This window comes from Pinus tabuliformis, chromosome X (genome assembly GCF_031772625.1).
Source record: "Pinus tabuliformis cultivar Carrire ecotype Pingquan chromosome X, CPIR1, whole genome shotgun sequence".
NCBI classification, from domain to species: domain Eukaryota; kingdom Viridiplantae; phylum Streptophyta; class Pinopsida; order Pinales; family Pinaceae; genus Pinus; species Pinus tabuliformis.
Window position 1 is genome coordinate 316,349,187 of NC_142308.1, and position 65,971 is coordinate 316,415,157.

Below are 65,971 nucleotides of genomic sequence, written 5' to 3' on the forward strand. Positions count from 1 at the left end.
GAGGGATCCTTAGTCTGCAACTTCGTAGGTTGTTCTTCTATAACTATTACTTCAGTTAGCAAACTAGAATTTTTTAGGGCCTTTGGTTTCAGTATGTATTTGTTCTTTTCCATAGTATGCTTCCTCCTAGTTCCAACAATTGGTTTTAGCTCTTCTTTCTTGTTTTTACTGGTTATTGTATACCCTGCTTCCTTCAATATTCCCTCATCAGAATCAAGAGGTTGGTCTTCTTGTTGCTGTTCATGTGCTTCCAGAATTTCAGGAAACACCTGCACTTTAGATTTCTCTTCAGTTCCAAGTTTTCGTCTCCGAGTTCTTATGTAAACCTTAGGAAAAGGTCTAACTATAGGAATAGTTTTTGAGCTTTTAGTTTTCCGAGGAGAAGAGCTTTCACCTTGCTCCTTTTTCTTTTCAAATTTAGCAGCTAGAGGCTTCTCGTTGATGCCTTTGGCACCTCTGCTCACACTTTCACTCTTTGTGTTTCTTTTAGAACTTCCCTCAGCTGATGCAGTTGATGTCCTCTTTGTATGAACCCATGTTGAAGAATATTGAGAAATTTCTTAGGGTTTTGTTGCAAGTTGGTCTGCCCTGTAAAACAAGAAATGGTCCCAGGTTTGGTTTCTCTTTTTCAGTTCTTCTTCAACCAGAACCTTGATAGTTTCCTGATGATACAAGCTGTACTCTGATGCTTCCTGATGTGTTTGGATCCTGGCTACCATTTTGGTCAGGCTCTGCAATATGAAATAAGGTAGATTAAGAGTCCTCATACCTGCAAAATGAAAAAGAAAGCTCATATGGTAAAGAAAAACTAATGTATATCTTCTCTCACAAGTGAGGAAAATCTTAACCAGTTTGACTGTTTCTTCCCATTCTTTCTTCAGATAATTGCTGGGAATTCCTTTGGCCCAGTTAGGATCTCTGTATTCATCTCTAATAAAAGCATTGAGATCTCCTCCTTTAATAATCTGCCCTTTAAACCACTTTTCTCCTTCCCGAGGAAGGTTAAAAGCCTCTGTAATTGACTGTTTTGAAACCTGCAACTGAAAACCAAAAATGGTAGCTTCCTGTCCATTGAAAGTTTGAGCAAAATCTTGGACTACACCTTGATGTGAGTCTCCTGACCTCGAGCAAAGTGGAAACTAGCCTACCTAAATAAATAGCCTTCTGACCTTTGGATTAGCATCAACTAGCTAAGCTCCTTGGGGTTCAATTCTCTATAACTTTCCACCTTTCCTAGACTTTGGTGCCATAGAATATCTGCTTGCTGATTATGAAGAATAGGTGTCAAAGTATGAAAGCTTACCCAGCAACTATTGCAACTATCTTGAATTAGGCTTCCTGGAAATCTGGGTGTGTTCTTAAACTCCTTTATCAGTGTTTCCTTAGCTGCACTTCAAAAATTCGAAATAGTGACATTTCCTTCACTTTCGAATATTTGAGATGAAGTTATGGTTTAGTCTCCCATGCATATAATCCTTCATGATCACATAATATTTCATGTTATAATAGATAGCATGTAGTTGTAATGATGAAGTTGAGTTACTCTAGAGATTCTAGCTGATCTGCTACAGGTGGCTGTACGAGAATCTTGCAAATCTGGAAATTTTCCTACATTAATTTAGACTAGACGGAAATTCTGGTAGCACATTACACAGAACAGAAAGAACAGTTGTCATAATTCAAACAACTGGCTGAGACTAACGTTGTAGACACGCTTAAGATTTTGGGAAACACGAGTTATTTAAGATGGGTGGGGTAGACAATGACTGTCTATGGCTGTGAGTAACACCTATCAAACACAATCAACCAAAATGATTAATCACTGCCGCTTGAATTGACTTGGAGTTTGTGACCTATCGAATCATGAAATATCATGATTTGGATTAGATATTCCGTTGTTATGATATGTGGATAATAATAAAAGGTTGCGTTTTTGGCTTCTTCTTCTTTTTAAAACGGGAAACGCTACTGGAAATTCTGGTAGCATCGGATTTTTTTTAAAGAGAAAAGGAAATAAAACAGTAACGAAAATATTGTCTGAAAAACAGGGGAGACTGTCTGAACGAGAAAATCATATGCTACCAGAAATTTTGGTAGCGCAATGTTTTTTTTTGAAATTTACAAAATTAATCCTAACAAATAAAAATTCCAAAACCTACTCATGACTTAGCCTAGAACTGTGCTAACATTGGCTCCAAAGGGGATAGAGCTCTCCCTGAGGCTCTAAGAACTTTTTTGCAGTTTCAGTGCCTTTTCATTGGGCTATGGAGTCTTATTATGAAATCACACTGGTATTTACAGTGAATCAGAGGTTGCCAACAACCTTAGTAAAAGAGTTTTTTGAGAAAACACCCATTAAATGGGCCTCCATACAGTTCTGTCCCATCAAGATTCTACAACTCAAAAATATTGTTCTGTAAGACAATTGAAATTTTGAAAGGACCAAGCCATAAAGCATCAAATTTTGAATGCTTACCTAGATCTTGGTGCTATGCATCCCACTTCAACACCAGATCTCCAATCTGAAAATCTTATTTTTTAGTCCCTTTTTCAAATACTTCCTTCACATCTTGCTGATATTTTCTTACCAAATCATATTGTTGTTCTCTCTTTTGTTGCACTTCTATGATCTGATACATTCTTCTGGTCATGTCATTTGGTTTAGCTTCATGATCTTGTAGTATTTTGGCTACAGGAATAGCTAATTGGACTAGAAAAATACAATCAATCCCACAAACCATCTGAATAGGTGATGTATTAATAGACTTTTTGATTGTCACCCTATCAGCCCATAAAACAAATTTGAGTTTTTAGTCCCAAGCTTTCTTGTTTTGCTCCAGCAACTTGGTGATGATTCTTACCTAAATTTTATTAGATGATTTAGCTAAACCATTCCCTTGTGGATAGTAAGTTGTAGAATGAGTAAGCTGAATACCATAATCTTCACAGAAATTTACCAATGGTGTGACTTTAAAAGAAACTGCATTATTTGCTACTAGTCTTGATGGACATCCAAATCTAGTTATGATTCCTTCTAGAAAGTTAATGATAACTTTATGAGTGACATTCCTGGTAAGTATTGCTTCGATCCATTTGGTGAAGTAATTAGTAGCAACAAGAATCCAACGATGTTGCCCACTTGAAGGTGGATGAATTTCACCAATGAAATCTAATCCCCACTGCTGGAAAGGTGCAGAAACAATTATGGGCTTGAGAGGTAAAGGCTTCAGATGATTTTTACCAATGAACCTGTTAGTGTCAGTATTTGCAGCCTTCCTCCAGTGATCAAACATGCTCTTACACAAGTGATTTTAAGGTGTCAAGGTCAAATTTTATCATTTCAGTGAGTCTTCAAGTAAAATTTGGTCACTAGGCATTAGGTCTAGGGTGTGATTTTACCCTTATCAAAGTTGTCCAAATGATGTTCCATGTCACCATTCAGCTGAGTCTACCATCATTCAGAAGGTTTTCATCATCATGCCAAGTTTCATTGGGTCACTTCACACCTTGTTCGTGCTTCAGTTGCGCCTAGGCAAGGTTCACTTCCCTCTCCTAGGGTTTTGAAGCTAATTTCTCTTGGATGGTCAAATCATTGGAAAATCTTGTATCCTGATGTTCATACACCTTCCCCTATCCTTAAAATACCTTATCAAACACTTCCCATCACTGAGATCCCCCAAATTCCTCATTTTCGCATAAACCCTAGTTTCTTGCTACAACTTGCCAATTTTCTATGGTTGGGCCTGTGTTTTGCCTTTTTGGATCCCTTCCCCTCACTCAATTTCTAATATTCCACTTTCCCCTACTTCCTAACATCCCTCCATACTTCCCAAAATTTCCTAAAGAATTTAGAAGCTCCCTATCCCCTTCATTTCGCTTCATTTCGGCAAATCCCTTGTCCCACACATCGGGATATGTTTCACTCAAATGATGTTTCTGAGAAACAAATGATGAATTTGGGAAAAATGAGAGAGGTTTTTGTCCATAACAGAACAAGGAAGAAAAACCTCCTTCAATTTTTACACAGGTGTTATGGTTGTGAGGAAATGTCAAATATACAATTGCCTTGGGAGAATTGATGCACCTCTGGAGCGACCTCAGAAAAATCAATTTTTCTCCTAGCTCGGTTGGCCAAATGACTTGATTGATAATTAAAATGATAACTAGAGACAATTATCATTCCAATGAGCTATCATGAGCTCAATTTGGAGTTGAGGAAGGCATTCAAAAGTGGACTGCAACAGCACTTTGCCTTAAGGCAGCCTCATTTGGCACAGTTCGACCAGTCTTGGGAGATTTGATTTTTGAAAATGAAAATGAACTCCAAATTAAAAAATTTCAGTTGGGTTGAAAATTAGACTCAAATACCTTTCCAACAAGCTATCCTGCGCTCAATTTGGACATCGGGAAGACCTCCAAAAGTCACCTGGAAAAGAGCATGATGCAAATACCTTTCCAACAAGCTATCCTGCGCTCAATTTGGACATCGGGAAGACCTCCAAAAGTCACCTGGAAAAGAGCGTGATGCACAGGAGGAGGAGCGCTCCGGTTTTATAAATATTTTCACTCCATATGGTCAGTTATACAAGTGGCAAAGGAAGGCAAAGGGTCACCCAAGCCATGTGTCATGTTTTTGGTGCTGCACCTGTAGTTGATGCTTGGCTCTCCACCTTCATTTTGTGACCCTTGGGCGTTCTATCTCTTCATGGCACATTCTATATATTGTATGCAAACCATTTGCAAAGCAATTTTTTTTGGTTGGTTGGCTTGTAACTTCTGGGAGACTGTGGGAAAGAAACTTTGTTTCTACATTGTATATTTTTACAGAGAATTAATGAAAGGCAGTGGCTCTGTTTCATGAGATTCCTGTGGTTGTGAGTGTAGCAAGTGTGTCTCTTATGTTTCATATGTATCTTGTTATGTTCCATATTTCATTTCATATTCATTTCTGGTGAAATTTTTCGAATGAGATTAGGTAGAATTCAATTTTATTGCTCTACCTGTGGAAAAATTTCATGTACAATGTTCATTCTTCTGTTGAAAAGGATTCATGTTGTCCATTCCCTTTTCACCTTCTTAATCAATCTCTCCATTCCGCCATATCTTAAAACTAAAATTGCTATGCTTTCCGCCTACCTTGCCTCACGAAATAATCTATGCCTTTATGTTAAGTTCTCTGTTCATTGAGGTCTAGTGGTCCCAGAACATCCCAGAAACACAGTCATTCATAAAAATCCCTCCTTAGGTTCATTTTCACTTACTAGCCTAAGATAAATTGTTCGTTGAAAAGTCATCTCAGTCCTTTGCGTTCATCTATTCATTGAGTGTGACTCGGAGAGAGCCCTCTCCTGTTCTGGTAGGGCTAGCTACCAAACTGAGCGTGATTTGTGGTTACCCTGAATTTTGCCTTCTTTCAGCCTGAGGTAGATTTAAGTGCTAACATAGTGGCGACTCCACTGGGGACTTGATTACAAAATTGTTTGCTTGTAGATTGTCTTGTCCCAAGACATATCTCATGTTTAGATCTGATGTTGATGGTGAACAACGATCAGACATAAGAAGATGGCTGAAATCATTCATCTGGCGACTCCATTCGCGATGGATCGGATTGCAAGAAGATACGCTCCCATGAGTCGAGATCACATCCCAGGCTTCCCAAATAAAATTTTGAAGGTAGATTGGTCAAAGAATCTGCCTACGTTTAAAGATGATGGTAAGAAGGATGCTGCTTTACACCTAGTTCGATTTCACATGCATATTCGCAAGTTGAAGGTTGATTTTCCTGAAGATTGCTTAATGAAGATATTCATGGCCACTCTGGAAGACGAAGCCCGATCTTGGTATGAAAGTTTGCCACCTGCTTCCATTTATTGTCTAAAGGATTTTCATTCAGTATTCTTTGAGAAGTATAAAGAATCTTATCCATCATTAAATTTAGTTCAAGATTGTTGCAAGCATGCTCATGGTTTTATTGAGATCCTTGAAAAATACTATGGCGATGATAATTTTATGGAGGATGGTGTCATGGAAGCCTTGTATGAGAATCCATTTCAGTAACATGAAGAGAAACTAGAGGAGTCCCATCAAGATGCTCAGGAAACTTTGCAGCAAAATCAAGATCTTTGTACGGTGGAAAATGAAGGAAGATCAGAATCAAAAGAAAAAGACATCTTGTTTCTTCAGCAGGAGGTAAATCTTCATGTTTTTCATGATCCAATGGCAAATTTGTTGCGGACAGTAGTGAAGGTGATTATTGCAGTATTCAGTGATGAAGGAGATCATGGCCAATTATGTTTATGGATGCCCAGTTACCAATATAAATTGTTGACCAGAAGATCTGATTGGAAGAATCAGTCAAGAATCCATCTTCTTGATTGGTTACATTGGTAGTTTGATATAGTTTGATGATATATAGTCTTGTAAGAAATAAAGGTGGTCATGCTCTACCACCAAGCTTTAAGTTTTAAGTTCAGAGTCAAGTTTTTTTTTTAGTCATGTCAGTTTGCATTGAGTCAGTTTGAGTCAAGTTTTAGTCAATAAATTGAGTCATGTTGGTTTGTCTGAATAATGGACTCCATAGCCCAATGGACAAAAGGCACTGTCTAGCTCTTCCAGAGATCTGCTGTTCTTGGCACCTCCAAGGAGCTACCATCCCCCATTGGAGCCAATGTTAGTGTCAGTATTTGTAGCCTTCCTCCAGTGATCAAACATGCTCTTACACAAGTGATTTTAAGGTGTCAAGGTCAAATTTTATCATTTCAGTGAGTCTTCAAGTAAAATTTGGTCACTAGGCATTAGGTCTAGGGTGTGATTTTACCCTTATCAAAGTTGTCCAAATGATGTTCCATGTCACCATTCAGCTGATTCTACCATCATTCAGAAGGTTTTCATCATCATGCCAAGTTCCATTGGGTCACTTCACACCTTGTTCGTGCTTCAGTTGCGCCTAGGCAAGGTTCACTTCCCTCTCCTAGGGTTTTGAAGCTAATTTCTCTTGGATGGTCAAATCATCAAAAAATCTTGTATCCTAATGATCATACACCTTCCCCTATCCTTAAAATACCTTATCAAACACTTCCCATCACTGAGATCCCCCAAATTCCTCATTTTCGCATAAACCCTAGTTTCTTGCTACAACCTGGCAATTTTCTATGGTTGGGCCTGTGTTTTGCCTTTTTGGACCCCTTCCCCTCACTCAATTTCTGAGATTCCACTTCCCCTACTTCCTAACATCCCTCCATACTTCCCAAAATTTCCTCAAAAATTTATAAGCTCCCTATCCCCTTCATTTCGCTTCATTTCGGCAAATCCCTTGTCCCACACATCGGGATATGTTTCACTCAAATAATGTTTCTGAGCAATCAAAGATGAATTTGGAAAAACTGAGAGAGGTTTTTGTCCATAACAGACCAAGGAAGAAAAATCTCCTTCACTGTCTACATAGGTGTTATGGTTTTGAGGAAATGTCAAAAATACAGTTTCCTTGGGAGAATTGATGCACCTCTGGAACGACCTCAGAAACATCAAGTTTTATCCTAGCTCGGTTGGCCAAATGACTTGTTTGATGATCCAAATGATAACTAGAGACAAGTAGCTTTCCAATGAGCTATCATGAGCTCAATTTGGAGTTGAGGAAGGCATTCCAAAGTTGACCGCAACAGCACTCTTCCTTGAGGTAGCCTCATTTGGCACAGTTCGACCAGTCTTGGGAGATTTGATTTTTGACAGAGAAAATGAACTCCAAATTGAAATATTCTAGTTGGGTTGGAAAGTATACTCAAATACCTTTCCAACAAGCTATCCTGCACTCAATTTGGACATAGGGAAGACCTCCAAAAGTCACCTGGAAAAGAGCGCGATGCACAGGAGGAGGAGCGCGACAGTTTTATAAATATTTTCACTCCATATGGTCAGTTATACAAGTGGCAAAGGAAGGCAAAGGGTCACCCAAGCCATGTGTCATGTTTTTGGTGCTGCACCTGTAGCTGATGTTTGGCTCTCCACCTTCATTTTGTGACCCTTGGGTGTTCTATCTCTTCATGGCACATTCTATATATTGTATGCAAACCATTTGCAAAGTAATTTTTTTTGGTTGGTTGGCTTGTAACTTCTGGGAGACTGTGGGAAAGAAACTTTGTTTCTGCAATGTATATTTTTACCGAGAATTAATGAAAGGCAGCAGCTCTGTTTCATGAGATTCCTGTGGTTGTGAGTGTAGCAAGTGTGTCTCTTATGTTTCATGTGTATCTTGTTATGTTCCATATTTCATTTCATATTCATTTCTGGTGAAATTTTTCAAATGAGATTAGGTAGAATTCAATTTTATTGCTCTACCTATGGGAAAATTTCATGTACAATGTTCATTCTTCTGTTGAAAAGGATTCATGTTGTCCATGCCCTTTTCACCTTCTTAATCAATCTCTCCATTCCGCCATATCTTAAAACTAAAATTGCTATGCTTTCCGCCTACCTTGCCTCACGAAATAATCTATGCCTTTATGTTAAGTTCTCTGTTCATTGAGGTCCATTGGTCCCATAACATCCCAGAAACATAGTCATTCATAAAAATCCCTCCTTATGTTCATTTTCACTTACTAGCCTAAGATAAATTGTTCGTTGAAAAGTCATATCAGTCCTTTTTGTTCATCTATTCACTGAGTGTGACTCAGAGAGAGCCCTCTCCTGTTCTGGTAGGGCTAGCTACCAGACTGAGCGTGGTTTGTGGTTACCCTGATTTTTGCCTTCTTTCAGCCTGAGGCAGATTTAGGTGCTAACAGAACCTTTGACACTTTTCACATGCTCTCACCTCAGCACATACATCAGAAAATAAGCTAGGCCAAAAATAGCCAGCTCTCAATATTTTGTATGTAGTAGTTCTCCAATAATGATGACCTCCACAAACACTACTATGCATTTCAAATATGACCTTTTTAGATTCCTCTAGATCAATGCATCTCAACAAAACTCCTGTAGGATCTTTCCAATACAAACAATTATCCTTGATGCAATACTTAATGGTTTTCAACTTCAAAGATCTCACTCTGCTTTTATCATAATCTGGAGGAGGTTTAAAATATTTCAGAAAATAAATAACATCTTTGTACCAGCTACACTCAGCAAGCTTTGAATCTATTGTCATATTGTCAATAGGTTCTGAAATTTTCCCTTCTAGATTATCATCCATGAAATTCAAACCCAACACTTTACAATTTTCTTCAGCAAGTAGTTTAGCTAATCCTTGACCTTTGATTAGTTTAGTAGGCTTTATCTCTAAATCAAATTCAAGAACTTTAGTCACCCATTTACTTCTCTTTCCATCAATATCAGGCTAAACCAATATCTCTCTAACAACATATGAAGGGACATAGGCTATCACTTGAGCATGCAGAATATAAACTCTAAAAGCTTTCAGAGCTTTAACTAATGCATAAGCATGCTTTTCCAACATTTCATACTTTAATTCTCTATCTCTAAGAGATATGCTGAAAAATGTTATGGGCACTTCTTTATTTTCTGAATATTTTTGTAACAAAACAACAACAATGGTGTCTTGAGAAGCAAATGAGAAGATTAAGAAAGGTTTTGAATATTCAGGACTTACCAATTGAGGTGCTTCAATGATAGCCTTTTTTATCAGCTCAAATGAATTTTTGGATTCAATTGCCCACTTTACTTCTTTGTCCTTCCTTAGCATACAAGTAATATGTTTCACCACTTCAGTGAAATTTGGGATGAATCTTCTGAGAAAATTGATCTTACCAAGGAAAGATTGAATCTCTTTCTTGGATCTTGGAAGTGTTCAATCTTGAATTGCAATCACTCTTTTTGGATCAATCCTCACTCCATTTTTAGAAACTATGTGACCCAACATCTTACCTTCTTTGAGAGAAAAATGAGACTTCTTCAAATTCAAGGATATACCATATTTTTTACATTTAACAAATACTTGTCTCAAGTGTTGAAGGTGTTCTTGATCTGAAGTTGAAAAAAAGTAATGTCATCCAAATAGATGACCAAGAACTTGTCCTTTTCTCCAATGAATGCAAAGTCCATAACACATTGGAAAGTAGCTCCAGCATTCATGAGCCCAAATGGCATCTTTGCATACATGAATGTACCCCAAGGAGTAGTGAATGTTGTCTTCTCTCAATATTCTGGCCAAACAGATATTTGATTATACCCAGAAAAACCATCTAACATGGAAATTTTGTCTGACCCAATCACCTTTTGAAGAATATGCTCCATCTTCGGCAATGGATAGTTATCTTTCTTGGAGATTTTGTTAAGATTTCTGAAATCCACACACAATCTGATTTCACCACTTTTCTTTCTTACTAGCACTAGATTGGCAACCCAATCTGAGTATCTCAATGGAATAATGATTTTAGCATCCAACAGTTTCTTCACTTCCTTTTCCATCACTGGTGGCAATAGTGGATTGATTTGCCTTAGCTTCTACCAGAAAGGCTTAGTACCATCTTTCAATGGTATTCTATGCTCAATGCTAGATGTATCATATGTCTTAAGATCTTCATATTTCCAGGAAAAAACATCAACAAATTCACAAAACAACTTGTGATATTCCATCTTTCTTTCATCTAGTAAATCTTTTGACAACTTCACATACCTTGGTTCTTGTGCTGTACCCAAGTTGTAATCTTCTAATTCAACATCTGCTTCAGCTAACTATGGCTTGACTGCAACATCATTTTGATAAAAAAGTTTCTCAAGTGGAATTAACCCCTTGGGAATATGATTGGTAGGCAACTATATGATAGGCTGATCAACAATTTGTTTTTTTATATTTCTGGAATCTTGATGATCAACATCAACTTGTGGTAGGTCTTCTTCTTTATCAATATTTAGAACAAAAAACTCTTCAACAACTTCAATGAATTTTCTGATCTCTTGGTCATCTTCAAAAACTTTCCAATTCTTAACATTATTAGGAATGCTAGGTCTAAACCTAACTTCCACTTCATATTTCAACTTTATAGGCATTGGAATTTTGAATGAGCTGGCTGAAATAGAGAGTGAATCAGCTAGAATATTACTTTCTCTTGGAACAAAAGAAATGTTAAAGGCTAGGAAGGAGTCTTCTACAATGTCCCATACTGCATTCCGGTAATCTCTGAGTCTAGGATGCTTAGTTTGATAAACATTTCTGATTTGCTAAATAATAAGTTCAGCATCTCCAAAAACAGAAATTTATGATATATTCATATCTTTTTCCTTTTTTAAGCCAATTAACAGAGCTTCATATTCAGCCACATTATTAGTTGTCTCAAATTCAAGTTTGAAAGAAAAAGTGAAACTTTCCTTCAAAGGAGAAATAAGAACAATCCCTGCACCAGCACCTTCTTTGGAACATGAGCCATCAAAAAAAAATTTCCATACCTTTGATCCTTCATGATTGATTTGATTTTCAACAAGCTTTAAAATCTGAAAACTTTCAGTAGGAAAGGCAGAGTCATCCATATGTAGAATGCTTGAACCAACTCCAGTTGTTCTAACATATATCGGATGATTAGTAGGGTCTTTGCTGTCACTAATGATATATGCCAGCTAAGCTTCTCTATAAAGTCTTCTTTGTTCTCCTCCAAAAACAGGAATAGTAGCATAAGTTAAATCCATTTGCAAGGTTCCTCCCAACCTTTTAATCCATGACCTAGAAAGTAACATACCAAATCTGGGAGGGATATCAGCTACAACAATATCCATTACCATCCCTCTCATAGGTAACTGAAAAAGACTTACTGCAAGGTATTTGATGACACCAAGGCATTGGACTTTCTGGGAATCAAAAGAATAGATATCTTGGTACTCTCTAGTTATCTCAAGACCTAGTTCATCCATAACTACCTTGGGCATTAAATTATGTGAAGCTCCAGAGTCCATAAGACAATTATGCAGGGTCTTTTCATGAATATTCAGAGATAGATAGAAGGGAGGGGTAGAGTCATCTTTGTCTTCTACCAATGGACCTAAAATAATAGTGGGCTTATCATCTTGAAGGTTAACAAAATCAGAGACTACTTTAGTAGGTGAAGGTTGCAAAGCTTTCATAAAAGTATTTTTGAAATCTTGATTTTTCATGAGTTCTACAAGGGGAATAGGAATCTTGATTTTCTGAATCTCATTTTCAAAATTGAAGGCAGAGTGTGGTTTGTGAGAAATTTTTACCTCAAGTGAAGGAAAATCAGACACTACCAGAATTTTCGGTTTGTCAGGTTCGATCACTTGTTTCTCTGCTAGAATATCGGATGCTACTGGAATTTCTGGTCTGCCAGATTTTTCAATTGAAATTTTAACTGCATCTTTATTCTTCTTTGGCTGTGCAACAGGCTTAGAAGTGTCATCAATTTTCTTTGATCTGAGATTGTATCTGCTTTGATGATCAACTGCAATCATGGAATGATTAGGACTCACTTCATTATTCTGAGTATATGACATAAAGTCCTCATACTGTGATTGTGTAAGATGAATCATCCCTTGTTTGTCTCTAAGACAATTTATATCAACACCTCTTTCCAACCCTTCAACTTCTTCTTCATCTTAAAATATAACATTTTGCAAAGGAGGCTGCACCTTTTGATCATCAACATCTCTTCTTTCTCTCTGCAGAATTTGAGGAGCATTAGGTCTTCTAAATTGTTGTCTATTTGGAAAATCAAATGAAACATTTATGGTAGTAGATGGTTTTGCTTCCATTTTCAACTTATAAATATCAGTAGTCAATGATTTGACCATCTTGGTAAGCTCATCTAGCTTAGGATCTATGTCAGAAGTTCCTAAAGTAGAAACTTCAACTTTTTGCTTTCTTTTTTCTCTGTCAATCCCTCCTCTGAGTCTATTAGCTGCTAATATATTTGATTCTACCTCCAGTGCATTGTCCTACATTTGTGATAGCATAGCAGATCTTCTTTCTCTCAACAATAAACAAAAGTCAGGATCAAAAGCACCAACATAAGTGATTTTAGTTGAAGCTTTAGTAGGCTTGATTTCAATAGGTATCTTGCTATACATTTTATTGAATCTCTTAGAAAAAATCAGAAATTGATTCTCCTTCTTTTCTTTTGATTGCACCAAATTTTATGATATAATACAAAAAATATTTCTTATCACCCCATTTTCTTAAAAATGTATCGTCTAGGACTTCAATTCTAGTGATGCTACCAGCGGTCAAAGATCTGAACCATTTCCTTACATCACCCTCCAGGCTTTGAACAAAAACTCTCATCCAAATATCTTCATGCTCAATGTTCAGATTATCAACATAAGCATAAAAATTAGCAATATGTTCTTCCACTGTTACCTCCCCTTCACCATTAAATTTAGGAATATACTTGAGATAATCTCCTACAGGTAATGCATTCATAGGCTGAGGTAAAACTAAAGGAGCATACCTAGTAGCAACAATTACATCCATTTGGTTAGGGGGTGGATTAGGACCTGCCATGGTGTGAGTTACTGGGATTTGTGGAATAACAATTGGAGTTACTGGGATTTGTGGAATAACAATTTGAGGATTTTGAACAGTAGATGAGGAAGCACCAACACTCGATGTAGAGGCTGTTTGTTGACTGGAAAATGAGAGAGGTACAATTTTTTTTGTAAAATCAGGAGACAAATTTGTTGTACTTTTTTAGGAATAGCTTTTGAAAAACCAGAAACAGAAGAAACAAGCTTTTGCTTATTCTTTTTCTTGATTAGCTTCTCAAGATCAGGGACTTGGTTTTTCAAAGGAGAATATGGGTTTTCCCTAGTTCTAGCCTTTCTTGGAGCCAGAACTTCAACAATGGAGTCGCCAGGTGTAAAGAAGTCTAAAAAGACAGTTGGAACTGTACACCTCAGAACCAGACTTATAACTTTGTCATTTACCCAGGGATAAACTTCAATTCGCCTCCCTAGCAACGGTGCCAAAGATGTTAGCGCAAGGATTTATTCCTAGACTGCAAAGGAGTAAGCCTTACACATCATGATTTCATTTCAAAATTTAAAAGGGCTTTTTGAGTGGTGGGATGGCTTTCTGAATGAGTTTTGAAATGATTGTGTTCCTCTTTAAATTTCATGCATTTGGCAAGCTGTGGCAAGCATAAATTGTATGGTTAAGTGAGTAGTATAGGGGAGTAGGGGAAAGAGAATAGGTAGCTGATAATTATCCTAAGAAACTAAGTATCTTAAGACAGTCACTTCAACTACATAAAGCCTTGTAACAAGCTCTGTTTTTTTTTTACAAGGAGGATAACAGTTAGAAAGTAAGAAAATGTATAAAGTATTTCACAAATCCTTTGTGAAACCTTCACTAACAATTTCTACTTAAACTGATATTATGATTTACAGCAAACTGGATAGTAGATAAGTCATCATTAGATCCTCTTAATGATTCTCACTCATACTATACTAGCTGCTTTAATTTATCATTTAAAAGATTAAAACATGCTTGACAAGGAAGACAACAATTAGGAAGTAAAAACATGTATAAAGTATCTCACAAATCCTTTGTGAAACCTTCACTAGAAAGTTCTACTTGAACATATATTATAATTTACAGAAAACTGGACAGTAGATAAGTCATCATCAAATCCTCTTAATGATTCTCACTCATACCATACTAGCTACTACAAATTTATAATTCAGAAAATTGAAAATAGGGGATAGAAAAACCACACATTAGATATGTCTTGAATCACAAAATACTCCAGCATGAAGTATAGAAAAAGCTATTTTATTAAGCTGAGTCTTTAGGTGAACCAAAATCCAAACCTGAAATGATATTTACAAAAGATATATATAGGGAGAGAGACACCAACTCTAGCTCTCCTAAATTGGTGGTTCCATTATTTCTTGATTACATGGGTGTCTTTTAGATATTAAAAAAAACATCTCCCATCGAATTACAGCTGAAAGTATAGGTGTAGATGAGAAGAAGAGGAAAAATGACACGTTTCTACTGGAAAAACTAACTAGCTGCCCCTTTTGCTGCTGAATTTTCTCTTTATGGTCTTGCCTATTGAATGGCCATATGTCTTCATTAAATATAACCTTCAACAACCTCATAACTATCTCATATTCATCATCTTTCTTATCCATATCGTTATGAGTTGTTGTCTTCCAAAATTGGCACGGAGGTTTGTTGCTGACAGCTGTATATTTCTATTGAGACAGGTGCTACTGGAAATTCCGGAAATACCTGTAATAGAGAAAAAACTGGAAACATTTCCAACATTTTCAGTAGGATAATGTTTCCACTTCAAAATTTTAACAGAAATTCTTCTGTAATACCATTCATTCCATGTGAGCGGAAGGCTCTACAAGCTTATCCAAGTTGGTTTTAATTCTAGTAGATTTAGACCTTGTGATTTTGGTTGTTTCTCCTTTGATGATGGTCTCTCTCTTTTCTGCTTCTTTTTGGATATTTCTTCTTTTGGAAGGCTCTGATGGTAGGTCCATGGGAGTTTTACCTCTTTGCTTCTTCAAGGATCTTTTGATTTCTGCAATTGAGGGATCCTCAGTCTACAACTTTATAGGTTATTCTTCTATTACTATTACTTCAGTCAGCAAACTAGGATTATTTATGGCCTTTGATTTCAGTATGTATTTGTTCTTTTCCCTAGTATGCCTCCTCCTAGTTCCATCAACTGGTTTTAGCTCTTCTTTCTTGTTTTTACTGGTTCTTGTATACCCTGCTTCCTTCAATATTTCCTCATAAGAATCAAAAGGCTGGTCTTCTTATTGTTGTTCATGTGCTCCCAGAATTTCAGGAAACACATGTGCTTTAGATTTCTCTTTAGTTGCAAGTTTTCTTCTCCAAGTTCCTATGTAAACCTTAGGAAAAGGTCTAACATGAGGAATCATTTTTGAGCTTTTAGTTTTCTGGGAAGAAGAGCTTTCACCAAGCTCCTTTTTCTTTTTAGATTTAGCAACTAGAGGCTTCTCTTTGCTGCCTTTGGCACCTCTTCTCACACTTTCCCTCTTTGTCTTTCTTTTAGAGCTTCCTTCTGTTGATGCAGTTGATGTCCTCTTTGTCTAAACCCATGTTGAAGAAGATTTAGAAATTTATTGGGGTTTTGGTGTAGGTTAGCCTGCCCTGTAAAACAAGAAATGGTCCTAGTAGGTTTTGTCTCTCTTTTTCAGTTCTTCTTCAACTAGAACCTTGATAATTGTCTGATGATATAGGTTGTACTCTGATGCTTCCTGATGTGTTTGGATCCTGGCTACCATTTTGGTCAGGCTCTTCAATATGAAATAAGGCATATTAAGAGTCCTCATACTTGCAAAATGAAAAAGAAACCTCATATGGTAAAGAAAAACTACTGTATATCTTCTCTCACAAGTGAGGAAAATCTTAACCAGTTTGACTGTTTGTTCCTTTTCTTTCTTTAGATAATTGCTGGGAATTCCTTTGGCCCAGTTAGGATCTCTGTATTCATCTGTGATAAAAGCATTGAGATCTCCTCTTGTAATAAGTTGTCCTTTAAACCACTTTTATCCTTCCTGGGGAAGGTTAAAATCCTTTGCAATTGATTGTTCTGAAATGTGCAACTGAAAACCAAAAATAGTAGCTTCCTATCCATTGAAAGTTTGAGAAAACTCTCAGGCTACACCTTGATGTGAGTCTCCTAACCTCATGCAGAGTGGATACCAGCTTACCTAAATAAACAGCCTTCTGACCTTCGGATTAGCATCAACTAGCTCAGCTCCTTGGGGTTCAATTCTCTTAAGCTTTCCACCTTTCCTAGACTTTGGTGCCATAGAATATCTGCTTGCTGATTATGAAGAATAGGTGTCAAAGTGTGAAATCTTACCCAACAGCTGTTGCAACTATCTTGAATTAGGCTACCTAAAAATCTGGGATGTGTTCTTAAACTCCTTAATTAGTGTCTCCTTAGCTGCACTTCAGAAATTCGAAATGGTGACATTTCCTTCACTTTCAAATATTTGAGATGAAGTTATGGTTCAGTCTCCCATGCATATAATCCTTCATGATCACATAAGATTTCATGTCATAATAGACAACATGTAGTTGTAATGATGAAGTTGAGTTACTCTGGAGAGTCCAGCTGATCTGCTACATGTGGCTATACGTGAATGTTGCAAATCTCGCAATTTTCCTTTATTAATTCGAACTGGCCAGAAATTCTGGTAGTGCATTACGCGGAACAGAAAGAACGGCCATCGAAATTCAAACAACTGGTTGAGCTTGATACTACAGACACACTTAAGATTTTGGGAGATGCGAATTATTTAAGATGGGTGGGGTAGACAACGGCTAGCTACGGCTATCACTGACACCTAGAAAACATGATCAACCAAAACGATTAATCACTACGACTTGACTTGACTTGGAGTGTGTGACCTATCTAATCACGAAATATCATGATTTGGATTAGATATTTTGTCATTATGACACGTGGACAATCGAAAATGGTTGCGTTTTTGGCTTTATTTTTTAAAAATAGGAAATGCTATAGAAATTTGGGTAGCATCGGAAATTTTTTAAAGAAAATAGGAAATAAAAAAATAACAGAGATACTGTCCGAAAAACAAGGGAGACTATCTGAACGAGAAAAAAATATGCTACCGGAAATTTTGGTAGCACAATTTTTTTTTTGAAATTTACAAAATTAATCCTAACAAATAAAAATTCCAAAACCTACTCATGACTTAGTCTAGAACTGTGCTAACACTTGGTAATGCTTCCGTTGAAGTAATTTGGAAAAATGCTCAAGCTACTCCTCATGAGGATATCAGAAGGATTTCACAATTTCTGGGAGAAGATGTTAGTGCTACTATTGATAAATACTCTGAAGCACAAAAACTCCTAACAGAGAAAGATGAAAGGATTAAGCAGCTAGAACAGGGTTTTGAGAATGAAAAAAAAGTAATTGCTCAACAGTGGCAAGAATAGCTTAACAGAATTGCAAAAGAACTTCAATGACTTAAAAATTCAACATGAATCTAATTTGAAGAGCAGGGATACTCAAATCCAGGAACTTGAACAAAAGATAGAGAAATTAAAGGTGAATCTTGAAATAGATGAATTCAAGAAGGAAGCAGGAGAAATATACAATCTCCTTCCTCAACAACAGGTTGTCTTCTATCATAAATTAGCCACTTTCCATGACTTATATCAATAAATTGTCCGATCTAAGGGCATACTGTAGGGAAAATGAGGAGAAGATTTTAGATTATATAGACTGGAAAGATAGTACTAAGGGGAGATCAGCTGATCTCCCTAAAATTGAAGAATCACAGAAAGAGATTGTTTTCCAAGAGTGGGAAATAAAACTCAAGCATGAAAAAATGGAAACCTTTAGAGACAGGGATATTTCAAATAATCTCACTAAATCAATCAGTGACAGTTTACTATAGATCAACCTGATTTTAGACTTCCCTGAGGATAATTTTACCGATGTGAAATTGTAAACCAAAACATGGAAGGAATCATTGAGGAAGAAGGCTGAGAAAATCAAGAATCTGTTAAATATTGACTTGGAATGCCATTGGCATTTCTTAGTTTAACTGCATATTCAATGGCTAACATTGAGGTGTCTCTCCAACACGACCACCCATCTTCTTCCAGCACTCAACAATGCACTATTCATTGTACAAATGCGCATACAACCAAATCATCCCCCTAAATTAAGGCCAATGATAGATATATGTGAAATTCGACAACTTATGGGAGAGAAACCTTCATCTCAGCGATAGTCAAGTTGTTACAACTGCAATCTATTATTATATTTTTACTTTATTTTAAGTGTGGTTTTTTGAAACCACTGCAATCTTTTATGGTACTTTTCTATATTTGTATTTTCATTAGAGACTATAAATCCGTTCATTGATATGAAGAAGGGGTTCTGAATTTCGGCAAGAAATATTTTAGTTTTCACTATTGTAACTTGAAGTGATCTTAATAGAAAGCAGAACCATTACTGTTTCAATTATGAGCAGAGTCAACATATATCAGGTACTACTATCTATGTATTAGTACTGTGTTTATGAGATTGAATGGTTATTTTAATTGTGTTTATCATATATGTTTTTGCAATCAATTAAGCATTTATCACTATTGACGTGTTTGATTGAAATCTTTTAAGTATATGCATGAACAATGATATCTTATATGTGCAATGAGTTTAATCAACTAATTTAATTAACTATTTAATTAAATTAGTTATCTTCATTCGTTTTAATCTCATATAAGACTTGACGATCTATATTGTGATGTTAAATGTGAGATCTTTCTAAAATCACATATATAGGGAAAGCGTTCCCCGAATAGATATTCTAAGTCTATTTATTCTTATTTCTTAGTTTTATTCACATCATTAGCCCTACACTTACATATCTCATCCATTTTCATATATTTTATTAAGGGAAACTGGTCCCATAATCCTAGTCGAAGCTACCATTCCAAATGGAAAAGGAGCTGCCTTAAGTTCCCGACTGGGTGGTTTTCCCTGATGTTGAGGCAAAGCATTTCGAGCCTTCAACATTTTTATCACTAGAAGGAGGGCCTTCAAACTATGAATGGAAAGAAGATCCACTCTCAAAATAAAATGTCATTCTAAGAGTTAGTCTCCCTCAAAATCACCACCAACTTCCAGATCACATTCCAAATCCCCTAACCCAAGATATGAAGTTGTTAGAACAACCACAAAAAATCCTAGCACACTTCCAAAGTCAGTTGATGAAACTTCTTTTGGTGACTCAAATATTGTTATCAAACAAGTTAGAAACAACATCCATTGTGTGTCTAGCACCTTAAGCATTACCAATCTTTGATCCAAGACCTCATTTCTCATTGCCTTGCATTCAACATAGCTCCTATCCCAAGAATACAAAATGCTAGTGTTGACCTCCTAGCAAATGTTGCTTCCAAACTCATTTCACCTGAAGATTTCAGTTCTAATATATTTTCTATTGAATTTTTTTCCCCTCCATTACAGACAACATTACTAATTGGAGTGTGTTTAATGACGACAATGACATCTTGATGCAGGAGCATCCGAGTACCCTTCATTAAAATTGGAATCCAAAGCTGTGAAAGAGGAAACATGGACAATAATTGTAAACCAGGGCAAATTCTGTTTAAACATAGCTAAATTGATGGGATTGATAAGGCATGATTAAATGTAATTATCTGCCATGTATGCATATAGAGAGATTTATGGGATTTGATTGAGCGATTGTGGGAGAAACTCATGGATCGTAAACGATCCCTCCCTTTGTAATTTCCTATATAAGAGAGTTTGTGTTGTGTGAAATAAAGAGATAGAGTATGCAATGTAGCCACAAGGCAATTTGTGAGTTAAGGCCGTGAGGCCTTAGCCTGTAATTGAGTTCTGTATATATTTGAAATATACATGTTATTATACATCTGCGTGTTATCTGAGTTTTGTGTGTCTGTGTCTTTATATATACGTTCTTTCCTGTAAAGTTGATAAATTGCATGTGTGAGTGTAAGGGACGAAGTTCCTATGAACTTTGCCTTAGATAAAGTATGGCAGAGATAAAGTGTGTTGTAATACGAGTTTCATCGATAAGAAAATGGGAGAGCTGTTGGATTAAGAATAGATCAATGGATGAGAGGTGTTCAATCGAAATTGGAGTCGATTGCACAGCGGAAACCGTCGGATCGGCCAGATTGATGGATAATAATGACGGAAGAGGAATGGTGGAGATTAAGCGCTAACCCTTTATTAAGCCAAGTTTCTTTAAGTTTCGTATTGAGCACGTAGGTGGTATTCAACCAGTGGTAAGAGGTTTCTCGTATGCCCTAATGGTGGGAAGCTGTAAATCTAAATTATATGCGATTAACCTTAGCAGTTGACACGTAGCACGGGAAAACAACTTTTCTCGCATGCTTTCGGAGTATTAACTGTCATGCTAGTTGGAGTGCGAGATTGCGTGATATCCATTGGATCAAGTAAGAATGAGATCGACCAAGCAAGTTGGCGAGTGGGTGACGTGATAGCCGTCCGATGGAAGAAGATCCACGGTGATCATGTGGGAACTTGCAAGTAAGTTACTTCGGCTAGCGAACCCGATAAAATCATTAAAAAGAGTTTACAGTTCCGAGTGATTGGACCCTCCGCTAAATGGGTGATCAGATGCATATCACTTCCGAAAGTGCGCGCAAGTTAAAATTTGATTCGGATGTGATAAGGTTTTCTTCAATGGGACCTCGTCGAGTTTCGGCCATCAAGACCCTTCGTTGGTTGATTGTTCGGGTTTTGTTATGAAGCCCGCGGGTTAAAAATTCTTTTGATGTATACGTGGGCCCATAATCCATAGGTCCACGTGCCAAATTTGTAAAGATACAGCTTTGCTATATCAAAGAAGCTAATATTTCATCATTTTGGTATCAGAGCATAATAGGATTTTGCATTCAGAAGGAGGTACAGTTATGTTGAATATTGGTGAGTTTATGGTCTTATATTTTCGTACAGATAGCGACAAAAGAAAGTGAGAAGATTGCAGCAACCTAGAGCTAGGAATGCTCAATTGGTTCCAAAGAAGAGAGAACCAGAGAGATTTCAAAATACTAAGCTTAGAGGAGAGAAGCTTGGTGAGGTATTGTGTAGCAGGGAGGACTTGTTACTACAGAGGTTTTGTTGCAGCTCACAAAAAGATCATAAAGGCAATTCCACAAAGATTGTGGGTAGAATTGCTAAGGGATGGAGAAGCATATGAGCAGGAGGTCATAAATTTTTGTGCCTTGGGAGTCTGATGTAGGAATATCTGAGCACCCTTCACTAAAATCGGAATCCAAATCTGTGAAAGAGGAAACGTGGACAATCATTATAAACCGGGGCAAATTCTGTTTAAACAGAGCTAAATTGATGGAATTGATAAGGCATGATTAAATGTAATTATCTGTCATGTATGTGTATAAAGAGATTTAGGGGATTTGATTGAGCGATTGTGGGAGAAACTCATGGATCATAAATGATCCCTCCCTTTGTAATTTCCTATATAAGAGAGTCTTTGTTGTGTGAAATAGAGAGGTAGAGTACGCAATGTAGCCGCACGGAAATTTGTGAGTTAAGGTCATGAGGCCCTAGCCTGTAATCGAGTTCTGTATATATTTGAAATATGTGTGTTATTATACATTTGCGTGTTATCTGAGTTTTGTGTGTCTACGTCTTTATATATACGTTATTTCTTGTAAAGTTGATAAATTGGATGTGTGAGTGTAAGTGACGAAGTTCCTATGAACTTCGCCTTAGATAAAGTATGGCAGAGATAAAGTGTGTTGTAATACAAGTTTCATCGATAAGAAAACGGGAGAGTCGTTGGATTGAGAACAAATCAACGAATGAGAGGTGTTCAATCGAAACTGGAGTCGATTGAACAGCACAATGGAAACTGTCGGATCGGCTAGATTGACCGATAATAATGACAGAAGAGGAATGGCAGAGATTAAGCGCTAACCCTTTATTAAGCCGAGTTTCTTTAAGTTTCGTATTGAGCACATAGGTGGTATTCAGCCAGTGGTAAGTGTTTTCTCACGTGCCCTAAAGGTGGGAAGCTGTATTTCTGAATTCTACGCAATTAACCTTAGCGATTGACACATAGCATGGGAAAACAACTTTTCTTGCGTGCTTTTGGAGTATTAAGTTTCATGCTAGTTGGAGTGCAAGATTGTATGATATCCGTTGGATCAAGGAGGAATGAGATCGACAGTGGAGATCGACCAAGCAAGTTGGCGAGCGAGTGACGCGATAGCCATCTAATGGAAGAAGATCCACGGTGATCATGTGGGAACTTGCAAGCAAGTTACTTTGGCTAGCGAACCTGATAAACTCATTAAAAATAGTTTACAGTTCCGAGTGATTGAACCGTCCGTTGAATGGGTGATCGGACACATATCGCTTATGAAAGTGCGTGCATGTTAACATTTTATTCGGACGCGATAAGGTTTTTTTCGATGGGATTAAAACCTCGTTGAGTTTTGACCATCAAGACCATTCGTTAGTTGATTGCTCTGGTTTTGTTATGAATCATGTTGGTTAAAAATGCTTCTGATGTATACATGGGCCCATAACGCATAGTTCCACGCATGAAATTTGAAAGATACAACTTTGTTGTATCAAAGCAGCTAAGCTGTCATCACATCTTGAGTTTCCTGACATCTCAAGGGTCTTACTTTGATCAAATTATTGATGAATATGAGCATGACAAGCAACTGAATAAATATTCTGAGAAAAATGATTTACTTAATCCTGTAGTGAAATTGGAAGATTTATATTATCTGAAAGATAGGTTCAAAATGGTAACTAATTGCAAGCTTCAAAGTTTAACTCTGAGATTTGAATTGGTTAACTTAGGATCTTATCATAAGCCTCAGAACATCAATTTAGGCCTTGTAATTTCACTAGATGAAAGATCTTATTTCATTCATTTCTTGAAAATATACAAGGATATATTTGCATGGAATTATGATGATATTAAAACCTATGACACATCCATCATTCAACACACCATTCCTATGTTGCTAAATATGAAGCAGATTCAGATTAAGACTCAACTGAATAAGCTTCTCAAAGCTAAAATAATTTTCCCAGTCAGACATTCCAAGTGGGTCTTAAACCTTGTGCTAGTTCAAAAAAAGAATGGAGATATTCGTATTTGTATAGATTTTAGAAATTTAAACAAAGCATGTGAAAATGACAAATTTCCTTTACATGCAATGGAACAAATTTTACAATTTGTTGTTGGGTATGAACTAATTTCTTTCTTAGATAGCTTTTCAGGTTACAATTAGATTATTGTACATCCAGATGATAGACTGAAAACCACTTTCAGGACTAAGTGGGAACCTATGCTTATCAAAAAATTCCTTTCAGACTCATTAATGCTGGAACTACTTTCCAAAGAGCTATGGATATTTCTTTTATAGGTCCTATCAATAAGACAGTTGTAGTGTATTTAGATGACATTACAATTTATTCTAAACAAAGGGGTGTTGGAAATACTGAGAGGAGGGGTGAATCAATATTCCTTAGCAATCACCACTTTTAAATCATTAGGGGAATTTTGAGGTCTAAAATGGGCCGCGTAAGAAAAATGCACAACCAAAATAAACTTTATAAGAACCAACAAGATTCAAGATGATGATGTCAATCATGGGGGGTGATTCACCATTTTTGGAGGAAAAAGTAAAAATATAAATAATAAAAAATAATAAAACTATTTTTTCAACTCATATTTTCAACTTATCTCCCTAAGGTTTTGCTTAAATTTTGAGCGGGAGTACTCATTGGATGAAAAATTTAATTCCTGATCCAATGAGTACGCATTGTTGCATACCTTGGATGGACACTGTAATACGAAAAATGAGAAATACATGAAAGAACATGATTGCAATCACGTTTTTCATGTACTTTTCATTTTTCGTGTAACAGGTTCCATTGAAAGTACGCAACATGGGTACTCCTTTAATGAGGAATAAAATTTTGCATCCAATGAGTGTTTCTGCTTGAAATTTGAGTTATCCCATAAAGAGATAAGTTGAAAATACGAGTTGAAAAAATAGTATTTAATTTTTTTCCCTCTAAAATTTGATGATGTAATGTAATCTTATTTTATTATTTCCACTACTATTTTATAATTTCCTTAGGAGGCCCATTTTAGACTTCAGATTCCTCTAATGCTTTTCAAAGCATTAGTTAATCTTCAATTATTATAAATGTTTATCCAGTAACAATAATAAACAAAAGAACATAATAGGCACAAGAATTTTAAGTGGAAAACCCCCCCTCCGTATCAAAAACTACCAAACGTTTTTCTAATAAATTCTTTAATATTCAGTCCTAACTGAAATTAAAGTTATAACTTCCTATAATTCTAGAAAAGTATTCTTCTCCAACTCTCACTGGAAGGATGCCCCAACACCCTGGTTTATTCAGTAGTCAATTGAATGGATGCCCCAACATCCTAGACCATCCTACCACCCTAAGGTGTTCATAGGCTCCATCGTGTAGGCGACTTCATGCACCTACCTAGAACCTCCCTTCCACCCTATAATGATCAGAAATGAGAGAAGAGTGTGGACTCCCGTACTAGGGACAATGATCCATGATACAATATGATTTACAATGATTTTCTTGTACTTCAACAAACACCCAATCACATTATGACCTGCAACCCAACCATGTAATCATCCCAAATGTGACTCCTATATCTCCCAACAATGCCTCTTCGACTCTAGGTAGATTGACTCTTTTGCAATAATGACTCTTTCAATGATGACTCTTTCACAAATTTACAATGATGGCTTTTTTTTACAGCACTGGATTTTTATCAGACCTGACACTTTACTCAACATTGCTTCTTGGATCACTTGTAGCTACTGAGGTATTGTTGTGCTTGCTTCAAGTAATGGAACATTGGCATTGCATGTCCTTTTAGTATGTGTCTGAATTGTTCTAAAGTGTCATCCTTCCTGCACATGCATTAACAAGCAAGACCCAAACAAATACAAAGCAATATAATTACGTTGTCCTACAAAAACATATGTCAGATATGATACTCAAAATTAAAATGCAAACGCTAATCATACATACCTTTCTGTAGAAAACTTACCCTTGACTGTTGACATGTGGTCCTTACTACAGTGATCCTTGAATACATATTTGTTCTTGTCTTCTAGGAGCTCGATATTGAATCTATTATATCTATGTAATTTCGGATCACTAAGGTCTGAAATTTTGTCCGGTGGTATCCCTATGAGTCTTCTTTCGGTCTGATCAACATTGGATTCTTCAAAAAATAGTTATGCCCAATCTCCCACGATGACCTGATTATAGAATGGTTCAGTAGAGAGAAGTTTTACGAAGTTCTATGTGTCACTGTTTTGACCTTCGGCCCTGAAAACGATACCCAACAAACTATAGTCTATTCGCTTTCTGTCACTATTTTGACCTTCGGCCCTAAAAACGATACCCAACAAACTACAGTCTATTCGCTTTCTGTCACGTTTTACGAAATTTGAATCTAATGCTCATAGAGAAAGTTATGACGATTTTCCCAAGGTCACCTATTTGACATGGAATTTGGGAACCTGCAAAAACCCTAACTTACTGTTATAGCACCATTTACCACTCTTGGTAGATTTGATGCTCTGATTGTGGCCTAGGGCAACCCTTCCTTCCAAACTTGGTCCAAAATATAAAAAACAGTGTTTTATTCCCTATACGCTACTTTGACCTGTAACAAAAGCATGTATACGCAGGTCAGCATATACCCAACCCGTGTACATATGTTAAAACACTTAAAAAAAAAAAATTTCCTTCATTTCGGGCAGAGTTCATGGGTTTTACCTGTTACTCACCTTCTATTTCCCGTGGCCCAACTGTTTCCCAACTGAAAAAACTAATTTGGAGAAGTATAAATAAACCTCCATGGGAAGGCCTTAAGGGAGAAGAGAGGAGATATTGATACTACAGTGAGATTATCCCTAATCGAGTCTAATGAAATCCTTGTGCCTCTTTCACTCCCCAAAGCTTCAGGAAACCCTTTTTTCCTTGTTGGAGATATCCTTCATCTTTCTTGAGATATCCTTGTATTGGTGATGGAGGAAGATTACTGAGGTCGGGAAAGGACAGATCCGGAGGATGGTTCCGCTTAGAGCCGAAGAAGGACTCAAGTCGTATTTCTCCACTTTACATGTAGCTAACTTCAATAAAGGAATGTTGTTCAGTTTATGATATTAAATGTGTTTTTGCAACTATTTATATTGTAATTCATTTATGAATCTTACATTGATGCGTAATTGTTCATTCATTTATATGTTTCAAAGTTAATATCATGAACATGCTTTATGTTTCTATTGTTATATATGTTTCACTTGAATAATTTTCAGGTTTCGAAGACATCAAGAGAAGCTAAGGGTTTGCACCCTGCGGGATCTACTCAAATGTAGGACTTCAAGGTAAGGACACTCTTACACAATTCAGTAGAATAAGCATTTAGGTCAATTTCCTAAGCATGTCTTGATGTGGTTTGCCCTCCACTCTGTTGGAGTTCTCAACCCAAGACCCTAGGGTGTTCTCACTTACAACACTTACTCAGATCATATATCCGAACATATAGTGAAACAAGATATGAAATTTGGTCACGTAGTTCATCAATATTTTGGCTCAAATGAGTTTTAATTTAAGCTTCTGAAGCTTCGTAGAAAAACAATTATAGCACAAATTCCATGATGACCTATTTGAAGCAATGATATCCTAGAATCCAAGGCTCTAAACTTGCTTCAAACTAGAGCTTCAACTTGATCATAATTTTGTGCCCTAACCAGACCTCGACAAAACCTTAAAATCCCTACAACATATCCTGCATTAGAAGCTCATGAGGGCCGAAAAATTATAGAGGCCTTCTCACAAGATAGTTCGTTGAAAAGTGCTTAGTAGAGGAGGATATGAGGGTCACTATTTATAGAAATGTATTGAGTTGAGAGGGTCCTAAATGAGTGAACATTGGAGGGATTTTAGGAGCATAAAAAATTATTAATTATTGACTATTAAATGACCACAACCAATTATGAGTGCCATGCCACAATCCAAATAGGTTTTAGCCCACTAACTAGGGTTACTAACTTCAAACATAAATAACTCTCAAACCGTGAAAAACTACGTGGCATGCCATATATCAACAGAAACATCTCGACGAGTAGAATCCATCTAGAAGATCCTTGACTCAAAATAGGATAATTTTATAGGTAAAACTACTCATGCAAGATCAGGTTAGTCCCTGGTGCTGCTTTGGTTGACATTAATGACAACCACTGATCAACAAGGGGTGATCATTTACATGATTTAAAATAGATCTTCGAAAGAGGTGGAAAATTTGGAATCTCCTTAAATCCTAAAAAGTCATTCTTTTCTCTTAACGAAGGAAAACTTCTAGGCTTTATTATTCCTAAAGAAGGAATATGCATAGATCCAGATAGAATCAAGGTGATATCTGAATCCTGTTACCACAAAACAAAAAATCCATGCAATCCTTCCTCGGGCAGATTAATTTTGTTAAAGGATTTGTCCCATACTTCTCTCAAATTGTACTTCCCTTACAGGCTATGATCAAGAAGATGTCAATTTTAAAATCGGGTCTAATTGAAAGAAAAACATTTGAGTCAAGAAAACATGCAATCATTGATGCCCCTTCATTATCAACCCCTAATTTTTTCAAACAATTCTTTCTTTATACTTTTACTTCTGAATAATCCTGTGTAGCAATTTTGACTCAACCTATTGAACAACAAATCAAAGCTCCAATTTCCTTCTTTAGTTCCAATTTACAAGGAGTTGAGCTAAATTATTCAGAGGTTGAGAAGAAATCCTTTGCATTCTTTAAGTCCATAAATCATTTCAGGCCTTTCCTCCTAAAAGCACATACAAAAGTAATTGTTCCTTTCCCTGCAGTTAGACAATTGCTTATCCAGAAAGAATTAGGAGAGAAAAGCGAAAATTGTGTTACTGCCCTATAAGAATATGACCTGGACATCAAATTAGCAAAAATATTAAGGGGTCAAGGTTTTTGCAAAATGATTACTAGAGCTTATAACATTTTAACTAATGAAGATTCAAATCATAATGTTCATATCACAAAGGTATGCCCCATCGACCTTGAATCTCAATATGCCGATTTAATTTTTTATTTAAAAAATGGTTATGCTCCATTGGAACTCAATTACAAAAAGAAAAGAGCTCTTAGACTTAAAGCTAATCAATATCAATTGGTCAATTATGTCTTGTTTAAGAGGAATTATGATTCTGTTTTGCTAAGATGTCTAGAAAAATTTGAAGCATAAAAGGCATTACAGGAGCTACATGATGGACTAGCTGGAAAAAATTATGGTGGAGACACCACTGCTCATAAGATTCTTCTTGTTGGATACCATTAGTTGAATCTATTCAAGGACACTCATGCCTATGTCAAAAAATGTAAATTTTATCAAACTGCTTCAGGAAGAAAAAAGAAACCAACCTTACCTCTGCAACCAGTTAACATTGAGAAACCTTTTGAAAAATGGGGACTGGACATAATAGGTGAGATTGTTCCTAACTCTTCCAAGCAACATAAATACATCTTGACTGCTATGGACTATTTCACCAAATGGGTGGAATCAATACCCCTAAAGGTGGCCAATTCTGAAAACATTATTGAATTTATCGATCAATTTATTGTTACTAGGTTTGGTCTTCCTTATGCTCTTATGTTTGATAACGCATCTTATTTTCCAGGAAATACTATTACTAAATTTTCTTTTAAAAGAGATTTTAAACTAAAGTATTCTACAAATTATTACCCTCAAGGAAACAACTTAGCAGAGTCTACTAATAAAAACCTCATTAGAATAATCAAAAGAATAGTTGACCAAAATCAAAGAAATTGGCACAAAGCTTTAGTTTTTTCTTTATGAGCTCACATAATCACTCAGAAGGTCTCTATAGGCACTTATTATTTTCAAGTAGTGTATGGAAAAGAAGCTATTCTACCTCCTAATCTAGTTATTCCATCACTAGCCCTAGTGCAATCCATTGCAGAAAAACCTTCTTCTTATTTACAATTAAGAATTTCCCAAATTCTTAAGGTAGAGGAAGAAAGGGATAAAGCTAGACAATTCATGCGTGTCATCAAAAATTGGTTAAATCTTCATTTGATGTAAGTTTAGTTAATAACAAAATTTTTGAAATTGGTGATCTAGTTCTGAAATGGGATAAAGATCACGAAGAAGAAGGAAAACACACAAAGTTATAGAAATCATGGCTAGGCCTATTTTAGATCATCGAAAAACTAGGCCCATCAACCTTTACCCTCCAAGATTTACAGGGAAAGAGGGATGCTCTTCCTATTAATGGGCTAGTTCTAAAAAAATATTTTTCTTAAGGATACCTATCGTCTTGTAAATATGTAAATAATCACATGTATAGATTGTTTTTTTGTAACTTTGGTAATGTTAGGTAATACACCTTTTTCTTCACATTGGGGTCTCTCATCATTTACATGAAATTTGACTGATTAAAGAAGAGATCTTAGAAAGAAAATTATAACATTGAAGTTTAGTATTACATCTATTACAAAGCTCTGAAATCTTTATATCCATTAAATTGTAAATGTTTCATAACTTGAAAACTTTATAAAATTTGGTTATCCTATGATTGGCCATGAAACAAAAATCTTTAATAATTCAAGCCTATTGTGAATTTTTAGCATCTTTTGGCTTCAATTATCATCCATTACTCTTAAGGAGTGAATATACCTCCCCATCCACTAATTTTAAAAAATTTAGACTGTAATTCAACAATATATAAAACTTGAAAGATAGGAGGTCTCAACATGAGTCGACTTACCATGCTCATGGGAAACCAATGATATTGACATTATCAACATTGGTCACCAAACTAGGATAATGGCTTACAGTTATATAACCATAAGACAAGAGGTCTCATTATGAGCCGACCTGTTCAATATCATTATAACCTGTGAATGGATTTCAAGTAAACTTTAAAACAAAATTATAAAAGAAAATATTAAATACCTCTGAGAATATTAGTAAAGTGGATGGGATATGGGTATATCTTTGGTTAAATGGTAACCCTATCAAGGCTATGGATGTGTGTTGGTAGCAGTGCCTCTACTAGTGACAAAAAAGGTCTATCTTAAAAGGTAAGCTTCTATAGTTCTTAACTTTATCTTTATAACAGATTAAATGACCGACAAGGGTAATAAATATTTTTATCAATAAACAGGTTATGAGATAATTCACAAAATGATGATTTCTTTTATTCAAAGTAATCTTTATCAATCAAAATTTCATGTATTTTTTCCTTTCTACGTATTTTCCTTTAATAGTTTAAAACTTCATTTACTTTTTAATAGAGATAACTGCTTCATCCAATATGTCACCAATTGTTGTACTACTCAACAACCCCCCCATTAAGGTTAATAGTAGAACTAATAAATAATGGGGACCCTTTTTATTTAGTATAAAATCCCTTAGTTTTAATAAAATAAGACAATATTAATTTTATTTTTCCAAAAAACTTGACTAAATGAGAAATCTCCCTTATCAGAGCCTTCATATCGAAGTTTAGGGCCATAAGACATATTCACAAATAAGTTACCCATATGATTTTGTTTAAAATCTATTATCGACAGAATTTTATCGGAATATTTTAAATATTGTAACATGTCCCCATAGGATAAGTTGCGATAAAACCTTCCCCGATTAAAATTTTCAAATATTTTAAGTCTAAAAGTAATAAAGCGCTTCTTTGCAAATATAATAATAAAGGCATGACCCCACATGATTACTGCGTAGCATTATTGAAGCTTCTAAATATTGAAATTTTCAATTTGAGCGTCACTCTAAATACTCCAATATCCTGATCCCTTGATCCTCCGATGTCCCTTTTTTGCCCATCCTCTGATAAATGACATCACTAATATTGTGATATCCTCACATCTCTGATACTCCGGTATCCTCATAATGTCGATCTCTGATATTCCCAATCCTTAGATCTCCGATCAACTCCCCCGTATTCACATTGGAACTTTCATATTGGGACTTCCAATCAGATATCACTCTTTCCAACCCCTGATATCAATTCTTCGATATAGGACTTCCGATATCCCTTCCTGTTTATATTTTACAGTCGTTACATTATAATAATAAAATCTTATCGGAGAGTGAGAATATCACATGTTTCAATGATACAACAATAAGGTTTTTATTATATAATTCTCCGATATGCTAACGTGTATGAAAGCCCATGTGAATCCACTTTTTATCATTTAATGGCCAAATGTAATGAATTTATGATTTCAAAGTTCTAAATGATTTCAATATTGTGACTCGATATCACTAGATTTTGCTCATAAAAGACATAAATTGATATGAAATTGATTATTCCCTCTAAGGAATTTTTCAATTAAGGAAGTCTCCGCTTATTCCTGTGTTTTCCTTTGCAAGTCAGTCCCGATAAGGAAAGCTCAACATAAATGTCTAGGGAAACTAAACCCAAGAATAAACTCGATGTTCAACAACAACCAGTTTCTCCTTCACCTAAAGCTACCGAAATGCCTGCATTATTCTTAGACACAAATTGCACTCCCAATGCTAGAATATGTTCTTGGGAAGCCATTTATAAACTCTTTGAAGATGAAGAACCTAAGGTGATAGAGAAAAAATCCACAGCCGAAGATTCTGCCCCTATTTCTGAAACTACTTATAGTGACATCGCCAATTCATTCCTGCATAGGATTGTAGCTCGGCCCAACATTATTCCCTATATAGATATGGTTAAATGGGTTATCGACTATTTGCATATTGCAGAAAGAAATTTCATGACTGAGAGGAACACAATTATTGGGTCATTCACCAACAGTGATTCAGGCAAGATGTATTAGTTACTACCACTCGATAAAAAATACGACAAGCCATTTTTAGAGAAATTTATGAAATAAAATGAGGATCAGTTATAGGTCATAAAAGGATGGAGAAGGGATCCCAACAAACACAAGCTTGAGGATAAGGGAATCTATGTTATTTCTTCCATTTCCATTTCCGAACCATTCTTTTATATATATGCTATGATGTGTAGAATTTTTTGTTATCCTAATACCTAGAAATTCTCAGACCAGTACGTACCTGTTGACAGTGTTGGACTCGCCAACATGTCAAGGGGATCTCCCTAGTAAGAAGTCCCAATTAGACCTCAGACCATTTGGTGTAGGTGTCCCACCAGTGGGTCGTAAGGTAATGCCTTGACTGTGGTGTCACATAGAGGCAAGTAGAATAACTCTGTCAACAACAAGGGTGTGACTAATGCAGTGAGTCAAGGAAGGTGTATGAGAGGTTCCAATACTTCAAAAGGGGAAGGAGGTGAAGGTGAGTTCCAGGTTGAAATGGATCAGTCCCAACTCGGCTGGGAACACACAACACAAAGGACAGGCACATCTTCCAGCAGGGTAGTCCACTTGGATGCGGCAGTCACATAATACAAGGTAAGATAACATGTACAACACTCACAGAATAGTCCAAGACGAGTGTGATAGTTGTTATAGCAAGGTTCACGTGAAAGGTTTGTATGATGTCCGTAAGACCAGTCGACATGGATGTTGAAAACATTAACAACATATGCAACACATTAACAACAAGATTCATATGATTGCATGTGAATCAGTTCATACACAAGTACGTAAGTTAAACAACACATATCATTAAAGCAACCGGAGCAGTCCAACTACAATAACAACATATGCATGAAAATGTGATGGCTCTTATTATATAAAGAAGTGTGAGTCACAATCATACAATACATCCATGTAAACCTGCTAGCCCCAACAGTGGAACGTTGCAGCCACAGCTGCTTGCTCCTCTAAAGAGATGTACTAGCTCCGTGCAGTGGAGAAGCCAAGGCACATTACAATACTATCCAAGCCTTCTTAAAAATAGTCTTAGTAGAAGCTTGGCTAACCAAAAGCCTACAAAATGAGTTATGAGGGACTATTTATAGCAAAGGGTGGGGTGACCCTTGACATTCCTGTTTGTGACCATTCAACTACCCTCATGACTCTTCACCTACTCTATGACGATTACACCCATTGTTGACACTTGACTTACACTTGACATGACTCAACATTACAATGCACATGTACCTATGTAAACAATGTCTTGGACAAACCAAACTAGACATCATTCAGACTTAGACAACCATATAAGTCCAACTGCTCGACATCCTCATGCTAATCAACAGTGACATATTGCTGCTAGACTTTTCTCATGAGATAGAACAAAGTCTATCAACTACTTGTACGGGCACTGCTTCGTCTAGACTTTGCTCATGAGATAGAACAAAGTCTAGCAACTGTTCAAGAGAAAAGTCTAACTAATTGTACGGGCATTGCTTCGTCTATCTACACATGATGCACCCCCTACTGAATCTATTGTTGTTGCACTTCCTTCTCATGTTGGCATGGCTCTTGTTCCTTCAAGAGTTGTTCCCTCATCTCATGCAACTCCTCTACTTCTTCCATTCTCTACTTATCCCTATGCCTTCGCGCGATTCGCTTGTCGCGTTGCTGCCTCTTCATTTCAATAGCCATAGCTGCTTGTTCTACATGTGGATCTACTCAAATATTGCATCTTTGTTCCTCTTCCATGAAGTCGGTAATCTTTATCTTCCCTTTGTTGCATGCAGGTATGCTTGGCTCTGTTGTTTCTGCTGTTGCTGCTATTGTTGGTGTTCTCTGTGATGTTGCTTCACACTGCTATGCTAACGACTCTACAGTGAAACAGACCTGTTCATTAGGTCTGGAGAAATTGAAGAAATACCTCCATGAGTCCTCCTCTTCCCAATGACATGCCCCATGGATCCAATTGAACTGAATTCTCATGCAGTGATCCTTCATAATGCAATGTGGGTCATATGGGTTGAAGATTCAGAGGTCGAATAGGTACTTCTTCATCTGTTCAGCTTCAACATTTGCTTGCTTGATGCTCTAGATCTCATATAACTTAATCTGTAACAAAAGAGTGGGCCAAGGTGCTTTCTTATTCCACTACAACCTAGCTATTAATCTTGTTGAGATATGATACACTACTTCCTGCATGACAAGCACGTCCAAAGAAAACTTTGGCAGAACATGCGGAGGCTTCTCCGCACTGAACACTCAGATGAATGTGCTGTCTGGTGGGGCATACCAATCTTCAATGCTTAACAATTCCTTCGTCACTTCTTCTGACATGCAAGGTCGATCCTGTTCGAATATCAACCTGTACATTGGGGTGAAAAGATGGTCGGGTAGCTGTATGATCACTCCTCTGAAGCTGCACTCGGACAATAATTTGAAATATGTGCTCACAATAGTCTTGGCCAGTAATCATGCCCACTCTAAGCCGGGAACCCTTGTCGGGCACAGACTGCATCTAGAATGTAGGCGGACATGTAAATCTTTGCATGCATGCCTTCGGGTGACTTTCGAGCCTTCATGACTTGCTCCTTCACCTGATGAGCCAGTATGCTAGACCAGTTGCATGGTCTTCCTTCTCCAGCCGGTTGGTCTAGTGCGACCACCCAACTATGAGGGAAGGTCTCAGTGCTCTCTTGGCCACTTAGTCGACATGCGAATATAACAAAGTATTGGTATGCCTTCCTCAATATCTTTGTCTTATAGATTTGATTTGGGGTCATCATGAAACAAGCTGACTCCTTTACCCAATCCTTCATAATGTCTTTGAAGTGGCCTCTGTTGTTGGGAAAGTTGAACAGGGGAGTCATGACAGTCATGGGCTCAGTCATTTGATACATCTCATCATAATCTCATGCCTAGAAGGTTGCAAGATTCATCCCACTAACACTGCTCAAGGTCATCATCTTGGAGTCAATGTGAGAGACGATCCAGTGAATCATGTCCACGCATGGGAACGCGGGGTATCTGTATGCAATCCATTACAAACCAGACTTATGAATGCTTATGTACACCTGATGGTCTTCAAGGTCTTTCCCAAAAGTACCTGCGAATGTTTCATTGACCTCTTGCCACTTTAGTTTGATGTCCTTGTCTAGATACAGCTTCGTTTCTTCATATATCGGTAGACCAGAGGACACTTGCTCAACTGCTGCTCCAACTCCCATACCATCAATGTCCTGAGATCATATTCTGTTGGTAGCCATTGAGATAGATGAACACCTAAAAGATCTGGAAACGAGCAGCATGCATGGCAAGAAATATGTCAGAGAAAACAAAGAAAATTCGGGGAACGACACATCACATACTTGGGTAACTGATGAGCAAGATTGTGAAAATTTCACTGGGAGGCTAAGTGACTGGCTTCTAGAACTGCACAAAAGGCAGTTTGTACTGACTGGGAGGATGGACTGGCTGCTGGATCTGCAAAATGCACAATCCAGTTGGGTAGTTGGTTGTGGGATTGCGCAATGTACAATCCTAGCAAGGAAGGACTGCTAGCCCAAGGGAAGATTTATGCAAATTCTTAGGCCAAGCATTCACTGCCCTCCACGAATGCACAAATCAATCTAGGAGGCCAGTGTTGGGACAAAATGCGCAAATAAGGAGAGGAAGGTGAGCCTTCCTTCTCCAAATTGCATAATGCATCCTTGGTGAAGGTAGAGACTAGGCCATGGTTGGCCCGACTCGCCGACAGGAATTGAAAGCAAGTAAGTCAATGAAATGCATGGTGACACTAAGTGATAGTAGAAGTGATAAACAGTGCATGCAAAACATGAATGGAAGATTCAGCGAACAGATCAACACGCATGTGGGTGAGGCCATTCTCTGGTTGGGCAAACGTCCGTGCAAAACAGTTTCATGCATGCGACAACAGTGAGATAGCGACAAAAATTGAAACAAAGCTAGGACAAGCTAAAATATATGTAAATGATAGGAGGCATTCAAATAAATCAAGCAAAAAACACTCACACAAGTGAATACACAAAAAGCAACAGAAATGCTGAAAAAGACAAGTTGAGGCTACTTACCCATGAATAGTTGATCCGGATATGTCAAAGAGTCCTGGATGTGTTGTGGGATGTCCAATATCCAAGATCGATGTGAATGAATGAGATCTGATGCATCGAAGAAATAATTTTCATCTCAAGACGCACATGCCACAAATCTAGGAAAAAGCGACACTTGGAGGTAAACTTCTAAAACAACTTCGCATGTAACCCCCGGCTGCTAAAAATAGCTCCCTGAACCATGGGATTCCTTTTGCATGTTTTCTCTTGCTATTCTGGGAAGATCAAGTAATCCATGCATGCAATTCAAGTTTCCTCGATCCCGGGTGGAACTAGTCAACCGGACTATCCATGCATGTCAGTGCTTAACTGCTTGGGAAAAATACGCATTCCTGACTATAAGCTGGGTTGACTACATAAGGGGATTGTGAAATTTCTGGGTAGAGCAACTGACTACTACCCAGATTTGTGCAAATACTGGGTTGAACAACTTGCTGCTAGGAAAAATTGCGCAAATCTTGCTGGGAGGGTTGGCTAGCAGGATTGCGCAATCCTAGAGACCAGTAGGCCATTAGAGAGGATTGGGCAATTCCTAGAGGGAAGGTTGGATACCCTTCAGGAATGTGCAATTTTCAAGGGGAAGATGCTCAGCCTGCAGCTGGACCAAGTCCAGGTAAGTAGCTTGTGAGGGGAATGGATAGTTTGTGATCGATAGGTTTCCTTTGTGCAAGGAAAATAGTGAAGATTGAGTACTTGACGAAGCAAGAAAAAGTGTTATGTAAGGTTGGTAGGGGAGTCTCCAAAATAGGCTAAGGAAAAATTTTGGAGGGTGGTTGTAGCCACTACAACACTTGGTGACACACTGGTAGAACTCCAGCTCTCTCAATGGACCTTGTTCGTGAAAATGAGTCAAACACCTCCAGAAGTATTTTCAGTTCTTAGTTCATCTTGGCTTGACACTAGCTTGATGTAAGATGTAGCATCTGCCAGAATCTTGGTCAATTGACACACATTCCAAGCCAAGGCAACACAATTGTTTTGATTGGGGTTGAGGGGTATATAGGTGCACAAGTGGTATAGTCGTCAAAGTCTTAGTTTCATCTCTGATGTTGCTCCACTGCCAGTAGGCCTGGATAGTACCCCGATGGAGTCACATAGGAACACAAGCATGGCTGCGCTACTAGCGAGCCTAGTTAGTACCCCGATGGAGTTACTTGCATCACCTCCCTACGCAGGAAGCCTTTCTCTTCTTTCAACTTATTCATTTTTAATTTTGAATTTTTTGACGTTTTTATTTTTTTCATTTTCATTTTCACTGTGCATAGCACTTATGCATTTCAGAGGCAGAAGATGGATCCTGAATTATTGAGAGCAGATCCGGTTGTTCCAGCAGAGAATTATTTTATTGTATCTTTGACATGCCTATTAAGGTCTTCCCCCTCACCTTACTCTACTTGACTGGGATGACAAGGGTTAACCCAAAAACAACTGACTAGAGAAGGTGACACTAGTTAGCGTGCAAGCATTGTGTTTACACCAAGGTTCACTTCGAAGAGTGTATTTTCCTTCAACGTATCATGGACTAAGAGTAACAAGTTCGTCATATAGATGCAAGATGATAGATAAACAAGTAGCGATAGCTATACAAACCCTATTATTCTTTACCCAAATCGTTTCATGAGCCACACATGGTTTCATGCAAACTAACCTATGAATGAAACAAGTGAACAAACTAACAACAAAGCCAATCAAAAGCATAAGCAAAAATGAGAGCAAAGCAAGCAAACGTTCAAGAAAGCAAAAAATTAAGCAATCAAAGCATGATATCAAACAAGCATGCAAGCAAACAACTAAAAGAAAACACTACTCCTACTCCTACACTAACGGTGCATGGGCCTAATCATGTGAAGTGATACTTACAATGCAACCACTGGCACATTGGTAGACCCATGTGGGTGAAGGCTTGGTCTATGAGTAACCCAGTTGTACAGACCAACATACAAGAAATATATAACATTGAAGACAGCCAGACTTTGTGTTTCAAAGTGCCCATGGGACATAAGTGAGTGCATATGCATGACAGATAGTGCGTGGACTTATCATGGTGCTGTGTGACACTACGTGCAACTTTGAAGAAAAATCACACTCTTCACTGAGACATGCAAGAAAACGAAAGAACGAGTGCTTGCAATGTAAGACTCCTCCAATGCATGAGAAATGGGATTGTGTAGTTTGAGTGGAGGAAGTATGGTCTGTGAGTGAGATGGATCTTCAATTCATACAAACGAGTGATGAGGACCCTTCGGTGATTGAACAGTTTCATGATCAGAAGTATGACTAACCTCAAGAGAGCGAGGGCCTAACATAAACATTAGCTCGGGCTGAAGTGCCTCAATAGTCTTGGGTGTCTCAACTTCATCATCAGGTAGATCATCATATGCTGGTGACTTTGAAAAATAGACTGCGATAGATTCATGATCGTGATCAAAATTGGAAGCAAATGGATCATGACTGCCACGATCAGAAAAATCAATGAATTCTTCGGCATCCCCATGATCAGATAAATCAAACAGAGGGGTAGATGAAGAGCGAACGAACTCATCCTCTTTGTTTTCGGAAAAGACAGATGAAGGATCAAGTAGATTTTCAATGAGTAACTTATCCTCTTTGTTGTCGAATGATGGACTAACATTCGGTGAGCCCTGTGAGTGATCAACAATGTGTGCATCCATAGATGAAGACACACATTCAAAATCATGGATGGTAGGTTCACTAAAGAGGTTAGCAAAGAATGGAGGGGGCTCAGACATAAGGGAATCATCCTTCACCGAGTGTTGATGTTCAAGATCCCACTCATACTCTTCATGAATGATAGCGCATGTTGGTTGTGCAACACCAACTTCGTAAGTGGGTTGTTCCTCGTTCACAACAAGTGAAGAGTTCGGAATGGATGAACACAAGACAAAATCATCCAGAGGAACATCTGAGTGCAAAGACGGAGGTCGAAGAAAATAATGCATATGGGAACTCGAAGGACTCACAACCAACTCTGCGCAAAAATTGAGTGGAGTGATGTTGGGAAGGTGTGAAGGATGAATAGATGTGCGAACATGATCCTCAACATCACTGGGAAATGGTTGAACTGTTGAATGAGAGGGATGCAGACAGTCCGTTGAGACAGTGCCTTCTCCCACATGGGATTGCGTAGTTCCATCAACGAAGAAGGTTGGGTGAGGCTTGACATCAAGCTTTCTCTTAGTATGGGAAAATTTCTTAAGACAATACTTGAACTGGTCCCAAAGATAAGAGAACTTCATCTAGCTCCTCGGAGCTTGAAACTGCAAGTCACGGAAGTGCTCCCAAAAATCAATAACAGATTCATGCAGAGCCTTCCATTGTTGTAACAGTTTCCGATCAAGATTTTCTGGATCAAAATGATAGAACTTGTCTTCGATAAGATCACAAAAGTGCTCACATGAGTGCATGGTGTCAGCTAGTAGGTTGAGCACCCAACGAAATGGAGATTCGCAAAGTGTGTATGCAAGCAACAAACCAACTTGTTCGTCAGTAAACTCATCTTCCTCATAAATCATGGAAAGAAAGTTATGTAAGTGCTCAGGCCAGGCCACTTCGCCTTCACCATCATATGTGTGAGTGGACAAGAGATCAAACAGCTTCCCCGAGATGGAGACATCTTCATGATGAAAAACACCTCGAGAGAAGGAGAATGCAAGACTCCATGAAAGATATGCAAAGGTTCAAAACTAGATGAGAGGACACTGCTTGTCATTAGGCCCTCCTTCTAGCACCAGAAATGTTGATGGTGCTAGACCCGCCAACATGTCAAGGGAATCTCCCTGATAAGAAGTCCCAATTAGACCTCAGACCATTTGGTGTAGGAGTCCCAGCAGTGGGTCGTAAGGTAATGCCTTGACGACGGTGTTGCACAGAGGCAAGTAGAATAACTCTATCAGTAGCAAGGGTGTGAATGATGTAGTGAGTCAAGGAAGGTGTATGAGAGGTTCCAACACTTCGAAAGGGGAAGGAGGTGAAGGTGAGTTCCAAGTTGAAAGGGATCAGTCCCAACTCGGCTAGGAACCCAGAACACAAAGAACATGCACAGCTTCCGCCAGAGAAGTCCACTCAGATGAGACAATCACATCATACAAGGTAAGATAACATGTACAACACTCACGGATCAGTCCGAGACGAGTGTGACGGTTGTTATAGAAAGATTCAAGTGAAAGTTCTATCTAATGTCTGGTAGAGCAGTCGACATGGATGGTGATAACATTAACAACAAGATTCATATAATTTCATGTGAATTGGTTCATACACAAGTATGTAAGTTAAAAAACACATATCATTGAAGAAACCAGAGCAGTCCAAATGCAATAACAACATATGCATGAAAATGTGTTGGCTCTTATTATATAAAGAAGTGTAAGTCACAATCATACAATACATCCATGTAAACCTGCTAGCCCCAACAGTGGAACGTTATAGCCACATCCGCCTGCTCCTCCAAAGAGATGTACTAGCTTCATGTAGTGGAGAAGCCAAGGCGCATTACAATACTGTCCAAGCCTTCTTCAAAATAGTCTTAGTAGAAGCTTGGCTGACCAAAAGCCTATACAATGAGTTATGAGGGACTATTTATAGCAAAAGGTGGGGTAACCCTTGAAATTCTCCTTTGTGACCATTCAACTACCCTCATGACTCTTCACCTACTCTATGACTATTACACCCACTCTTGACACATGGCTTACACTTGACATGACTCAACATTACAACGCACATGTACCCATGTTAATAATGGCTTGGACAAGCCAAACTAGACATCATTCAGACTTAGACAACCATAGAAGTTCAACTGCTCGACATCATCATGCTGATCAATAGTGACATATTGATGCCAAGATTGGTAGTCCTTGAGAGTGTCCATGTGTTCTGTTGTGGCATCCGTCTGAAACCTGAACCTTGCCTCCATAGCATCCGCGTACACTGCTCAAGCTCCTCTGTCCAACTCGTCTGTGAGCATCCACAACGTTGTCTTTCATGTGGCCAGACCAGTAACGTACTTGTACATGATGTCTGCACTAATAGGCAAGTCTGGGCTGGGGGTGGTGCACATCAACTTGTCAAAGTATGAGTCAAGCTCCTAATGGACCTACTTCTTGGTCTTCGCCTGAGGCAGGGTCCCAAGTGATGGGATCGCATGAGTGTCAACTATAACCTCCATGCTTTTTAATACTCGTGCATGGGAAGCTTGTATGCTAGTGATGAGTTGTGGTAGGTCTTAATAGTTCTGGATCTGACTCCAGATACATTCTTGTAGCTCGATCGCATTGGCCTTCATCATATTTGGAAAGTGAAATGAGGCTCCCTTGTACTTCATCATCCATGCTCGTATGTTATCAATGGTAGTATGTATGTTCTTCAAGATCCATACTCTTCTTTTACATCGCTGCTCCCATCCGTGGAGATGAATGACTACTCGATGCACGGTACCAAACTTGGAGTACAATGCTTGCATAACTATGTCCAAGTACAACACTTCATCCAGTGTTTCCTTCTTCAATTCAGCTTAGGCGAACATTGTCACCAATTCTCCTCCCCACTTGGCCACCTATAGTTCCTTCGCCATTCAGTCATTCTCAACTATGAGAAAATGAACACTTGAGCTAGTGGCTTCGGCATACACTCTAGTTGCATCGGCCAATGCAGTTGGATGCTTGTGCACATCAATCACGATCACTTGCTCTTCAAATTGCACAAGGGATGTTTGGTCTTCTGGAGTCGGTACTCTCTGAGACTGTAGAACTCTATGATGAGATTCGTCAAAGGAGATGTTGTGCATCTCTGCTTCTAGTTGACCACCAAGGATCTCAGTGCCTAGTTGGTCATCTGAGACTTGCTCATCATCTCGATGCATTGAAGCAGGTGATTCGACCTCTCTTTGGTGAGGCATGAGGTCAATGTCCTGCTCCAACTCTTGTTGCTCCATGTCTACATCCAGTTGTTCAAGAGCCTGTTTTATCTCATGAGCAAAGTCTTTCCCCTGCGAGGGTTCACCTTGTTTGCATGATGCCAACTGTGTAGAAGAATCAACTACTTGTACGGGCACTGCTTCGTCTGTCTGCACATGATGTGCCCCCTACTGAATCCACTGCTTTTGCGCTTCCTTCTCATGTTGGCGCAACTCTTGTTCTTTCAGGAGTTGCTCCCTCATCTCATGCAACTCCTTCTCTGCTTATTCCATTCTCTGCTTATCCCTCTGCTTTCACGGGATTCGCTTGTCGCGTTGTTGCCTTTTCTGTTCAATAGCCATAGCTTCTTGTTCTATAGGTGGATCTGCTCGAAACTTGCAACTTTGTTCCTCCTCAAGGCGGTCGACAATATTTCTCTTCCCTTTTTCGCACGCAAGTATGCTTGGCTCCGTTGTTTCTATTGTTTCTGCTATAGCTAGTGTTCTCCATGATGCCGCTTCACGTTATTGTGCTAACCACCCTATAGTGAAACCAACCTGTTCATTGGGTCTGGAGGAATTGAAGCAATACCTCCATGAGTCCTCCTCAGCCCAATGACATGCCCCATGGATCCAATTGAACTGAACTCTCATGCAGTGATCCTTCACAATGCAATGTGGGTCATATGGGTTGAAGCTTCGGAGGTGAACAGGTACTTCTTAATCTGTTTAGCTTCAACATCCACTTTCTTGATGCTCCGAATCACGTATAACCCAATTTGTAACAGAAGAGTGGACCAAGGTGCCTTCTTCTTCCGATGTAGCCTAGCTATTAATCCTACTGAGATATGATACGCTACTTCATGCATGACAAGCACATCCAAAGAAAACTTTGGCAAAACATGTTGAGGCTTCTCCGCACTAAACACTCAGATGAACATGCTATCCAGTGAGGCATACCAATCTACAATGCCTAAGAATTTCTTCATCACTTCTTCTGACATGTAGGGTGGATCTTGTTCGAATATCAACCTATACACTGGGGTGACAAGATGGTCGGACAACCGTATGATCACTCCTCTGAAGCTACACTCAGACAATAATTTGAAATATGTGCTCATAAAAATCTCCACCAGCGACCATGCCCACTCTAAGCACGTGAAATCATGTTCGGCACAGACTACATCTAGAATGCAAGTGGACATGTAAATTTTTGCATGCATGCCTTCGAGTGACTGTCGAGCCTTCGTGACTTGATCCTTCAGCTGATAAGCCAGTATGTCAGACCAGTTGCATGGTCTTCCTTCTCTAGCTAGTTGATCCAGCGTGACCACACAACTCTGAGGGAAGGTCCCAGTGCTCGCTTGGCCACTCAGTCGACATGCGAATATGACCAAGTATTGGTATTCCTTCCTCAATATCTTCGTCTTATAGATTTGATTGGGGGTCATCCTGAAACAAGCTGGCTCCTTTACCCAATCCTTCATAATGTATCTGGAGTGGCCTCTACTATTAGACAAGCTAAATGGGGGAGTTAGGACAATCATGGGCTCGATCATCTGATACATCCAATTATAATCTCGTTCCTAGAAGGTTGCAAGCTTCATCCCACTAACACTGCTCAAGGTCATCGTCTCGGGGTCAGTGTGACAGATGATCCAATGAATCATGTCTGTGCATGGGAACGCGAGTATCTGCATGCAATCTGATACAAACCAGACTTATGAATGTTCACGTACACCTGATGGTCTTCAAGGTCTTCCCCAAAAGTACTTGCGAATGTTTCATTCACCTCTTTCTACTTCAGTTTGATGTCCTTGTCTAGATACAACTTCATGTCTTCATAGATCGGCAGACCAGAGGACACCTGCTCAGCTACTGCTCCAACTGCCATACCATCAGTGTCCTGAGATCATGTTCTCTTGGAAGCCATTGAGACAGATGAACACCTAAAAGATCTGGAAATGAGTAACATGCATGGCAAGAAATATGTCAGTGAAAATGAAGCAAATTCGAGGAAGGACACAACACATACCTGGGAAACTAATGAGAAAGATTGTTCAAATTTCACTGGGAGGCTGAGTGAATAGTTGCCAGAAATACGCAAAAGGCAGTTTGTACTGACTGGGAGGCTGGACTCGCTGCTAGATTTGTGAAATGTGCAATCTAGTTGGGCAGTTGGTTGTTGGGATTGTGCAATGCGCAATCCCTGCTGGGAAAGACTGCTGGCCCAGGGGCAGATTTGCACAAATTCTTGGGCCAAGTAGCCACTTCCCTCCAATAATGTGAAAATCAGTCTAGGAGGCCAGTGTTGGGCTAGAATGTGCAAATCTAGAGAGGAAGGTGAGCCTTCCTTCTCCAGATTGCATAATGCAGCCTTGGTGAAGGCAGAGACTAGGCCAAGGTCGGCCCAACTCACCGATGGGAAACTAAAAGCATGTAAGTTGATGAAATGCATGGAAACACTAAGTGATAGAAAAAGTGATAAATAGTGCATGCAAAACATGAATGGAAGATTCAGCAAACAGATCAACATGCATGTGGGTGAGGTCGTTCGCCGGTTGGGCAAACATCCGTGCAAAACAGTTTCATGCATGCGATAATAGTGAGATAGCAACGAAAATTGAAAGAAAGCTAGGAAAAGCTAGAATATATATAAACTACAGCAGATGTTCAAAGAAATCAAACAAACAACACTGACACAAGTGAATACAAAAAAAGCGACAGAAATGCTGAAAAAGACAAGTTGAGGCTACTTACTCGTGAATAGCTGATTCGGATGTGTCGAAGAGTTTTGGATGTGCTATGGGATGTCAGAGCTCCAAGATCAATGTGAATGAATGAGCTCTGATGCGTCGAATAAATAAGTTTGGTCTCAAGATGCGCATGCCATAAATCTAGGAAAAAGCGACACTTGGAGGGAAACTTCTAAAACAACTTCCCATGTAACCCCCCGCTGCTAAAAATAGCTCCCTGAATCATGGGATTCCTTTTGCATGTTTTCTCTTGCTATTATGGGAAGATCAAGTCATGCATGAATGCAAGTCAAGTTTTGCTTGGTCCTAAGTGGAACTAGTCAACCAGACTGTCCATGCATGCCAGTGCTCAACTGCTTAGGAAAAATGAACATTCATGACTATAAGCTGGGATGAATGCCCAAGGGTATTATGTAATTTCTGGGTAGAGCAGCTGACTGCTGCCCAGATTTGCACAAATCCTGGGCTGAACAGCCTGTTGCTGGGAAAAATTGCGCAAATCTTGGTGGGAGGGTTTACTGATAGGATTATGCAATCCTCGAGACTAGCAGGCTGTTAGAGAGGATTGCGCAATTCTTGGAGGGAAGGCTGGCCACCCTCTAGGAATGCACAATTTTCAAGGGGAAGCTGCTCAGCCTGTAGCTGGACCAAGTCCAGGTAAGAAGCCTGTGAGGGGAATGGATTGACTGTGATCAACAGGCTACCTTTGTGCGAGGAAAACACTGAAGAATGAGTACTTGACGAAGCAAGACAAAGTGTTGTGTAAGGTTGGTAGGGGAGGCTCCAAAACAGGCTAAGGTAAAATTTTGGGGGCTGGTTGTAACCGCTACAACAATACACTTAATTGATGCTACCTCATATGGATATGTTATGGATCGGGGAACTATATTGTCTGATACTCTAAGCACCCAAATCCTGAATTATATGAAAAAGCACGGTTTTTATGAGAACATTGTCCCCCCTTTCTATATGAGCGCCTATATAATGGATGTTATCTATTTCACCTCTGATTTTACATCTATGGTATGGAAATGGACCATAGAAGACCCAACATCTATCCATATCTATCATAACATACTCTAGGAATCTAAATACTAGCCTCATCTCTATAAAACTTTGCATGGAGTTAGGTTTCTCATCTACCAAACATTCTTTAAGTAGAGAGATCCTAGACTTTCACCTAAAGCCAACAATGATTTACTATCAATTGGAAGATGGTTTGGAGAAGAATTCTTCGCTTATATCGGGATATTCAACAGTCTTGCAAAACCTCATGTGTTGCCCCTTTATGTTCCTGATAAACTCCTAGCCCGAGATATAGCCTACCAAACTGTAAGGAATGGCCTTTCAAAGGTTATGAAAGGTAATAAAAAGACAATATGCCCTACCTTTCCTATTCAATGTGGTGTCGATACTCTTGACAATTTTAGGCATGATACTCTTGAGACTAAAGAAATTCAACATTTAAATTTCCCATCTATTCTCAATAGACAATATGATCCTAATGATACTCCTAAGAATTTCATTATACAAGAAAATATTAGGCAATTCACGAATGAGCTAGAAAAATTTGATGATCTATTTAAATCATTTATATCTATTTAGAGGTTGAGAAACTAGTAGTAGCATAGTTAACTCCTGGGGAATTGATTTAGTTTAAGCAGTACATGAATAAAAGGACAACTCATTTTCTAATGGATTTATTGATGCTTCATCAACAAAATACAGATAAGGATAGAGTTTCAGCTAGTACAACAGAAGTCCCTAATGTATCTAAGATAAAAGAGATAGACACTTATTCTTCTTCTTCTCAGGCGGAAGAAACTCTAACAGAAAAAAATCTAGATGTAATTTATGAGCAGTTCACTAAAGAAACAGATCTTAAGAATCTGAAGACTACATTCTAGATGAAGATTACATAGACCCATGAAGTTACAGGGAATACCTCACTTACTATTGATGCTTTCGATAAAGCTTTAGACACTGATGATTTAGAAATCATCCCGTTATTCCCGAACTCTGAGGTCATTTTGAAAATTGAAGAAATTCCTCCTCTTAATGTTTTAAATAGTCCAAAACATAAAGTTTTGGTTAGCAGACAGAGAAAAAGAAGGATAAATATGAACAGATTAAGCAGCTAGAATAGGGTTTTGAGAATGAAAACAAGTAATTTCTCAACAGTGGTAAGCATAGCTTGCAAGACTGCAAAATACCTTCAATGACTTAAAAATTCAACATGAATCTAATCTGAAGAGTAGGGATACTCAAATCCAGGAACTTCAACAAAAGATATAACAATTAAAGGTGAATCCCGAGATAGATGAATTCAAGAAGGAAGCAGGAGAACTAAACAATCTCCTTTCTCAAGAACAGGTTGTCTTCTATCATAAATTAGCCACTATCCATGACTTATGTCAATCAAGTGATTCATTAGTAAATCAATTCTCTGATATGAGGGCATACTATAGGGAAGTTGAGGAGAAGATTTCGTATTATATAAACTAGAAAGATAGTACTGAGGGGAGATCAGATGATGTCCCTAAAATTCAAGAATCATAGAAAGAGATTGTTTTCCAAGAGTGGGAAACAAAATCAAAGCATGCAGAAATGGCAATCTTCAGTGTGAGGGATATTTCAAACAATCTCACTGAATAAATCAGTGAAAATTTACTATAGGCCAACCTGATTTCAGACTGCCCCAAGGATAATTTACCCGATGTGAAATTTTTAACCAAAACATGGTAGGAATCATCGAAGAAGAAGGATAAGAAAATCAAGAATTTTTCAAAGGTTGAATTGGAATGCCATTAGCATTTCGTAGTTAAACTGCATAGTTAGTGGGTAATGATGAGGTGTCTCTCCAACAAGACCACCCATCTGCTTCCAACACTCGGTGATGTGCTATTCATTGCACAGATGCGCATAAAACCTCATCATCCACCTAAATTAAAGCCAATGACAGATATATGTGAACTTTGGCAACATATGGGAGAGAAACCTTCATCTCAGCCATAGTCAAGTTGTTACAACTACAATCTATTATTATCTTTTTACTTTATTTTAAGTGTGGTTTGTTGAAACCACTCCAGTCTTTTATGGTACTTTTCTATATTTGTATTTTCATTAGAAACTATAAATCCCCTTCATTGATATGAAGAAGGGGTTCTAAATTTTGGCAAGAAATATTTTGGTTTGCACTATTGTAACTTGAAGTGATCTTAATAGAAAGTGGAACCATTACTATTTCACTTATGAGCAGAGTCAACATATATCAGGTACTACTATCTGTGTATTAGTACTGTGTTTATGAGATTGAATGGTTATTTTAATTGTGTTTATCATATATGTTTTTGCAAGCAATTAAGCATTTATCACTATTGATGTGTTTGATTGAAATCTTTTAAGTATATGCATGAACAACGATATCTTATATGTGCAATGAGTTTAATAAACTAATTTAATTAACTATTTTATTAAATTAACTGTTATCTTCGTTCATTTTAACCTCATAAAAGACTTGATAATCTATATTGTGATGTTAAATGTGAGATCTTTCTAAAGTCAATATATAGAGAAATATTTCTCGGAATAGATATTTTAAGTCTATTTAATTGTATTTATTAGTTTCATTCACATCATTAGCCCCAAACTTATATATCTTATCTATTTTTATATCTTTTATTAAGGGTTTTGAAGAGTCTAGGGCAAAGTGGTGTAATGTGGTTCTTCACTACTTGATAGCAATTTATGGAGTCTTTTTACTTTTCTTGTTAGCTTAATCTTCTTCTTCTTATTATTAATTCATATGTGTGTACTTCATCAAACCGCTACCAAAACATAAAAACAAGAATATAAGATGTTGGTTCTCTGCCAGGGCCAAAGCCTCTCTTCTCTTGAGAGGAAAACCCTTTAGTGAATTTCTCTTATTGAAGCTTATATTGATCAATGTCAAACCCTAGACCCCTGACAAGAGTATTCGCCAAGAACAAGTCAAGTCCTTCCTTCTTTCCGCACCTTATTCCCCGGCACTTCTTCTAGCACTTCTTCTGGCACTTTGTTCTCCGGCACTTCATCCTTCTTCTTCCAACACTTCGTTCTCTTACTATGATTCTTGTCCAGAGATAGACCTTCCTTGAGTGAGTCTTATCGATGAGGTGTTCATCTTCTATCCCTTGCTCAAGTACACTTTAACTTTGACCAACCGAGATCCTTCTTGAGTGTATGATTGTTATGTTGTTCTACTACCCTAGTTTTCCATGTGTAGAGAGTACCCTTTAGTGAATTAGGGTCTTTCTTCCTTCGCTAGAGAGAGGGGCTTCTTCGCTTGTCTTCAGAGGCCTTGTGAGCCTAGTTTCAAATCCAAATAACACAAGATTGTGGACTTCTTTTCCCTTCTTCCTCACACGTATGACTGTTTCTAGCCCTAGAAACAGTCCTTCACCTTCGATGTCCTTCTTTCTTACTTTGTTGCACCTTTGGAGACCCTTTAAACTTCCCTTCCCTTTCTTCTCTCGGCTTCTCTCTTCACTGATTTTAGAGATTACTTGAATGCGTTACAAAGGAGTGGACAACCTCTATATATAGAGGTTTGTCCCTCCATTTAGGCTGACTTGTCAATTGTTTGCAGGCTGACTTGTCAACTACTTGTATGTTGAATTGAGGACTACTAGGAGGATGATTTATTGAGTAGACTTCAGATAGTTTCCATGGTGGTGTATCATGCTTGAAGGAGCTTCTTGATGGTGCCATTGCATAGGAGTAGACTTGACTTTTCTTGGAGATTCTCTCTTTAACTTTAATACATATTTATACATGGTGTAACATACCCTTAAGGCCTTCAACATTTCCTTTTGACTATTTGACTCACCTATAACACTTAAACTAGTGCTAGACCTATTTCAATGAGCAAGAAACTCATTGACATATATTATAAAAATAATATTTCTTTTCTTGAATAAATACAAATATCAAAAGTAAATTTATGAAGACCGAACCTAGTTACATTTCCTTCAACATTCCCTCTTAACTAGGGAGTTATTCATACAATATTCCAAGGTGTTTGGCTATTATCAATCTTGAAGAATTCACATAAGAGAAACCAGATTTGCAATCCATCTGTTATAGCATCATATCCATCAACATTTTAATAGTGCAAAGCCTTGACTAATAGCTCCATCTCTCCAAGAGATCATGAGCTATAATGCTGGCAAGACCAATGATCTATAGACACCTTCAACATTGTCTCTTAATTCCACCCGGGTTTTCTCTGAGTATGACCTTCTAGGACTATTCTTATCTTGGGTTCCTAGCCCTCAAATAATATCGTTCCTCTTTCCTACTCTTGTCTTGGATTCCCTACACATCCTCAAAGAGTATCAGATGCCAGATGATTACCTAATCCTCCCATTATTTCTTCCCAAGTGAAGACAATAATGTTGTGTGTATCTTGTGTCTACATTTCCATTCATGGCCTTCATCTAGACTTACAACTGTTAGTCCTGGTATAGTGCATGACCCATGAAATGGAAAACATAATTGTCACTCCTTTGTAATCAGGGGTGATATAAAACTCCCTCTTGATCAGGGACCTGTCAGAGCTCCCTATTAACTAGGGAATATTTCATTCATCAACAACAACTTCTTTTTGGGTCCTTCAGCTGCTTGATCTTCTTCCTTTCTTTAATGTCATGAAGTCTTTGTTCGAACTTCTTCTAGGTAGGGAACCATCCATCGATCACTTTCCTTCCTGGTTTCTCATGTCATTTTTTCCTTTGTGGAAAGTGGATTTCTTGTCATTCATTAGGTTTTCTTGTCATCTAGGCTACTCATTTGTCATCTTGTCCATGCTTCAGAATATTCTTCTCATGGATGCTTCATTGTACTTTCTTGTTTACATGCTTTGACCTAGTATCCCATCATGACTTCATCCTCATATTGCTTCAACATTGCCTTTTCTTTTGTTGGATGGATTCTTCATCACAAATATCTGTAGATTAGAATCAATTTCTGCGTCTTTTATATCTCCAAGGCCTTCATAGGTGTTAAGGGTCATTCCTTTGTCAGAGTGGTCCTACCATCTTTCGATAGATATCTTCAAATCATTCTGTCAGATAGTGATTCTCGGTGATCATGGTGTTCTTCACATGCTTGATCTCTTTCTTCATTTGCTTCTTATCAGATAGATAGGTCAACCATCTTATGCTTCTTGTGAGAGCATTCCTTCATTTCTTGCTTCCTGGACTTGTCACCATTTCTTCTTACTTCTTAGTCAACAATCTTATACCCCTTATGTGAGGATATTCTTTTGTTTACCTTCATTGCATTATGGTACATGCCTTCGAGCATGTTCTTGGTGAAAGAGATAATTTCATGCTTGATCATGTTATAGAACTATCCCATGACTCAATAATATACAAATGATACCATGACTAAACCTTGATGCATCCATACCTCATCTTGATTCTCCTTTGATCATATTAGCTTCATTTGGTTTTCCTTGGTGTGTCCCTTCTTGCTTCATCTTAGCTTGCCTGCATATCATCCTTTTCTTGAATCCCATTAATGGGATTCCCAATGAGACATCTGCTTTGATCCATGAACCTTATTTTGAATATTCCATCATAGGATCTTAAAGATCCTTGCCCTGCAAATGTTTCCTTTCTTCTGATGATGGAGGTCTTCTAATATTCCTTTTTATGATCAATTTTCTTTAATCGTGGATGAGGTCCTATACTAGGTATGCTTCTTCTACATGAATATCTTGATATATATATGCCATGCTCCTATATTCTAGAAGATATTTCTACTCATGCATTTTTTTTCTTATCATAAATAATATATCTTCATGAGTATCTAGAACTCTATGTACATCATGCTTCTAGATTCTAGAGGATGTTTCTAGCCATGCAAATTTAATCTATTCCTACATGATCCTATCCTAATCAAAACTTTGAAATAAGTCTAGAAGTAAAGAGTTTGACCTAATCATAGTATAGATCTGGAGGATCTTACTTCTTTTGCTTCTTTCCTTCTTCTTTCACCTCTTGTGTTATGTGAGCTTATTCCCACTTTCTTTTTTTGTTGTTGTCCTTCTTGAGCTTAGGACAATTCCTTTTGTAGTGTCCATATTCTTGTCATCCAAAACATTGGATTTTGGACATGTCTTTGTTGTTTGTTCTTCGGGACCAAATTTGCCAAATTTACCCTTTCTCTTGGCCATGGTAGAAAATGTTTGCTCCTTTGATCCCACATCTTCCTTTTCCTTAACTCTGGTTTCCTCTGTTCTGCATAGAGACCAAATTTCACTGAGAGTGGTTGCTTCCTTCTTGGCATATATGCTTAATGTGAAGTTTCCTCACTCCTCAAGTAGAGAATTCAGTACTACAGTGGTCATCTCTCTATCAGACATGACTTCCCCAAGCTCTTGAAGTTGATCTCTCATTTCAAATATTTTCATGAAGTAGGGAGCTATTCCTTCCTTTATTATCTTCATCTTGTACAATTCATTCCTTAGAGATATTACTTCTCCATTGTGGATACCAAGAATATCTCTACTAGCTTATCATAAATTTATTTCAATGTCTCAAATTTGGAGACATAGGAAATGAAAGAGTCTTTGATTGATTCTATCATAATCATTTGAGCTCTTGTCTCATCCTTATTTTAATTGGCTAAGGCTTGAGTTTTTTCCTTGGCAGGGATAGCGATATTCCCTTTGACATGTTCTAGGAGTTCATTCTCCTTGAGAAGGAGATCAATCCTCTTCTTCCATGCAAGAAAGTTATTGGTACTTACCAATTTATTGTTTTCCTTGCAAAAAGACATTGATGTATATTCAGAAGGGGACATGTAATTACTTGATATATTTTGAGATGTAATGGATTTTCTTCCTCCTTGAAGGCGTGATGGCTTGTCTTCCTTGGATTTTGATGTTATTCAAGTTTCCTTTTCCAAGTGGACTTTCTAGATGATGAGATTTGCTTGATGACTTGTGGCTTAATGTAGGTCTTGCTCCAATCTTCTCTTCTTTGTAGATGCCTTTATGTAAGGCTCTTATTTTGGCTTTGTATAACTCCTTGATGAATGATGGATTGTATACCCTTCTTTTCCTTGAAGTGATTGATACTTCTAGGCTTGATTCTTCAACTTTGTAGATGCTTCTCCTTGATGAGTTTTCTTGAGTTTCCCTTTCCTTGGTGTGTCACCTTAGCTCTGATACCATGTTGAAGAATCTAGGGCAAAGTGGTGTAGTGTGATTCTTCATTACTTGATAACAATTTGTGGAGTCTTCTTACTTTTCTTGTTAGCTTAATCTTCTTCTTCTTATTATTAATGCATATGTGTGTACTTCATCAAAACACTACCAAAACATAAAAACAAGAACACAAGATGTTGGCTCTTTGACGGGGCCAAAACCTCTCTTCTCTTGATAGGAAAACCCTTTAGTGAATTTCTCTTATTGAAGCTTCTATTGATCAATGCCAAACCCTAGACCCCTAACAAGAGTATTCTCCAAGAACAAGTCAAGCCCTTCCTTCTTTCTTCACCTTATTCCCCAACACTTCTTCTGACACTTTGTTCTCCAGAACTTTGTTCTCTTACTATGATTATTGTCTAGAGATAGACCTTCCTTGAGTGAATCTTCTTGATGAGGTGTTCCTCTTCTATCCCTTGCTCAAGTACACTCCAACTTTGACCAGCCGAGATCCTTCTTATGTGTATGACTACTCTGTTGTTCTGCTGCCCTAGTTTTCCATGTGTGGAGAGTACCCTTTAGTGAATTAGAGTCTTTCTTCCTTCACTGGAGAGAGGGGCTTCTTTGCCTGTCTTGGGAGGCCTTGTGAGCCTAGTGTCAAACCCAAAAAATGCAATATTGTGGACTGCTTTTCCCTGCTATCATACCCGCAGATTTCTCCTCTTCTTCCTCGCACGCGTGACTATTTCTAGCCCTAGATATAGTCCTTCACCTTCGTTGCCTTCCTTCTTACTTCGCTGCACCTTTGGAGACCCTTTAAACTCCCCTTCCCTTCCTTCTCTCTTCGTTGATTTCAGAGCTTACTTGAATGCGTTAGAGGAGTGGACAACCTCTATATATAGAGGTTTGTCCCTCCATTTAGGTCGAATTGTCAACTGTTTGCAGGCCGACTTATCAATTGTTTGTATGCTGACTTGAGGACTGTTAGGAGGTTGATTTATTGAGAAGACTTTAGATAGTTTCCATGGTGGTGTAGCATGCTTGAAAGAGCTTCTTGATGGTGCCATTGCATAGGAGTAGACTTGACTTTGCTAGGATGTTCTCTCTTTGACTAAAATACATATTTATACATGGTGTAACATACCCTTAAGGCCTTCAACATTTCCTTTTGACTATTTGACTCACCTGTAGCACTTAAACTAGTGCTAGACCTATTTCAATGAGCAAGAAACTCATTGACATATATTATAAAAATAATATTTCTTTTCTTGAATAAATACAAATATCAAAAGCACATTTATGAAGACTGAACCTAGTTACATTTCCTTCAACAAAGGGAAATTGGTCCCATAATCCAAGTCGGAGCCACCATTCCAAACGGAAAAGGAGTTGCCTTAAATTCCAAACCGTGTGGTTTTCCCTGATGTTGAGGCAAAGTATTTCAAGCCTTCAACACTACCATACACCTAATAGGTATTTATAATTAAATTAAAATGTTGGAAGACTCATTCTAAAATACACATACCTATAGGAATAATTAGTTGGTTTTTGCAAGGTTTAGCCTAAAAAATTTATTCCATGGGGCGTTTAGATTCAATAAAGCCTCATACACTGACAAAAGGTGAGTAGATCATTTTTCCATCCAACATTGAAGCTAATTTGAACTTATTCTCAATTTAATTATATATATATATTTATATATAATCTTAATGGTATACATATTTTATTTATATATTAATATTAATATTAATATTAAGATTAATATTAATATTAATCCGCCATTAAATTTAATCAATAATGTTTTTAAGACAAAAAAAATAAAAATTTAAGTAAATATGTAAAATAAATTTAAATAAAAATTCAAGTAAACGGAAATTCTACTATGAAAACTTAAATTTTGAATAAATTTAATTGTTTTTTTCTAATTAAATTTTCATTTCTTTCACAATTTTAACTACTCTTAATTTTACAACCCAAAATTCATTTTCATTCCAATATTATAGGAGGCAAATCGTCATCAGTTTCATAACACATTCATATTTGATAGATGATTATGTTAGACTTCAATTAATGCAAAGAAGTAATGGCTATGTTATAATGGTTTAACAATTTAACGACATTGCTTTTTGGGTTAAGGTTATGAAAAAAAATAAAATGAAGTATATATAAAGAAGCATGATGATTTATGATGAGATTATGTCAGTTGGTTTTGGTGAAAGGTTTATTCGTCTCTTATTTCATCTGAAAACATTTTATTGGTGTTTTAGGTGGGATTTAACTAACTAAATTTGTTTAGTCGCTTTTAAGATGTTATAATAGATGAAGGATGGTATCATAATGTGTTATAAATGGTAATTTTTTTTGGGTGAGGATGTTTTTTATTATTATTTTACAAAGGGAAACTACTGACTCATAGTGTTTATTTATTAGATAAACAATAAAGATATGTTTTTAGACATTTATTCACAATTTGAGTTTTTTCATCAAATTTATTATTTAGTAAGATGTGTTATGAGTCAGTGTTGTGAGTCAATTGAGTACTTAAACAAGAAACTATTTTAGTCCAAAATTTTCATGTATCGGGGATTTTAATTGAGTAACTAAACAAGAAAATAATTCAGTCTAAAACTTTCATGTGAAATAGGTTCTTTATCACTTACAATATTGGGGATTCCACCTAGCTTTACTCATTGTGTCTATTTATTAGATGAAAATAGACAAAGACATATTTATAGACATTTATTCACAATCTCAGTTTACCCAATGGATTTAGTAAGATGAGGTGTGAGCCAATTGACTACCCAAACAAGAAAATAATTCAGTTCAAAATTTTCTTATGAAAATAGGATCTTTGTCGCTTATCATAATCTCAAGAATTCTATGAGAAAAAACCACATGATGGATATGTTGAAGCACAATGAAAGAAAATTACATAATTAATATGTTGGTTAACACTTACGAATGATGGACGAAGCTCTGCAAGCCCATTCGGCGGCTAGGGTTTCACCTTATCCAACCATTCTTTTCTTAGTTTCAATGAATATTTTACAGATCTCTTTTCTAATGGAAAACTCCAATGATCAGGAAAAAAAGGAAGTTTCTTTTGCAGGTATGGCTACCGGTCTAGCAAGATCTTCTTCGGTTTCTTACAGTTCCATGCTGAAATTTGGCTCAGGGTTTTTGCGTTGTGGTTTTCTATAATATAGAGGATAAGAAGGCCATTTGCAAAGTTGGGTCATGGTTTTGGGGCAACGCAGGTCTCTTTATGCAGCCCCGGACTCCCATTTTTTATCTGGTAATGACATCAATATCTATAGCTCTAGTTTGGGTAAGGCTTCTGAACTGTCCATTGCAATTTTAGAATCTTTCATCGCTTTCCTCTATTGGGAATGCATTGGGAAAGTTTTATCGTCATTGTCCTGAAACTACAAAATTCTTCAAGGCTACTTATGCTTGAATATATGTGGAAATGGACTTCAAAAATGGTTTTCCCGCATAGATTAATCTGATTGATCCAAAAGATCGATTATGAGAATATTTATTTTTGGTGTAGAGCATGCTATGAAACAGGGTGCGGAATTAAAAACTGCCCCAAGCGTTTACAGAACAACAATTACTATAAAAAGAAAACCCAAAGCCCAAATGGTGGGAAGGAGCTCAGGGTATTCACTATACGATATTTAAATAGGATGTGCTTCAAGATAAGAAAGAACTAGAAGACAAGAAGGAAGCATGTTTGGCTAAGGAAATTACATCAACAACACCAGAACCAAAGCAAGAAATAATGAATGCCAATGAGGATTCTCTCGACTCAGCAAAAGTATAGCAACAACAAACCCCCGTGGAAAGTGGATCCCCTTCTGAATCCACAAGGATTCTCGCAAGAAAATCATCTTCTTGGGTAGATTAGGCTGATGAGGAAGAGTCCATTTTTCACATGCCAAAGAATAATATGCCAAAAATAGAAGAAAACATGGGCTAGACTCAAGTTGGGAAGAAAGGAAAAGGAATTTCGCTAAGGAAAACAAGAATTCAGTCTTTGAAGTCATAATAGAAGTAGTGAATAATGGAATGTAAATGTATCTAGATATTGGGATTTTTTTGGAGAACTTTTAGTTGGAAAGGGTCTGAAATTTTATGTCATGGGGAACTCGATTGAGGGTTTGGATTGAGCCACAACGCTCAATTTCAAACCTCCAAGGAAGATTGGAATATGTAAAAGTTTTGGCCTACTAACCAGATTTTTTTTTAATAATACAAATTCCTACCCATTTCTTTGAAAAAAAAAATTAATCTCAGGGATTCTACATAATTTTTGAATTTTTTTCATAACTGATATGACTATTGTACTTGGTTTAAAAGGATGAGAAAGAGAGAAAAAAATGGACATACTTCTTTAGTTGATTCACTACTACCATTATAGCATTTTTTCCTTCAAAATTAGGTAAACATGGAATAAAATCCATTGAAAGGTCTTCCCAACATGGATTTGGTATAACTAAAGTTTGTAGGAGACCTAACATCTTGATTGTCTCTCCCTTACTCTATTGGGGGACTACACATTCAACCACAAAATTTTGAACATTAGTTTTAAAAGCTTCCCAAAAAAAATCATTTTCATTCCCATGGTATCTTTTCAAGAACACTATATATCCTCCTATAAAAAAAAATTACAATTCTAAAAAAAGCCTTCTATTTAAGTTGAAACATCTTACATAATATAAATGATCATAATACCATAGAAAATTCTTCTTCCACAAAAATTATTTAATGCATTGGGGTCCTCTTATAATTGTTAAACTATCTTGCATACCTTTTTAATCTTTTGAATTCTGTTATATTTATGCCAATATTCTTTGTTGGCTTGGGGTGGTCAAATACTATTCACCCCAGCCAATGGGAAATCTTGGATTTCTCCCTTCCAACCAATAAAATTTTCCATCTGTTTGTCCCTCCAACCAATAAAATTTTGTCATCTGTCCAAATTTTTATTACCCCACGTTTTCTACTACCTACCTATTTCTGTAGCTCTCTACTAAATGGAATCCTCCTCCACACATGTGCCCTCCCCTCCACTTTTCGTTTTCACACCCTCATCTCTAGCACGTTGTAACCTTATCCTTCCTGCTAGTCAATCGAGCCTCATCCTCCATACCTCCCACATTGAATTGCACTGAGTCTCGTTTTCCATCTCCCTCACATGGTGTTACCGATGTTAAAGAGTGTTGTACCCTTCTCCTTGTCATTGGTCAGTCAAGCCCCGTCTATCATACTTACTTCGAGAGCATTGAATAACACTAGGGTATTCAGAGGCCATCTCAAAGGAGATTTCTCAAACTTACAGTTTTGGACTTGATATTTTCTTAGATAATATTGGGTGCGTCCCAAAACATAGAAAATGATACGTGAGCGTTGTTGTTGTTGGGGTATTACTTGTTGGTTGTGGTCCCTAAGCACATAAACATAGTAACTGCGAGAAATTAGAGTTTTGAAGAGAAATGAGGGAAATACGAGGGCTTTTTCAGTCATATTGATGAGTAAGTCAAAGTTTATAGCCCATTCTTCATTAGCATAGAGAGGTCTTCAACTTCTGCAGTTAAAGATGAGTCCATAAGTGTTCTAGCATATGAGGAGCATGAGGAAGCCATCTCATGCAAACCATTTGTGGATGGTAATGCAGACAGCCCAAATTATTCCGATGTTGAAGATCAGTCATGGAATTCGCAGTATGATTCAAATGGAGGAACTTATCATGATGAATATGATTATTCTAATGCTTTTGATCTTGATATTGCAAGAATGTCAGATCTCGCAAGGCGTTCTCTTTCTGATAGTTCTGATGTAGGTCTTGAGAAGGGTCTTGACCCTGAGGTGAAGGCACCAAAAGGGAATGTGCCTTCTAATCAAGGGAGGCAATTAGACAGAATTGGGAGTCGATATGAGGAGTGTAGAATATTCCATCTTACTCTAGAGACCAACCAAGAGGTAGGGGAATCTATTGTGTTGGGTCATTCTTGCAAGAATGATCTGGTTGTTGCTCACAAGTAGTGTGTAGAGGCCTGGTTCAAAATCAAAGGTAACAAGTTATTTTTGTTTTCGAGTGACCATATTTTTTAAGTATCTATACAATGATTTCTTATTGTCTATAACATCGTAGGCTCAAATGCACAGCTTGATTTTATGTGTGCCTATTCCCCTTGTCATAGTTTTTATATTAGATGCCTATCTATGTTACCAGAAACATGACCAGGGGACTTGTTTTTCATTTCGTTCATGTTGTTGTATATGTTCTTGTCTTGACGCTAAATTAGTGCATTACTATTCAATTTTTCATGTGTAAAATACGCCGAGGAGGGTGGGGTTTATGTTTCTTATCTCTTCAAACCCTCTAGCTCTGCTTCTCACTATGTTCCTGCTTCTATTCCTTTTTCCCACTTCTGGTAACATAGATACATATCACTCTTTGGGTGAGGGGCTCTTCTCATTAGTTGTTTGTGAAATAGTGGTAGCAATGTTGCAATGTTTTCTGGATCATGTTTTTCACATTTTTGGAAAATTTGCAATCTGTACAATATGAATGGTTTCAATAGAAATTGTGAGGTTTATTTTCTAGAGCTTTTCTTCTTTTGAATGATTTTTTCAATGTATTGTAAGGGACCATAGAGAATCTTTCACAAATAAAACCATTGAAATGGTACTGCAGGTGAGTTGTAAAAATTGGTGTTTTAGAAGCACCGTATTAATTATACAGTGTTTGAAATGCTATTCATATGATTACCATAGACAAGTTTCTTAAGTTGCCATCAAAATGCTTGTTAAACAGGGACAATGGTATTGTTATTCTGTATTGTTTGACTTATCCTTGTACCCTTCTAGATCAGGGTATTTTAAGGTAATAAGGTTCTATATTTTGTTGGCCATATGTAATTTGCAGTAGTGTTACTTTCATTTTCGTTTTCTTACATCCCTTTTACTTTTGTCATGATCCAAGCTAATGAGCAGAGAAAATGGTCTAAAAAGGAAATTAATACCTTAACTTATCAACCTTAACAATTGCAAGTAAGTGGGGTTTAGAATCTAAATTTTATACCAACTCGACAATTGTTTTTAGGTCACACTAGAATCAATCTCATCAGAGGAGTAGGAGTAAGTAGCTTTTAAACCGACCTTCATTATTGTTGGCCATACCTAGTCTGCTCATATCTATTATATCTTAACACCAAATTGCAATAAAAAGTGGTTAGATCCCTTGGGCATGTAACATTGCTGAAAAATACCATAAAAAAAAAAAATTCATAATCACATTTGGACCCTCAATAAACAAATGAAATGTTATGTTATCTAGATCTGTAGAAAAATCATGCATTGTTTCCTCTTTGGTTTCCAAAATTGAAAAAACGCAACTGAACTTCTGTCCAGAACAAGAATACCATCTTCATTTTCTCCTTATATATTCTCAAGAGGGAAAGCCAAAAATCTTTTTGGCTTTCCAAATGCTACTTGAGTCGACAAAATTTGGAGCCTCTGGACTAACATGAAGGGACTGCATTCCTAGTGATAACCCCATCCATCTTCTCTTGCTTTTTTTAAAAGAAATTGTTAAGTTTTTTTGTCTTTCCCATTGGAATACAAATTCCCAACATACTCATCTTCTTTGAAAATTCATTATGACTGAGTTCAAACACAGCTTTCAGAAAATTGTCCAGAATGGTATTCGGTTATGGTCACTTTAGAGGATATTTGCTTCTCTATATTCTTGAAGGTGGTTGCCAATAATTGATGTTTAGCCTGAAGCAAAACTATTAGATTCAGAGAGTGGAGATCTATTGAATATGTGTCAATATGAATGAAATTTGTTGGACTTTGTTGTGCACAAAATGGTGCATCCATTGTCCTCTTGTATGCATACAATCATTCCCTGGTGTAGGATTTGACCTCAGGGAAAGAGCAAAGTAGTGTACAACTATTTGTTAATCTCTATCAGTGGTGTTTGCCTAAACTATAACATTTGATGTTGTTTCTAGACGTTGGCGGTCTTGCTTGATGTGTAACATATTATATAAGCATAAACTCCTCTCCTTTGTGCACTCCTTTGTTGCAACTTATTTTACTAGAAGGTGTTATTCTCATTTTGCTACCATTTGGATTCAGATGTCTATCTCATGGATAGGTGGTTCTGATATCCATTGTCTTGTTGTTGCTTCAACGTTGTTATAGATTTGTCCAAAGGTATTGTTTGCACACTTAGAGAGATAGTACTTGTGTGCACCATGCGCTTGAGAAAATAATTTAATTAAAAGTAACATGGAGGGTAGTTATACAATAATTCTAAATTTATGGTGTAATTGTGGTTGAGTTCTTATCGATATTGAAGGCCTTGGTTTCTCATACTAATTAGTGTGATAACATAGAGCTTATTATTTAATGGGACATTTTATCACGATATTTCTTTCCACACATCTTTATATCAAAATTTTAGTTCATTATGATCTGCATGGGAAGGTTTCTCTACATTGAAGATAAAATTGTCTTTTGCGATTTATCTATGATAAATTTCATATGATTGATTTTGATGATATCTTTGTGTTTCAATTTTCTTTTGTGTCACCCTCCTTTGTTCCATCATTTGGTGGTTTCACGCTCTTCTCTACAGTCTCTTTGTCGCTTACTTTTCAACAACCTTGTCTTATTCTCTGTATATTCCTCCCCTCTTTGTTTTTCATTACCTTGAATGAGCTATGCCACCATTGACAAAATGTTGTAAGTGCTAGCATGTGATCTTTGAACTTATAAGGTAGTTATCTTTGGAACATGCCCTTTATTTTAAAGAAAAGGGGACTTTTATGGAAATCATCAAAATTTATACGAAATATTTTATTGTGCATTTAACCATCGACCAAGATTCAAGACTAGATCAGCCATGGCCATCCTTCTAACTAGTTGCCTTTTTCCATTCTTCTTTCTTGACACTGTAGTCAATTTGTCCTTTTACAAGTACCTTCCAATCTCAACATTATCATCTTGGAATGCTCCAATGATAACTTAAAATTGTTGGTGCTATCAATTCAAAGAGAGCTTAATCTTCTTCCTCTTATGTTTTTTTCCTACAGCCTTAAAGTTTTCACCTTCACTCTATCCCTCTTATATGTATTTTCTTTAGCTTTATTATTGACTAGCTCAATTGAATCTACGTCTATTTTTGCCTTACTCTTTTCTGAACTTGAGTAATATGATTGCTTTATATATAGTTGTGCATATCCACATTCCCTTTCCTCCTTGTCCCCAAGTCAGAACATGGCAATTATTTTCATTACAATAATTGTTTGATTTCATTGTGACGACCCTGCCTGCAACGCCCTGCTTCTCCATAATGCTGACTCTTTAGTCATCTGTTTCCTGTGTCATTATCCAATCTCGCTCCTCAACCATGTCTAACGAAGAGCTTAATGCAGCGGCTTCTTGTGTTGGCAATCTGAGCTTTAATGGACCACAGCGACTGTAATATCACAGCATCGCAGAATTGCTCTTTCGGTTTTTGTTTTTTGTTTTAGAATTCAATTCTCCGAATTTATGCCGTTTCATGATTCTAGCCAACGACCTTTGAATGCCAATGATCTTTGAATGCAGATTGGAGGGCAAGGTAGCAATAATAACGGGTGGGGCAGCGGGCATAGGAGAAGCCATCGTTCGGCTCTTCACAAAGCACGGAGCCAAAGTCATAATCGCAGACATTGCAGACGAAGCCGGCAAAAATCTGGCCGAATCCCTTTCCCCTGCGGCCACTTACCTGCACTGCGATGTGAGCAAAGAAGAAGAGGTGAGCGCAGCGGTGGATTTGGCCGTGGCGAAACATGGTCAACTCGATATTATTTATAACAACGCAGGAATAATCGCTGCAAGTAAAAGCGCAGTGGAGTATGACATGGAAGAATTCGATCGAGTGATGAAAGTAAACGTTAGAGGAGTGATGCTGGGCATTAAGCACGCAGTTCGCGTGATGATCCCGCGGAAGAAGGGCTGCATAATCTCTACTGCTAGCATTGCAGGTATTTTGGGAGGAATTTCCCCCTACTCATACACGGCCTCGAAGCATGCAATCATAGGGCTTACTAAGAGTGGAGCAGCTGAGCTTGGAAAATACGGGATCAGAGTTAATGCTGTCTCTCCATTTGGCTTGGCCACAGCCCTTGCAGTCAATTACATGAAACAAGGCAATGCTTCTGCTGTTTCAGAAGAGGATAAGGCCGCCGTAGAGGCCTTCTGCAATAGTTCCGCCAACTTAGAAGGAGCGACTCTTAAAGCGGAGGACGTTGCGGAGGCGGGCCTGTACTTGGCGAGCGATGAGGCTAAATATGTTAGCGGGCATAACCTTGTGGTGGATGGCGGAATCACTGTTGTTAATCATTCTTGGAGGCTCTAATGATCAGCGTTGTTAATGCTATATGTCAATGAAACTATAGGGTCCGAGTGTTACAATAATCATGTCGTAATTAAAGACATCAATAAATAACACATGAAGAACAAAGACAACAAATTTATCCACAAGTTTTGAAGACAATGTCCCAAACAACTTAAGGATATCTTTATCAATAAAAATAAATTTGAGGTTGTTATTTATAAAAAAATTTCATAACACAACATATATATAGAAAGATTATGGCAATGTGTTTTTGATTAGCTAGGAAATTTTAACGAGGTGGAGTTTTGAATTCACTAACTCATCTTATCTAGTTTTAGCACTAGCCAATTTGGATAAGAAATGGATTCTCTATAATATAAGATACTTTGTCTTTACATTTTGGTTTCACTCTTATAAGTAAGATAATTACTATTTTACTTTTCCTTTTTCTCCTTTTAAATGATAATAATTCTTTTTAATTATTATGTAAGAGCTTAAATTCAGAATTTTTAATAGATTTAGGAGGCTTTAGTGTTTTAATAAAAACAAAAATACAAACAAGATCTAGAAATACAATTTTTATTTATAATATTAACTAAAGAAAATAGTACATGTTCGTACAATAATATCAGCGCCCCTACAATAGCATGCATAATTGCTCATCATATGAGAAAACAAAGACATTGAAGCATAATTGTAGACCCTGGATGGATCTATATGACAAATTACACTTGTAGAGTTTTCATCTCAGGATCAAACTAGAACTCACCTTGCCAAGTTCTCAACAAGATACATTAGGATAGACAAACTCAAGATGATCCAAATGTCTAGCTCCTATCACCTTTTATAGGCTTGATGGACTCTCTATAAACTTTTTTTTTATTTTTTTCCCTCGAAAAATGAAGGAATATACCATGGACAAATTCTGTCCATTTTGACCATATAATGAAAAGGGAATATTACAAATCCTCCCACCCCAAAATTACTTGCCCTCAAGGAATCCACATCTATCCATAGCAGACACATCTGTATACTGATATGAAGATCCCATAAAAACCTTTGTGCTACCCTATGCTTCCTTGCTAAACAAACATGAATGGATTCTTCAATACATAGATCCCAAACAATCCTCTCATCTACCCTACCATCAATAGATCCACTTGGATCCCAATGCCACCCAAGTCTTGGGATCTTCAGGCTATGATACCACCTCAGGCTTCCATCATTGTCTATGCCTAGAGGACCATGTTGTGATGTGCCCTTGGCTACGAGTATCCTCCTAAGAATCATCCCATCAATAGAGTACCAACTCATAATCTCTCGCCAATCCATCTCGTGGGAAGGATGAATACCTGCACATGGAACAAATATACTTTGCTAATGTTGCTCAATACCCAACTCATGTTTCTCCACACAGTCATTCAACATGATCCATTTGTTAAACTCTACCCTAAACAACTTGAATGTTGACTTGGCATATACTCTTATGAGCTCCACAATTTTCCTGTTCTCCTGTAATACATTGCCTCAAAATGTTTGAACCCTTTTCTTCAACATCATAAGATCTATCTTGAAATGATTAATATTTTCTCGATAGTCCTCTCCTGGAAATTTTGGTGCCCTGTTGAATGTCTCTGCATATGTTTGCACCAAATGCACAACTATCACAAATTCAACTTGAGCCTTTAACCAACTCTCTGGAAATGGCTCATCCTACATACTATGTTTTTCATGTAGCCCCTCTTGATGATGCCCATCATTCTGGTTCACTGCTACTAGCTCCTCACTTAAGTTTCCTTGAATGTCTTCTCCTTGGCCTTCTCCACCTGTGGGGACAATCTGTTTTTCATCCTCTTTGGTTGTCAAACACGGATGCACTGGTGGATGACTATCTACACTTAATTACTGATATTATTCATGGATGTCCTCTTGTAGATCGATGGACTCAGTTGTACAAGGGTCTACCATATCATTATGCTTAATCTCCTCCTTCCTTTACCCATGTAGTTCTAAGTGCTTGTCACACTGGTTGATTATCACCGGCTTGCCTTGCAAGTCTCTTTGAATAACATTGTGTTGTTGCTCACCATATGTACTTGACTGCTCGGATCCTTCATGGGTGCTCTCATGAAAACCAATGAACCCAACTATAGA

The 65,971-nt window shown here is 37.5% G+C and overlaps 1 protein-coding gene and 1 pseudogene across 1 annotated transcript; both read left to right on the forward strand.

Moving 5' to 3' along the window:
• Positions 1–32,097: 32,097 nt before the first annotated feature.
• LOC149139690 (uncharacterized) lies at positions 32,098–59,535 on the forward strand (annotated as a pseudogene).
• Positions 59,536–62,845: 3,310 nt separating this feature from the next.
• LOC149139691 (short-chain dehydrogenase reductase 2a-like) lies at positions 62,846–63,838 on the forward strand. The gene is made up of 2 exons (XM_089447034.1): positions 62,846–62,916; positions 63,046–63,838. The coding sequence occupies exons 1-2, from the start codon at positions 62,846–62,848 to the stop codon at positions 63,836–63,838; spliced, it is 864 nt and encodes a 287-aa protein (XP_089303160.1).
• Positions 63,839–65,971: the final 2,133 nt, after the last annotated feature.

Bases quoted from the DNA above. Each gene is read 5' to 3' on its own strand.
- LOC149139691 (XM_089447034.1), top strand. From the start codon at position 62,846: ATGTCTAACGAAGAGCTTAATGCAGCGGCTTCTTGTGTTGGCAATCTG. The intron at 62,917-63,045 runs GTAATATCACAG...CTTTGAATGCAG, and splicing joins TTTAATGGACCACAGCGACT to ATTGGAGGGCAAGGTAGCAA.